The 69,886-nt window shown below is 50.3% G+C and overlaps 3 protein-coding genes across 5 annotated transcripts; 1 reads left to right on the top strand and 2 right to left on the bottom strand.

The window, feature by feature from the left end:
• Positions 1-30,709: 30,709 nt before the first annotated feature.
• MRPL46 (mitochondrial ribosomal protein L46) lies at positions 30,710-33,943 on the bottom strand. Its single transcript, XM_065076572.1, has 4 exons — positions 33,736-33,943; positions 32,640-32,829; positions 31,855-32,028; positions 30,710-31,156 (listed from the first exon to the last, which is right to left on the bottom strand). Exons 1-4 carry the CDS (start codon positions 33,898-33,900, stop codon positions 30,906-30,908), a joined length of 780 nt encoding a protein of 259 aa, XP_064932644.1. The 5' UTR covers positions 33,901-33,943; the 3' UTR covers positions 30,710-30,905.
• Positions 33,863-37,667, top strand: MRPS11 (mitochondrial ribosomal protein S11). The gene is made up of 6 exons (XM_065076574.1): positions 33,863-34,018; positions 34,200-34,307; positions 34,528-34,617; positions 35,371-35,500; positions 36,806-36,871; positions 37,311-37,667. Exons 1-6 carry the CDS (start codon positions 33,978-33,980, stop codon positions 37,416-37,418), a joined length of 543 nt encoding a protein of 180 aa, XP_064932646.1. The 5' UTR covers positions 33,863-33,977; the 3' UTR covers positions 37,419-37,667.
• Positions 37,668-46,590: 8,923 nt separating this feature from the next.
• Positions 46,591-60,994, bottom strand: DET1 (DET1 partner of COP1 E3 ubiquitin ligase). Of its 3 annotated transcripts, none has more exons than XM_065076570.1 (5): positions 60,863-60,994; positions 59,034-60,142; positions 55,846-56,036; positions 54,024-54,215; positions 46,591-50,348 (listed from the first exon to the last, which is right to left on the bottom strand). In XM_065076570.1, exons 2-5 carry the CDS (start codon positions 60,114-60,116, stop codon positions 50,159-50,161), a joined length of 1,656 nt encoding a protein of 551 aa, XP_064932642.1. In that variant the 5' UTR covers positions 60,117-60,142; positions 60,863-60,994; the 3' UTR covers positions 46,591-50,158. The 3 variants fall into 3 exon arrangements, with proteins under 3 accessions (XP_064932642.1, XP_064932643.1, XP_005504174.2); XM_065076571.1 differs by having other exon boundaries at positions 60,905-60,963; XM_005504117.3 differs by lacking the exon at positions 60,863-60,994 and adding an exon at positions 60,574-60,712.
• Positions 60,995-69,886: the final 8,892 nt, after the last annotated feature.

The raw sequence follows: 69,886 nt of genomic DNA, 5'->3' as shown, positions 1-69,886 counted from the left end.
TTTTTTCCCCCTTCTTGTCAGGCTGAAACTTGTCCTGATAGCTGGATTTGGGGATTTTATGTCCCAGGGAGAACAGGTGCCCATGACATGCTGCACCATGTAACCAACACAGGGAGCTGCCTTGTGGTTCGCTCTGTGTTTTCCTGAGTTCAAGGCTGTGGATGGGAAGGGTTGAGGGTCAACGTGACAACAAGCAGCTGCTCAAGGCCAACTCAGGTTGCCCTGAGGACAACCTGTCTGTTACACATGTGTTTCTCCCACTTCTAAGTCTTAACGCTCCTTCCCCCATCTTCTTCTCTTTTTCTTCCTGCACCGGCCAGCTTCTGTCCCTGCAACCCCATGCTGCTGGTCCAGTGCCCCACTGCATTACCTACCTCACTTAGAAGATGCAATCTTTACCTTTGCTTCCACATTAAGTGCAGAGGTAGCAGATGGGGGATGGGCTGAGCTTGGTGCCTGCCTGACACCACCATCTGATGTGGCATCCCATGGCATTCATCTGTCACAAGTCACAGGACACAGAGTCCTGCCCTTTGACCAGGGTTGTGCACACCCCTCAAATACAATCCTCATCCTTCCAGACATGGCCATATTACATCATATTTTGGTTTCATCTCCTGGTTGTGCTGCCAAGTCTCACGCGTACCCTGCAAACTTCCCAATATTGGATATTGTCCTTAAAGCCCCAGTTCCTGCAGACAAGTGATTCAGCGAGACTCTCAGCTTTCAGTTTACACTGAGAGAAAAAAAAAATAAAGAAAAAAAAGTTCTAGTTCTTGTGGCTGGGGGGAAAAATAAATAAAAACTCTGAGTGTTATTTGAGTGCAGCCTACTGGTTCCAGAGCCAGAAGGCAAGTGGAAAGAAAACAGCATTTAATATCTTTGTTTGAATTTGGAGACCAGGCTGGCGAGCTCTGAGTGTCTGGGGTCAGCGGTACAGCATCTGTTGTGCCTCTGCACTGGAGAGGAGGCAAAGGAGCCTGGCTCGTCTCCTTAGGCAGATCTCTGTGGCTCCACAGCCAGGGCTCTGCTCACCACAAACAGGGACACTGCGGTGGGGAACAGCTCCGCGTCTCCATCAGGATCATCCAAACTCCCACCGCAATTTCAGTAGCTTCTCATTCCCTCCTGTATCTGTGCGGAATGCTGGCACTTGCTAAATTTGACAGCTAACCCATTCCCACCCAGAGACGTTACCTGAAGTGATCTCCATATGCAGCTTGGTAAGTCAGTGGCTTTCAGTCTGCAGTCCTTGAGGCCTGGGAGTCCAGCGACTACTTGCAGGGAGCTGTGAAAAGGTTGCAAAGAAAAGCAATTTCCTTTCTGCCATTCAGCGGTTCGTGGCTGCGTTACTGTCGGAAAATTTGTAGTGGTCCTTGAGTTGATGAAGCTGAAAGCCGCTGTGCTAAAAGCATTAAAGATTCTGAGGGATGAAAGGTGGCAGAACAAGAGAGCGCTGTCAACAGGAGGGCAGCTGCCGGACTGCCTGTCGAGGAAGGAGGAGAGGGACACGTGGGCAGAGGGATTCACAGAGCACAAACCCCAACTTTATGTTTACTCCCGCATGCTTTTGTTTGTTTATGCCAGAATGAGTTTGGAGTGAGTTGCATGAACTCCTCAAGCTGCTTTGTTTCCAGGGTGGGAGCCAGCGACATCAAGTGCTCACAGCTAACGATCCTCCTGAAAGGCCTGGATGAGAAAGATTAGCTTGGTTGGAAGGGAAATAGCACTGAAAGGGATGCAAACAAACCAGAAATGTCACTACAGTGTTCACACAGTAAACTACTTAAAATCAACTTGGCCAGCCACAAACCTCAGGCTGGGATGGCATCTTATTCCCTGACAGCCATGGCATTGCAAGGATGGTCCAGAAAAACACCCTCTAAAATAAATGGGGCAATGTAAGGGAAATCTCTGCTTGAAAAATGTGTGTCCCCATCTGTTAAACAATATTCAGGTGCTCCCGCATTTATGCTTCCTCCAGATTTATGCAGCAATGGCTTTTGAAGGCAGATTGTCTATGAGAAGAACAGATGGAGGGAACAATACTCTCATCCAAGTTTTGCACCAGAACTGAAGAAGTTCATAATCTGTTTTTTGTTTACAGAGCCAAGGCTTCAAATTAAGCCCTCTCTGGTCTGACACACCGGGTAGCTCAGGAACCTATGGCAAAGCCAAGATACTCCTGGTTTTAATCATTATTTTCTGCTGGTTTCTCATAGAGGGCTTTTTTGTGAATGTAACAATGGTGTCAGGAATGTTTTCTGCATAAGCACCCACTGGGACCAGCACAGGCCAAACATAATGGGGCGGCCAAATCCAAATTTCCTTCTTCACCACAGATAAGGGAGAGAATTTCTTCAGGTGTCCCAGGCTTCATGACCAACTGGTGAGCAAAGTCTCTCCATCACTCTGAACCTTTTCATCAGCACGAAATTTGCTGTAAAATGAGAGAAGTCATTTCATGGAAGCAAAATAATAGTCATATTGGCATCTGAGCTCCTAATCTCTCTGTTTTCTGCATCTCTATCGATGTTCAAAGCAAAACAATGTGATTGTTAATTACAAACTGTTTTGAATGCATGAAAGAAACTGTCTCAGGGCCAGAGCCAGCCGGAGGCAAGAAAGCTGAGAATACATGTGCCGAACTGCTTAAAAGGGCAGAAAGTCCCATTGTAATTAAGGCTGATGCAATCGTTATAAAGACACAAGGTGGAAACAATACCTTCCTTAGTTTCCCACTTGTCTCTTCTCTGCCTGTTGAGTTTTGCTTTGGACTAGGTGGAAAATGCTGAAACATCGGGGCAGTGCTTTGCATTTCAAATAAGTTAATGCTTAAGTGATGTTGCGATTCATTAGTTGTCTATTGATGCACTGGTGTTCCAGGGTCCATGGATAAATCAGCAGCCCTTATTGATAGCCGGTGCTCCCCTATGCTCATCTTCCGCTGCCAGGTCAGAGGTGCACAGGAGAAAAGAGACCAGCTCAAGACTGGCAACTCAACTTCGGTGGGAAATAAAATGAAGCTGGAACTTGGTGCAACAGTTAATGCTCAAAACATAGTTGCTTTTCTCTGCTTTAGATGATCTTTTTAATCCCTTCATGATCCAGCCAACTGCGGGGAAAGCAATCACAACAACCTGGTGGTGTATAGGATGAAAGAGAAGCACACAGCTGTAAACAGAGAAGGAGCCTGGATGGAGTACATATACAAGGTAAAATATACATACGCATGGAGCGAGGAGCACACAGAACACCCATGGATAATGGGCAAGGAGGGAACAGGCTCACATGCAGGCACACAGACATGCACTACATAGATATGGAGACAGCAGGTTCCCAGAGGTGCTCCAGATGTGTGGCACGTGGGCTACTGTGAGGCAGCAGCTCACAGGGGAGGGATGCCCAGGACTGGGCTCCAGGCACAGTGCATTCCTGTGTTGCACACTCCTAGCTCAGTTCCTTGGAGAAGGTCCTACTTGAATAGGGCCACCCTTCTTCAGGCCCATCCGGGGTTGGAGAAAAAGTGATAAAGGGGTAGTAGTTCACAGCAGAATGTCTGTGAGGCAGGGGAGAGGGTACAGTGGCTGGAGTATGGGTGGGAGAGAATAAAAAGGATGAAAAAGATAAGCTGTATTAAACACCCAAACTCAAGGAGGCTTTTGGACAGAGTCATGTGGAAGAGCTGTGGGAAGCTCCCGGGGTGGCTTGCAGCACCAGTTCAGAGTCACGTGCTCATCACCAGAGAGGGACAGGAGAGACATGTGCTGGTGCCTGCCCAGCCTAGGACAGCCATGTCACTGCCACTTCTGACTCCCCTGGCCCAGCGCCACTGCCAGAAATCACCAGGACCCCATAGCCAGAGCTTTTTGCCTGCTGGCTTGCACTTCCACCTGCCCTGAAAATAGGGCAGCTTCCCTCTTTGCAGTTCAAAGGCAGCCTGCCTTCGCTTACCAGTTGGGCTTAGGCTAATTCCTAGGGAAGGAGATAGTGCAAGTCAGTGTCTGTGGTTACTCTCTCCTCTGATCTGCTGCCCACACGCTCTGCGGGGCTGGGAAGCCACGGGTGGAAGGAGCTGGCGCTCAGGGCTCCACAGTCCCCAGCCAAGGCTGCTGCTGCTGGGACCCCTCTTCATGACAGCCAGCCAGGCTGTCTTCTCACTGTCACCTCTTGGAACCCACTCAAAGGAAAAATGACCCATTCCTCAACTCTGTTATGCTCCCCTTGGAGCCTCCCAAAATGCTCTCAGTCCCCCCATGACTGCCTTTTCTCTGCCCCTGCCCTGGTTTCTCACCCACATGAATAAGCCAAACCGCCTGGGGTGCTTTGCTCTCCCCTCTCCAGTCGACCACCTCCTCCAGCTTTATCCCTCGCGCTCCTTCGCACCCAGCTCCTCCTCCCAAAAAAGGAATGCTCAGAAATGTGGTGGCACCATTGCAGGCGAAATGCTCCAATGGCTCTGCCCCTCTCTCGACCTAATCCAGCCACATGTCCCCTCATCAGCAGCTCCACAAGTGGCCCAGTCCCTTCCCTCTCAGGGGACTGCAGCTCTCCCAGGTTGTTTTTTCTCCTATGTAGGTGTCCCCAACATACGCTTACAGCCCCAAGCCAGAGGCCTGCCTGACCACAACCTAGCCACACAATTATTTTGTCCCCCCTCAGCCCTGACCGCGAGGAGTGGGACAGTCAGCGGTGACACCACGCCTGTGGCTGTGCCTAGGGCTATGGTCTTGCTCCGCATTGTGGCTCTGCTCCTCCTTCTCTGCTCGCAACCTTCCTCCTACGGAACGGGTGACTAATGCTCATGGCACACGCTCCTCTTGGCGTGCATCATCCCAGCGCGTGGGTGTGCGAGGGTGAGAGAGCGAGTGCACGGAGCACGGTTGTGTGAGTGTGAGACGGGCTGTAGGAGCTTGTGTGTGACACTGGAAAGAGGGGACAGCCCAGGGACCACGAGGGCAGCTGGCCTTGCTGGCTGGGCATAGTGACAGCTGGGGATGTAGAGGGACATCCTGGTGGCACTTTCCAGCAGGACATTGTTCCCAGGGTCTTGCTCACCCAGAGTGAGTGGGGACACGGACTTGAAGGAGCTGGAAGCACTGGGCACGCTGGGAAGACTGGGACTCCTGGGTTTCTCTTACATGAAAAACAGAGCAGGAAGGTAAGCAGAATGGCTGAGATCCTTCGGACAAGTCATGCCCCAGCTCCCTGCCCCAGTTTTCCCCAGGCAATGCTTAATACTGCCAGAGCCATTATTTTTAAGCGATCTCTCAGGCTGCCATTCTCTCACTGGCATGGTGCAGTGCCAGGACTCATTACAACACAGCTCGTGATGCACCAAGCCATCAGCAGTGACCGTGAAGGTCAATGTGTAAGAACAGTAAGGAGACAACAGGATGGCCCAGCATTGCCCGATGCCCCATTCATGGGCTGCTCCATCACCCATGAGGTGTCAGACCCTCAAGAAAAAGAGCAGCTCTCGCACAGACACAGGGGGACCCTGCTCTTCCCCAGCAATCCCACTGGTCTCCATTTAGCCCCATTCCCTGCTGGTGGCTGCTGGGGGACACAAGGTGCTGAGGGATGCAGGATGCTGAGAGAGGGAGCTTCAGGAAGCCAGATCCATGCAAACTGTCAAGCAGTCACAAAAAAGCACATTGCACTGAGGTCTGTTCTCACCTGCTCTGTCCTGGCCAGCTTTGGGTGCCCATAAGCAATTTAACTGTACATGAGTGTACTCATGGAAACCTTGGATATTGCTCCCAAAGGCTGCAGGGCTCTAGCCAGGGCTGCTCTTGCTCTGTAGGAGGACTCAGCTGGCTTTTGTGGCCAGGATGCTGCTGCGATCTCAGGCTTTACCTGAAGAATAAGTCCCAGCATCCTGTCCATCAGGTACAATAAAATCCCCAGGGTCTGCTGTCCACTTGGGCTGGTACATTATATCATTTCTGGCAGCCATGAACTGGAACTGGGGGCTTGTGCCACATCTGCCCACCTTCGTTCACTGCACCACATGCCTGCCAGCCATGCACAGCCAGGACAGTCTGGAGTGAGGTCCTGTGCCCTCATCTCCCCTTGCCATCCCAGGTGCACCTTCTCATCACCCTGCCACAGGGAGGCCAGGCACGGTTCTTAAACAAGACAGTTAACCATGCCTCTGTTTTCCAGGCACACAGGCATGTGGTTTGTTGTTTTACAAGCCTACTTAAGAGGGGAGGAAGGGGCGATCTGCCGGCTGCCGTGCCGGCATCCCAGCGGGCTCTGGCGCCCCACACTGCCAACCACAGCCCGGCAAGCCTGGCGTAATGGCCTAAGGAGCGGCGGAGAAAGCCAGAGCAGCCTGCTAATGAGAGCAGAAGAGACAGCACTCCTCGAACCCCTCCTCCTCCCTTCGTCAGAGCCCTGCCCAGATGGGGAGCCTGGGGAGGCTGGTTTTCTCCCTCCCTCAAGGAGACCCCTTGCCCTGAGACCCCCAGTGGGGCTGGGAGAGGACACAGGATCGATGAGGCTGGGGAAGCCTCTCCTCCTACCCTGTATCCCCTGGGGAATGCTCTGACATGGCTTCTCGCTTCCCTGCCCTTGCCCTGCCAGCTCCATCCCAGCTGGGCTGAGGGACATGATGTCCTGGAGCAGCGAGGAGAGCAGCAGGATCAGGCCTCCACAGCCAGCTTGAGGGCTGGGAGCTGTCTAATTAACTGAGGGTCTTAATTACCTGCGCACTGAATAGAGCTCAAAGGGAAAAGAGTGATGGACAGGCAGCTGGACTAGCAGGTAAAAGTCATCGCTGAAGATTTGGGTAGTGATATTATGGAGCGAGTGCCACTGAAAGTGCATCTAACAGGCCCTGTTCTGCATGCTACCTGTCTGCAGGTAGGTGTGAGCCATCAGATGGGACCTTCTTGCACTTTTCTTCTGCAAAGATCCCCAAACACACCCTACATGGGGCTGGAAATGCCACCTCATCCTGGCAGATATTCTGAATCTTTAAAGACTGGATGGGGATGCTGGAAAGAGCAGCTCAGTGACAGGTAACCTGGGCTGGAGAGGAGAAACCATTTCTGCTTGTTTGGAAGGAAACAGAGTGGCAGCTCTTGGCAGCTGAGGGCAGGATGGACCAAGTCCACCTTACCAGGTAGGAGGCAGATTCAATGGTCACAGGCTTGGCCCTTCCATTTATCAGAAGTGTGTTGTCTTCCAAGGAAATGTGGATTGATCCAGAGCACAGAGAGCAGAGGTGGAGATCCGTCACCCAGGTCCTGCCCGGATCTCGCCAGAAATGTTCTATGGGACAAAAAGAACAGTTTTAGGGATGCTGAAGGTGTTCAAGCCTCTGTTTGCAAAGTTTCAATATGCAACAGTCAGCAAATGTCAAGGCAGCAGTTCAGCATCAACATTGACTTAGAGGATCTCTCAAGACCTAAAGAATCTTCTCAAAATCTCAAGCCCCATCATCAACCCCATGACCACCAGCAGCAAGTTTCACTACCTGGCAATGGTGATGATTTGTCACAGAAACTTTGCTCGTTAGCAGCAGGATGGAGCCCCAACCAGGAGGTTTCATGGTGGATCCTGAGTAGTTTTTGGCACCTCCTATTTGGATCAGAAAAACAGTCCCCACAGGCACCTCCAATCACAAAAATGGACAGAGGAAGCAACAAGTGTTCCTCCGTCTTTGGCATAAAAGCACTCATAAATGAGAAAGAAGAGCACCTCAGTGCAGTTGGCAAGGACTGAACGTCTGCCAGCCCAGCCCCAGAGTCCTGCAGTACAGGTCCCCATGTCCCCATGCTCACCACTACCCATCCTCCAGCATGTCCCATCCCCAGCTCCCCCACAACATCCATCCACAGCACCGGGAACATATTTCCCAGCTATCCCTCATCCGGAAGAACCTAAAGACTTTTGGCAGCTGCCAAAAGCATTTTCCCGGCTTCTACATGAACATCTCCTTTCCAGGAGAGCCCATAAACACCCGGCAGCGGTTTCAGCATCAGGGTAGACACGGGCTGGAAGATGCTCCTGCCAATTCAGCTGTGCTGCGCACAAATGCCTCAGAGGGGTCTGCTGCAAGCAGAATGCTGCCCAAATCCTGCTTATCAGATGGGATCTACCAATATCCCTGCTCACAGCGGTATGACTGCAGGGTTTTTTGTCAACTGATGATATGAGGCTGAAATGAAGATAAATGAGAGCAAGGAGGAAAAAAAAGAGAGAAATCCCTCATCAAAACACATTTGAACTCAGGATAAAAAGCAGCTTGGTGACAACGGTTGCTTTTTTTTTTTTCCACTCACCAAACTTTGGGAACTCAGATGTGGGTGGGAATATCACTTTAAGGATTTATAAAATGACACATGGCCTCACCTGTCAGCATGCCAAAATCTGAATGTCGGTTTTAATTACACCGAATATTTTACTTTCTTATGCAGAGGCATAATCAATTATCTTATTTAAAGGCATTACGATAATGTGTGTGTAAAATGGAGCCATTCCCTGTATTGCATTAGATTCTCTAATTATAGGAGAATGTTTGGAGCTAAAATGTCAGCCTGTCATCTGGCGGGTGTGTAATTCATGATCTGCATTCGCCGGCGCGGATGGAGCTGACAAAAATTGCTTCATTCTCTTCCGCTGCTTTGGCCTCAAATTTGCCTGGTCTGGAGGTGACAAATCCTACCCCATCTCCCTTCCCAGAGCACAGCAGATCCATCCCATCCTGTCCTGGGTGGATGATGCCACGGGCAGCGGAGTTTGACAGAGTGTTTTCTGTTGGTGGGTGGTTCTCAGTTAAACCTTGGCGTGCCTAGAGATCGAGTGTGGGAATAGATATCAAGCTCTCGGACAGCATGGAGCCGTTAGGATGTGGTCATGGGCTCAGCAACCATCTTCCTCCAGGTCCTGCCCAGTGGGAGGAGACCCAGGCGTGAGCAGATCTGGAGACAGAAGACAAAACCCACCAGGGACTATTCAAAACACCCTCATCTGAATTATGAACAATGAAAGCCCTCCAACTCTCAGTTATTAAAGCAGAGGGATTAGATAAAAATAGTGTGCTTGTTTCTCAGGAGCCTAGTCCTTTTTCTAAGAGTTACCCAAGTGAAAGCAGCCTGGATGGCTTCACTGACGGTATTTTGCAGGATGGTTCATGATCACATCCATGTTGTTACTTCTAGGTGGGCAATTAGACAGAGCAGCTAGAGAGAGAAACACCTTTGATTTGGAGTGGGAGGAAAGAGGAATTTGGGGTTTTTTTGAAGTCGTGAAACTTTGTCAGTAAAGGAGAAACACTAGACGGGAGTTGCACACACACACTGCCCAAACAAACAAGCAAACAAACACCAAAGCAAACAAACAAAAAAATCCCACCAGTAATCCTGAACCCCACAGAGTGAGGGGCAGTGAGAAGCATCACCCTGGAGGTGACACCTCCGCAACACCATCGCAAAGGGGATGGTCCCAATGAGGAAAACGCAGCAGGTGGCTTTGCCATTGACTAAAGAGACAAATCACACAGGGAGGTGCCATTTCTTTGTCCAGCTCTGGGTGATGCTGCTCCTTGGACAGTAACTACTCAGTCACTCTGAAAACAGACACTGTAGGACCAGACATGTCACACCATGCAATGCCACCGGCTGTGAACAGTGCAGTCTCCTGGCCTGTCTCTGTGTCCCAGCTTTCAGACCAGGTCACCTTCATGATTTTCTGCAGTGAGCTGGATCCTTGCAGCAGAGCAGAACTCAGGTCCTCCCTGACGCTTTCCGTATCACCTCCCCAACCCTCCAGTTCCCCGCACTGCCTTCCCTGCACACGGGTATCCTAACTCAGGCATCCTCCCAAAGCTGCCAAGGATCCACACAATGCCATTAAGAGGCTTATTAAAAAGTGATGCTCCAATTTTACACCTATTAGCCAGCACAGCGCCCTTTAGCAGTGCGGGGGAACCTGCAAATGGAAGCCTGGGCTCCCAGCAGAACCCTAAGTGGCTGAGTTTAGCTTTATGGCTCCAATTAGAGGAACACTAAAGCAGCACCGGCGCTGCAGATTTATTAATACTCATCCCATTCCCATACCACTGCTGGCCAATGCTAGCAGCAGGCACAAGTGGGTGCCACAGCAATGCTCCACTCACCCCAAGGGGAGGTTTTGGGGAGCTTCTAGGAAAGGGAAAAGGAATTGGGGAGCCTCTAGGAAAGGGAAGGCGTCAAACAAAAGGGTATCGGGGGAGCAGAAGCTGAACCCACCCCTGGCAGTTGCTGCGATTTTAGTTTCCTATTTTAGGGGGATGTCACCAGATGGTGGGCTGTTAAGGCAAAGCAGGGAAAAGTCTCTCTGGATCCCAGTTCTTGCCTCAGTTTGGATGAGCGGGGCAAGAACGGGAGGGAGAGCAGCCACCTTCCTGCACAATCTGGAGTTGTTTAAAAAGCCTGTTTGTTCCAGGAGGTTTATAGGCCGCCTTTGCCTAATAAAGTAATTTTTTTAGCATCTCACATCACCCTAATTACTTGTCACAGTAATGAGAGACAGCTCTCGCGTGCTGTGCTGGCTGGCCTGGCCAGGGGCAGGCACAGCCGGCAGGACACAGCGGGATGCACAAGTCTACGGGGAGGACAGAGATGTGGCATCTTGCAGTCCCACCGTCAGTCCCAGCATTTGAGGTCATTTCTCTGCACACCTGCTGTTTCCCTTTTCCCCAGCACAGCCCCCCAGTGCAATGGCTCAAACACCTCACAAAGGGCCCCTCTTGCTCAGGTCGCGTTGCCGGCGGGACCATCCTGGCAGCCCTTGGCTTTGCCAGCTGCAGGGATGAGAGCAGCATTTCAGCATCACACTGCTGCTCCGGGACCACAAACATCCCCTCCCTGGGACAGGGGGATGTCCCCAGCCCTGAGCCACTCATGCCTCCTAAGGAGAGCCAGGGGTGAGGCAGGACAGCAGGACCAAGCAGGTCCTATTGTGGCCTCTGCATCAGCACATCGTCCCCCATGCAAACATCCCATGGGGCTGCGGTCACCCCACCAGTTCCTACATGCCCCAAAGAGCAGCTGCTGCCTGCACCAGCAGTGCGGGCAGGGAAGATCCCACCTCTCCATCTCTCCCACCTTTCCCAGGCTGCCCAGGAAGGATTTAATCCCTGCAATTTTCTCCCCATCCCCACTGCTGGCTCATTATCCTGCTGTCATTTCCTTGCCGTGAACAACATCTAACAGCTCTTTTTCCCCCTTCTTCATTCAGACAAACAAACAAACCAACCATTCCAGGCCTTCGCAACCAGAGGAAAATTAGTAGCAGGTGAAAGCAGATTTTAATGAGACCAAACTGTTCCTAATGTAGCCCAGGAACAGCATTTATTTTCCTTCCCTTTTGCTGTTCTGCGGTTTGAGTGAGTAAAAAGCAAATTAGCATGGGGAACACTTAAGCTTTTCCTGAGCAAAGTACAGGTCTAACAGAGAACTTGTCCCAGGCATCTGTGTCCCCACTTGCTCCCTGTGGGGACCCCCCCCCGTCATCCATCCTCTGCCTGTCCTCCACAGGCAAATCCAGGCCCTATTGTTGTGTGACACTCTGCAAAGTGGGAATTTTTCAGTCAAAAAACCAAAAAACCTCATTGCAATTCAACATGAAATGTTTAATTTCATTCTTGCATCACTTGGCTTGTTTTTTTCAAGCCTTTTTTTTTTTTTTTTAAAAAAAAAAAAAAAGGAAAAGAAAAGAAAAAAGGAGAATCAACAGCAAACCCCAAGATTTGGGAACAAAATGTCCCAAGTTTGGGTTCCAGAGAGGCTAATGAATTGCCTGCATGTGGTCACACATTCCCCAAGAAACACCACATCTTTGAACCAAATCAGGGTGTTTGACTCAAATTCATTAGTACCTTTTGTTCCTCCCACCACTATTTTCTCTGTATTTATTTGCACGAAGAAAATCCCTCCCCCTTTCCATTCCCCAGCTCTCACATATTAGAGGAACATTATGGGATATTTATAGCTCAGCTAAGCTTGCTAAATGCCTTCTTTCTAGGAAAACAGTTCATCAAACTATTTTGACTTTTTGTTTAATCTCTCTTGCCCATCTGTTCCTGCTGCCATTGCTGGAAGCCCCGAGACCAGTCACGCAACGATGGGCACGGGTGCTTGGTTCAGTTTGGGGACATCACCTGGGTTTAGCAGGGACAAGCAAGTGTGAACCCTAGGCATGCTGCTGGCTTTGGGGACATCCCTTCAAAGTCTTTACACAGCAAAACGTCCTCAGTGCCATTGCACAGAAAAACACTTTTGCTGTCACTGCATACCTGCAGCTGGGCTGGGCACAATGGGGAGCTAAACCAGCCCCTAGCTAAGCCAGGGCCAGCTAAGCTAAATGTCCCATCACTGGGGCTTTGGGTGGCCATGGGGAAGTCCAGATGGCAATAAAAGGGCTTGCAGAGAAGTTTGCCTTGCTCTGAGGGAAATCCCAGTCACTTGGAGCAGTTCTGGCTGAAGGAGAGATGATGCACTGTCTCTGCAGGAGAGGAGAGCAACTTTTAACTGGCTGCACCCATTTACCATGGGCTGGGCAATGCAGAAATGGATCCCTCAGGGCACATACATCAATGTGTATTCTCACCCAGCTGGGAAGGAACATCCAGGCACAGGGCACTTCACTGCACAGCTCCATGTTCATTGAAAGTCTCACAAACTTGACAAACTGCAGAAAAATCCTTATGCCCACAGGCTACCTTAACATTTGCAAATCAGGGAGGGGGATGCCTCTGAGAATCCCACAGTGGCACAAGAGGAACAGCCCAATGCAGGAAACCTCCACTTTTTTCCAACCAGAGATTTGGGTAACTTCAGGAAGGTGCCAGAAGTGCCAGCCAGGGTAGGTCCAACACCACATCTGTACCAGCACATCTGGCTGGTGTCCCTTAGAGCAAAAGTTTTTCTCGCTACCTATGGACACAACCCTGAGGCATCTCCCTAATCCCCCCACATCCCACTTACAACTGTGCAGCCAAAAGTTCCTCAGCTCCTCTTTCTCCTAATATATAGGAGGGAAACATCTGAGATCACTGTGGTTTTATTGTCAGATTTGGCAGCCTTTTCATATTTGCTTGGATTGAGATATAAATTGAATTTGGTTTTCTCCCGCTGACTCAGTTATTTGTTATAGGAATAAGCATGTGGCAATGGATTAGACAGGGGAAGAGATCTCTCTTTCAAGCACGAGGTGGGATTTGCCATGCCCTGTCCCATGTTTTCCTGGTGTGGCTTTGCATCACCAATGACTTTGCAAACTTCTTCCCCTCGCCGTCCAACCACAGCTGGAAGTGGGATTTTTTTCATGGCAAATTTGTGCTTCTTTCCCCAGACTCTGCAACGTTTTATTGTGAAGGAAATTTAACCAACAGTTGAATAATTTTCTAAACCTGCTCCCTACCCGTTTCCTTCCCCAACTCAGTCCTTGTCAGTCACTTTGTTTGGAACAGTGCAAAGCATTTCTGGGGCTCCTCACTGTGCCTGCAGTGCTATCCCTTCACCCTTATACCTTCCATTTCTACAAACCAGGAGTAGTACATGATGCTCTCCGCATCCCAGCCACATCCTTCCCACCTCCTTGCTCACAGCAGGAATGCACTGCAGGGACTGTGGCTGGGGAGGAGGGCAGCACATGTAGCATCAACCCCTGGATCTGTTCACCAGCTCTGGCATTTCCACGCTCCCCATCCTAGCATTGCACCTCCATCCACCCCAAGCTTCCTCCAGTGCCCCCAGCCCACCCGGGGGCAAACAGAGCCCCTCAAATCCCCAGGCATGCTGCAGGCAGCAGAGACCAGCTCTGGCTCCCCAGCATCCCTCCTCCATCACACCTGCAGGGAGTTTTCATGGAAAACCCACCAAACCCTCCCATCCCTGGCACTTGACAGGGCTGCGGGTTCGCAGCATCCCTGAAACCACAGCACACTCTGCAGGCACTCATACCGCAGCATCCACCCCAAACCCAACACTGAGTCCAGCCCCACAAGTGGTACCTCCCCAAGGCCCAGCCAACCAATGCACCCCCGTGGATGGTGGCAGTAGAGTCTGTGCCCACTGCCCTGCCTGGAACCAGAGGCCACATCTGCAGGCACTAATGGGGAAGTAAATGCATCAAACAGATCCCATCACATCGGCCTCCCACCTGCCCCTGCAGCTCTACCTCCCCACTGCACCCCTATTTGCAAGCCACAGAGCTCTCTCTGCCTACAGCTCGCCCACAGGGCTTTGCCCCTTCCAATGCTCATCCCGGCTGCAGGGCTCCAGTACAGCCCAGCAATGGCTCCACTAATTGTATCAGCATAAAAATGGTTTATAGCACTGCTGCTGCTCTGTGTCAGCTTTCCTAAATCACTCCTTGCATGGTCACCAACCCTCACAAGGGCATCACCCCCTCTCTCAACCCTCCACTGAGGTTAGAGGTGTTGGGAGATCCCTCCCAGCAGCAAACAGCATTAAAGGAAAGTTTGCAAAGGGATGTCTGGCAGGGATGGGGCAGGCAGGAGGCACCACAAGCAGCCTCCAGCAAGGAAACCTCCTCATCAGCTGAGGAGCACATCATCCCCTTCACACCCCTGGCGCTGGGGGTCACTAAAAACATGTCCTGCAAGAGGTCACACATGGGAGAAAAAACAAACAAACAACACACCAACCATAAAACCCACACCACAAAAGCCCCAAGAAAAAATAAAGGAGGAGCTACACACCTCTGTCAAGATGAGTCAAAAAAAAAAATAGAACAGGCACAACCCATTATTCTCAATAATCGTTGTGAGCCCCTTCCAACTCAGGACATTCTACAAACCCACTTCCAACCCAGCTGCTTTCACCCAGGACTTTTTATACCCTTCCCAGCTCCTCCAGGACACATCCAATACCTGCTCCCAACCCCTTAGAGCAAACACCCCTCCATTTAACAAGCCCACATCAAGCTGGATATGGAGCAGCTGGCCCTCACATCAGACCTAAAAAACCCTCACATCAGTGGTTTCACCTGAAGAAACCATCTGGCCCCAGCTCTTGGGCATCTCCCTGTCTCAATACCACACTCCCTGGTGCAGGGAAGGAGGCCAGAGCTTGCCAGAAAGCAGCAGCACTTCTGAGCAGAGCCCTTGCAAAATCCCCATCCTTTCCCGCACGATGCGCAGCAGAAGCAGCCGCAGCGTTCCCACCTCAGAGAAAAGGAGCCACGAGGCAGACGGAGCCTCTCGGCAATGAAGTGCCGTGGTGGAGGCTGCCAGGAGCTGGCCGCGATGCTCCTAAAAAGCATCCGGCAAACTTCAATAATGTGAATCTGCTGCCAAAGCCCCACGAGGTGGCAAAGCCCTTGGCTGCGGTTCTTACTGGGGAACCCATCTGATGGGGGCTGTCCCAAGGCTGGACTGTTCCCATGGATGACTGCTGTGGGGTGTCCCTTGAACTTGGTGTAGGCTGCCCCCCTCAAAATGTGCAGGTCATCCCTGGAGACAATAAGGGTGATGAGAACTCTTGGGAGATGGGCACTGGGGAAATCTGGCTCCAGCAAGTCCACACGCAGCCAAGGGGGATGTGTGGGATGCCAGCTTGCTGCCTGCAGCACTGGAGCCTCCAGAGATGCACGCGTGGGGGCCAAAATGTGCTGCTAAGTCTGAACTTGCTGTAAGGGATGGTGGGTCCCCTGGGCTGCTGCATCCTCCCTGCTGGGGATACACATTGTGTGGGGAGGGCGAGCTCAGCATCCCTCCCAGGGGTACCCCCATCGCAGCCTGCATCCCCTAGAGTCTGGCATCTTCAGGGCACCGTGCCCAAAGTTGGTCCCAGATGTGAAAAACTGAACAGATAATGCAGCACTTTTTGGTCCCTTAGGGACTTTGTTGCTAAAGCTGCCAGGCAGCAACAGGGCCGCTCGGCTGGCCCTGTCCACCACTCATGTCTCAGCTGGGCTGAGCCGCCGTTCAGGCACATGTGCCTCTCACAGGTATTTAAACATAGAAATAATAACAACCTTCTTCCCTCTTTCCTGCCTGGTTGGAGAAATAGCTTAATTAGTTAATAAGGGGTTTAATTTGTTGTGTAGCTGTGTGAAGATTTGCAGAGGGTGAGCTGAGTCAATAAGTCAAAGCAACAAGACTTAGAGTAGGCTGGGGAGAGTGTCCCCACCGTGACCAGCCATATCCCGTGGGGACACCTGGCTTTGCCTCCAGCCTCAGCAAGGACTCCCAGGCCAGGCCTGAGGACCTTCTCTTGGTGGTGAAAAGATTGTGTCCCAGCAGAAAAGGTGGAGCAAATCAACGTTTTGTGTTTTGCCAAACAATTTCTACCTACTTGAGTAGGGCATGTAGGTCTCAACCAAGACACCCTGGTCCCAGACATGGGGTCTCCTCTTTCCTTTCACCTTCCCCACACTGGGATCTGGGGTTCTCAACAGCCCCACAGCACTGGGGAAAGGCAGGGAGATGACCAGAGGATGCTTCTTTATTCCTACACACTCAAACCAGGCGGTGACAAAGGTGTTGAGTCCTTAATACATATTTCAAAGGCTTTATCTCCAAGTGCACTGGGCTCGCACACCCAGGGAGACCTCCTGTACCCCTGTCCCAGCTGTAGCAGCAGCATCTGGTCTCTCAACACCCAGTCCCTTTAGCCAGCTTGGCCAGTGAGCAACTGGCCAGGACATGCACTGTCACAGCAAACTCCTACGTGATCCAGAACAACCTGGCAATTAGCTAAACCTTGTTAAGGGTGAGCTCTTAGACAGAGGTGAGCAAGGTAGAACAGAAAGACTGAGACCTGATCTAGCCTTTGGCACAGGCTGTTTCAGCCAGGCTGCTGATGAAGCTGGAGGAGCTGTTGGGGTCCACCAAGAACCACACTTGGACATGCTGGAGGAGCCAAAGGTTTCTCCTCTGCAAGCCAAGGCAAAACCACGGCAAACTTGTCTGTCTTCCCACATGGCAGCTCTCCGTGTCCATTTGGGTGTGTTATAGGTAATTCCCTGCTTGGTGTCTCATCAGAGGTGGGGGAAGGAGGCACCATTTCAAGAAAAGACAAAAGGGCTCTTTCTTCATCAGCATTAACCTCAGGCAGCTCTCGAGAAAAATTCTGGGCAATTAGCGGAGCAAAAGAAGATTTATAATTGAAATCTAGTTTGTAGCACTAGAGGCGGCTCCCTCGGAAGACATTTCTCAGAGACAAAAAAAGAAAAGGAGAGAAGAATAGAGAGAGACAGAGGGGGAGAGGGAACTAGTTAAAGAGTTTTAAAATCTCGCTGAAAACTCCATTTAGTTTAACATTGCATGATAGCTTTCATAATTCAGAACAAAGTGCAAAGCTCTTTAATGAGGCCATTAATGACCCTTTAATTTACTCCACCAGGGCTGAATTCATAAAATATTTATGTTCCATTTACAGAGGATTTTCCTGAGACTCTTCGGGGCAAGTCACCATTGCAGAGCAGGTGGGATAAAACAGAGGGCTCTTTTCTTCTGTTCCCTCTCTTCTTCACTCTGGTGCTGATGTTTCACGTGTCTTTTAATTCTCCTGGAGAAGCTGCAGGGACCCTGGAGGGAGAAGAGCCATTTTTGACCCTTCTGCACAGTAAACAGATGCAGAGCACACTCTTACATTTATGCCCTAGGAACAATGAAACTCTTTTTAAGATCTAGTTGGGACATTGAGAGCCAGCCTTAAAAAACTTGGTTTTTTAAAGATGCTAACAGCCCAGCTTGCTTGCCTAGTGGGAGAGCTCTTTAATATCAGATTTGCTCTTCAGAGCATGCGTCCCACCAGATCTCCAGGCTGGTCTCCCTTGCTTTGGGTGGTGATGGCCGAAAGGATGGAGAAGGCTCAGAGGATGCAAGTACATATGCTGGTGCTGAGGTGGTAGCTGAGATTGTCTCTTGGCATCTCAATATCTCCTGTTCCTGCAGTGGTAGGAAGCTCAGACTTGTCAAGGCACATGGGGAGCAGCATCCTGCAGTGAGATCGGGGCTGGTTCATCACCCCCATTCAGCATCCTGTGAAGGTCACACCTGAGCTGCAGGTGATGGTCCAGTCCGGTTGTCCTTTGACCCAAACTAAGCTATTTGTTTCCCAGGGGTTTTTCCTCTGATACAGATCACAAACAGGGAGAGACACTCAGGAATGTGTAATACCTTGTATTGGCTGAACCACAATTAAAAACAAACCAACAAAAAACAACCAACCAGAAAACTCTTCCTAGTTTATTCATAGAATCATGGAATAGTTTGGGTTGGAAGGGACTCTCAAACCTCACCTAGTCCAACCCCCCTGCAATGAGCAAGGACACCTTTAACAAGAACAGGTTGCTCAGAGCCCTGTCCAGCCTGGCCTGGGATGTCTCCAGGGATGGGGCATCCACCACCTCTCTGGGCAACCTGGGTCAGTGCTTTACCACCCTAATAAAAAGTTTCTTCCTCACATCTAATCTGAAAGACCAAAGACTTCACTCTTCTTTCTTCAGAAAATGCCAGTTTCTAAGCATCTTCAGAGAAAAAAGAGCCATTAATCATTGCAAATGGGTTCACAGCATCTTAAGTTTGCTTTTACCAGCTTTCTCATCTGATTTCTCAGCTTCAGGACCACTTAAGCACTTCTGGTCTGCTCGTGTCCCTCTAAGGAGGGTTTCTTCCACCAACAGATACAACATTCCTGGCAAATACAGGAGGACAGAGGTGACAGCCCACAAGAATCAGTCCCCCAAAAGCCTCTGCAGAGACAGGGAAGAAGCTCTCAGGCTATCGGCAGAGGAGGAGAACATGTCACTGGTCAGTGTTTCCAATATCTATAAATGACAGAAACCATCCATGCCAAAGGTCTGCAGAGCTGGGTCTCCCTGCAGCATGTGTCTGGTGACTGGGGACAGTCTCAGAGAGAGTTCCATTTTCCACACCACTTGCCCTCTCCCCCTCAAATTCAGGTTGGGTTGTCATTCTCATTTCCTTCTTCACCCTTGATTTTGCTGACGCAGGTTAGAAACCTGATGGACCATCAAGGTACTGACACCGCTTGCGTCTGTACGGTTCGTGAGTCATCCTCGTCGTTTCACAGCTAACAGAACTGCTGACGCTGATGCCCTCAGAAAGGACACATCAGAGGAGCATCAAAACATTCAAAACCATGTCAGTGCCCAGCAGCAGAGGGCTACGTGCACACTGGTTTGTTATTGTAGGGTCTCTTGTGTGCAGCAGGTTCTACACGCGGAGTTTGTGTTTGTAGGGTCATTTTTTACTCGAGGAGAAGGAACCAGAAAGGAAGATTGCTTGACCTACCAGGTTCATTCATGCAGAACTGCTTTGCAGCATAGGGTCAAGTTTGTCAGAACACTTACATCACAAAAAGAAACCACAGCCAAAAGAAATTTTAAACATGGACAAGGAAAAAATAACACAAACCCCACAGATACACACTCCAATGGAGACAAAAAAAGATACATCATTTTTCAAATATTCCAAGTGATTTTGGAATCCGACACTCAAAAGTGATCTAAGTGCTAAAAGCACCAGGACCCTGATAGGATAAATAGTGTAACCGGTCCCAGTTCAAGCCCAAAGTGCCCGGTGTCAGCAACACAAGTGGTGTTGCAGGACATCAGTGAATGACTGGGGAGGGAACCTGAAGCAAGAGGACAAGGCAAAATGGAAGCGGCTGCCCGAGGAACCAGCACAGCCTGCAGCAGGAAGGCTGCCTGCTCTGCCTGCCCTACAGGGATGCTCTGCATCCCAGTGCGGGGGTGGGATGCACCTTTCTGGATACATCTGGCCTTTGAGGACCACAGAGGCAGAAGAAGCCAAATTTCCTTCCTGAAATCACCCCCAAAGGAAGAGGCAGAAGATCTGAGAGCAGTGACACTAAGGGCACCCCATGGACAGAGCTGACTGTCCCTGGCACTGGGGTCATTCCTGGGACACTGTCTTGTACAGTGATGGTTGATTGACAGACAGAAGGGAAAGGAGCCAGGTCTGAGCAGCACAGGGACCTCCCGCTATCACACAGAGCTGCCTGCAGGCTGGGATGCTCCGGGGGTTCTCACTACCTTTGACTCCAGCTGCAAACAGCTCTGGGCAGCTCCAGGAACAAGTTGACTTCGCTCGATTGTCATTTAATTTCCAGAAACATCGGCGCAGGGATCCTTTCTGAACTGGACCCTGGATTGTTTACTAAGCACAGGCTGCTATTGAGTTAGAAACACATGGGCTCTTATTATTACACTTCCCTGGGAAAATTAAAAAAAAAAAAAAAAAAAAAGGTTTAAATTAAAGAGGAAAATATTTGGTAAAAATCAAAACTTGCACTCACACACATAGGGGCTCTGATGTTTCACAACCACTCAATTCCCCGCTCCTCCATCCCATTTTCCTGCTCAGCACATCTCTACAGACCATCTCTAGGGATGGCTTCACTTTGCTCAGGGTACCCACGCTGAGTCAAGATCAAGACTCGCAGCCTGTGAAGCACAGGGAGGCTCTGGAAGCTGCTGAATTCTGCACTGATTTCTTAATGTTTCCAGGTAGCTCATACACCTCAGGGGCTCCAAGATCTGAGACCTCGCAGATACTGCCCTTGAGGGCATGCAGCCAGCAGACACATCACCTTTACGAGGATCTTTTTGTACTTCAGCCAAGACTAGAAATGCACAGTCTTGGCCACAGTGAAAGACCCCTGCACATACATCCACAAGTGACCCAAGGTCCTCTGAGTAGTCTAAGATCTCTCTGCTACTATAATTGAGCACACAGACAATTGAGTATCCTCATGCACCCACTTCCCTTCTCCTGCGTTAAAACCCCCAAGAGAGGGCAGCTGAAACAGTTAAAGCCTCACTTCAGTCACTTCGATGGGAGATCACAATTCTCCAGGAGGTGAGCCAGTGCTCAAAAGGTGTCTGTCCTACTGGTGGTGTTGATGCTGCTTGAAAAATCAAAATTTCACAGCCAAACCATAAGCTACAAACAGGAGAGGCTCAGCAGGCCAGAGGGAAAGCCCTGTTTTCCTTAGTACAGCTGCTGGATCTTATAATCAAGACTATCTGATACACTGATGTCATGCTAGTAATGGTATAACTCCGTGTCAGCCTAATGGCACAAAGGGTTTACAAAAGGAGCAGTATATGCAAAAATAAGCATTCATGCTTGCTAATCCCTCATAAGCCTGTAATCCTGATTCTTTCCTTTCCCAATAATAAGTGCCAATCTATTAAGACCCTATCACTAGCTGCATACTAAATTCCACTCTTCCTGTCTGAAACCTGCTGTGTTACCCTTCACATCATGGGGCTGGGGGAGACACCATCCCCAGCAGCCCCCTGTGATAACCACTATGATGGTTTGTGCTTGAAAATCCTACCCTGGGGGTTTGTCCCTCACCTGTACCAGAGGAAGAACATGGAAGCAGCCACTGCTTCACTACCAGTTCCTTTCTGGAGCATCTGAGGATGCCTTCTAGAGGGCATTTCTGCATCAAAATGAAACATGTTTACTCACAGGCATGCACACAAGCAAGGGGATACAGAGTTTTTCACCCCATTTCTTGCTGGCTGTGTCCCAGCACTGCCAAATCCCAATGTCCATCAGCATCCCCAGCCACAGACAGCTACTTCCAGGGAGTCTTGGTATCAAACACCATTTTATAACCATTTCCCAGCCACTGCATACATACAACCTGGAAATCACCCTTTCAGGAGTGACAAAGTAATAGTCACTAATTACACAATTAATCTATTCTTTGGCTCTAATAAAAAAAAAAAAAAAAAAAAAAAAGAATTTGTGTTACAGAGGAAAAGAGAAAAAAATCTAAGGATTTGTTTAATTAAAACTACAATGTATTGAAAACCCAAGTAATTATGATGATATGGACAATGCTGCGATTGTATGATTAGTAATTCACTACCTACAGAATTGACATTTTCCTGTCTTTAAAGCTATACATTTTTCTTTTTCTTTTTAAGTCTTGCATGTGACTGTCTTCAGGGCACACAAATCATGGGAGAGAATTGCAGGGTGGTGCATCAGCTGCCAACCTGGCTCTATGTGCAATTCTTTACCTGCAGGCTGAGGTGCCGCATCCTCACCTCTTGCATCCTGATCCTCACTGAGAAGCAACCACAGACCTCTCTCCCCAGCCCCAACAGCCTCTCTCTGCCCCAACAGCCACTCTCTGCACCGAGAGATGAGCAAAAGCAGCAGTGGTGCAAATCGTGACTCCAGCCACGAAAAGCTGCTGGGACAGAGCTGACAGGCAGAACAGCTACAGCTTCTGTAGAGGGAGTCGAGGAACAGACTGTTAGACCAGTGCTATATATATATTATGCTTATATGTTCTGATGTTAATCAATGTTATATATACATTTTAAGTATTCATGTATTCATAGCTATAAAGGCCTTTTCTCTGCTTGAGCTAAATTGTATAACTGTGACCTATTGTCCCAGAAGGCTTTTTATTCATGTTAAATGAGTGCTGATATTACAGTGCTCCTTGGTAGTAGGTGCAGAAGCATTCTGGAGGAGACAGGAGAAGATGGATAGTCCTACTGTGGCTCAGCAAAGAAACCAAGAACATGAGAACCAAGCAGCTCTGCAGCACTGCTGGTTTCACATCTGAAAAATCAGCTCTGGGGTTGGCTCACTCCCAGGAGAAGGATGGGTGTCACCCCACCTTGTCCCCTCCCCAGCAAGATGCTAACTGTACCCACAGAGTGGGGACACAAGCACCCAACAGCACAGCCCTCTCACACTCGCATGTCCCCAATTCTGGTGGCTCCAGCTTCCCATGGTGGTCACTGACGGCAATGCTTCACAAGTGCTCCATGTCTGATGTCCTCTTCCACCCTGCCGTGCTCCTTGTGGATGTGTGCCTGCTTGTGTTGTCCCCTGCAAACCAAGCAATTTGTCACTGGCTCCCCGGTAACCACAGGAGCCTCCAGCCCTGTCACAGAGCTCAGATGCACCCTGGCAGCTCCCAATTAGTATTCACGGGGAAGTACAACCTCCTTGGAAAAAGCTCTGCATCAGCATCCTGCAAGGAGCTCCTGTGCCCTCGTGCCTCCCTGCCCAGACAGGAGATCACTGCAAATCACGTCAGCGAGACTGGCAGGTCCCCTGTTCACATCTTCACCTTTATCTGAGGCCTGAGGACCCCTCTGGCTGCTCAATTTGAGTGTCATGGTCATACAGACACAAGCAGGGAGATGGTCCCAGCACATCTGCTTATTCCCAGTGCACACCAAGGAGAGCCCTTAGTTCCTCAGAGATGTGTTACCTCCTCACTGTCTTGGGAAGAAGTCAGGAGAAAGCTGGCCTGAGTGCTGGTGCCAGGACACACAGTGGTGGCCATGGATGCTGGTGTCCCCTTGTCCCCTCAGTGGCTCTGACATGCCAATCATTCCAGCACAGTCAGGGTGGAAGCAGCAGTGAGCTGGATGCTGGCTGTTACGCTGGTGCCAGATGGTGGATGAGATTAAAAGAATTTGATTTTCAAATAATCCATAAACCTGGCTGAGCTAATGTCATTTCATATGCATTATCTTGTAATCCCAGGGAAGAGAACGTTTCAGAGCAAAAAGCCTTATTCTCCCTCCCTGCAAAGACTCTAACAAGCTATAGATAATCCCCTTTTTGTTGGAAGGTGCTTACAGGGGACCTACAACACCCAGAGCATGGCATGGGGGCTGTGGTTCTGCAACTATGCCTGGAGGACAACCAGGCCCCCAGCACTGCAGGGACTGTCTTGCCCTTAGTTTCATAGCAGGGAACAGCACATAGCAGGTCCCAAGGACACCCTGGCTGATAAAGGAGGGATTTTGCCACTCCTGCCCTCTAACAATGCATGGGAGCCCATGCTGCATCACTGGGGTAGCAGAGGGAGAGACAGCCCCTCTTCTTGTTAAACCCACTTTTGGGGATAAACCCCCAAAGCCCAACCCAAGTAAATCAAGGGCTGGCTGTGCCACCCCAGGGAGAGGATCAGGCCCTCTCTGGTGACTGAACTTCACAGCCAGGGCCTGGTGACCACACTCCCTCTCACAAGGTGAGGGACAGCACGCAGCCAAAACCTGGACACTGCTGGAAACACCTTCAATGCCCTCTCCCAATGCAACTGCTGCATAACCAGGCCATAAAAAAGTCATACTCCGGGATTTATCTTCATCCTCATGGACTTTGCATCTTCTTCTTACCTGTGTCAAACACCTGCAACCTCTTTTTTGCCTCTATCTCTACCCTGTAGGGATGCACTCCTCCTGCATCTCCATTCTCCCTCACCCCTGCACAGCATCCCAGGCTGCTCTCAGCTCCCACCTGCCACCCACCCTCCTTCCCCTGGTGCTGCTTGCCTGCACCCTGCCCCTTTTCTCTGTCCTGCAGCCTCCTTTGAGGCTTTGGTTACTTGTCGAGCCTCCATGGAGCAAAGACGACCCTGTGCCAGTCGCTGGGACCCTTCCAGGCACCAAGCTGGGGCATAATTTTTAAAAACTGGTGATACTTAGCCCATGCTCCACGTTCCCACACTGGAGCATGTGAGAGTTGAAGCAGGAGGTGATTTTAAGGGGAAAGGAAAGGAAAGCTCCACAGATAGGATTTCCCGGTCACTGCCTGCCATCTAGTGCCTGGCACTGAGCTGTGTCACAGGCAGCAAGTGACATCTGCCTCCTTCCTTGGGGGAATTTAGCTCTTAAGTTAGGGCCAGCAACATTTACTCATCGGGCTCCCAGCACTGGGGTGTTTCCCGTCATCCTCTTCACTCTTGGCCATGGCCAGGGAGAGGGTTTTGGAATCAAACAGCTGAAATCCAGGTAGGACCTGCCAGGGAAAACAGCCCAGGAGCGAGGGGAGGTGATGTTGTGTGCCCATCTGGGTTGCAAATGTGATGCTCATCTACAACAAGCTGACTGAATACAACACATCTCGCTTCACTGCATGCTGTTACCTTCAAGGTCGTGTCATCATCGTCAGCAGCTCCAATCAAAGTGGTGCACACAGGCATTGTGTGAAGAACGCCACAGTCAGGCTAAAAATAGGGAGGCAAATGCAAGCGTGAAGGAAAGGGGCAAACTGAGGTTTGTCAGCTGTTCAGGAGACTGAAAACAGGAAACAAAGGAAAACAATCAAGAGACATCGACTTTGTGACTCAGATATTCCAGCACTTGGAGACACTGCTAGAGTTTCCCACGCAGTTCAATCCGTGGGCAACCATTTCAGCAGGAACACAATCTCTACAAGCCACTGGAAACCTTTGGGTCAGCACCAACAGCAGGTGATTTGGAAGGTTTTACAAGGCGACTGGGGGGCTGATGCTGTCCCTTCCCTTCAGTAGGGGTATATTTGTGCTTACTTTCGGGCTGATCATCTGGCAGCTTCTTGTCTTCCTGAAATGGCTCTGATACCCACCTACATACAAAGGCATGAGAGGGCACTCAAGACAGCTACAGCTCACCACAATTCTCTTTCCAGGCAGAGAAAATTAAGGGATATGAAATCTGGAAGGGTTTGTGATAGGGCAACATCTGTCCTGCTCGCTGCCTCCAGCCCTGTAGGGGCTGATCATTTGGAAAAGGCGGGCAGGGCAGGGCAGCAGCTCACAAACACGCAGGACCAGATTTACTGATTAGCACAGGGCTCTGATTTCCTCCAGTGCTTCCACAAAAAGCAATAGGTGATATTAACAAAATGGTTACTCAGAATTCAAAAGTAAATGGGATTTGTGACCCATCATATTAACCAGGGAATGAGGAAAGCTCTACAGAAAGAGAACACTGTCAGCAGGTCACCAAACTAATTACTAAGAGCTCACAGATCACGAAGCTAGATATATACACCCATCAAGATAAATTTCTATTTGCCTGCAGAAGCAGGACACTGGCTGAGCCACCCTCCCAACTCAGTGTACATTTTCTATGTGCCCATTAAACTTGGATTATATCTAGTTACTTTCCCCAATAACTCACTTCCCCCACAGGTTTAATGCCTGTGGAATAACATTTGGGAGGGTAAAGCCTGAAAGAAGAAATGTAATGGGCGCAATTACTTTGATAGATGGGAGAGAGCAGAAAGCAGGCAGGCAGCAGGTGGTGGGAGCAGGCCAGCAGCTCACACACTCACCCCTGACACTGCTCACTGTCCTCCCAGCACCAGCGCTGGCCCCTGCCCTGATGTCCCCATGTCCCCAGGTTCCCTCTGCCCAGATGCTTGAGAGGCAGAGCAGCCCTTAGACACAAGATAATCTGCCTCCAACATCAGTTCTCACCTTAATCTCCAGCAGAGATCAGTTTAAGCTGCAAATTGTTAGCTATAAAAACCTTTACCTAAACTTTTTCCTCGGTTAATCGTGAGATGGGATGTTCATGGTAGCACCCTGCCCTGCTTCTGGAGTAAGGGAGTCCTAAAGACTTGTAGACACTGCATAAAGGCTTTGTTGCCTTGCTTGGGTTTTGAAGAAGGTTCAGTTTAACATTGCTCAATAATCCTTTATATTTCGATTGAGAAATGCCCCTGGGTCTCCAAGCATTGTCTGTGAAGTCCTGCCAAAGAATTTTATACCCCCCAAAATCTGTTAGGGAAAAGCAGCCTTGATGGGAAAGCTGCAACTAGAACTACCTGAAGGGGCTTTCTGCTGTCAGCATTTTGTACTTACCTCACAAATTCCTGGCTTTGCTTTTTTGAGGGCTTGGTGTTAAGGACAGGGTATTATCAACAAAGCTTCTGGAGCAACTTTACTCTGAGTTCAAGTTTCCCAGTAGCCTCCCCTTCTCTTATATTTGTTCTTACCTTTGCAGAGATTCACCCAAGTGCTGCCTTCTGCCTGTCCCACTCTGCACCCTTCCAGTGTGCTGGTTGTGCCAAAACACGGGCATGATTTCACAAGAAAAGGGAGAAAAATGTGTCCTCAAAGCAGAAGGATGAGACCTTATCTACTCATACCACTGGTGATCTCAACCAGTTTTCCACACCATGTTCTTCTGGGTCTCTGGGCTGCCACAAGCAGATCTTCCCACACTGCTTGTCCCACGGGCTGCTGGGCACAGCAGGAACGGGCAGCACTCGCAGATACCCCAGGCACTGCCAGAGAAACTCCCTCCAAAGATACAGATCCCTTCCAACACAAGCACGGGGGCTTGAACAGAACAAAAGCAATGTGACTGATGCTGCTGGAGATGCCTTATCCTCCAGGACAGGGTGTGAGGCCACAAGCTGCCCCAGCTGGGACTAACCAGCTCCCACCCTTCCTGAGCCAGCCCACCCCATGCCTGGGCTGGGAGAGGTGCCACAGGATGCTCCCTCCACCCAAGCAGCTCTCCCTGCTCTAACAAGCTCAAATCTGTATTTGGGAGCAACAGCACTGCTCCTCTACAGGCTACCACTGCTCTCTGTGAACCCATGGCTTCAAATGCCTCTCCTGACTCTGCAGGTATTTACTTTCCAAATGTTGAAGCCTTCGGTTGCTCAGAGCCAGCCAGGAGGAGCAGCAAACAGCAGCTTCCTATTTTGTGAAAAAGCGTGCAGTTCTGAACAGTCTGCAGGGTATCACAAAACATATGAGCAGGGCTCTGCTGAGAAAGCACCAATCACCAACACTCCCACAGACAGGGAAGGATATTGGGGAGGAAGGTATTTTGTGGGGGAAGTAGAGGAAAGCTGTATCGGTGAAGGTGAAAAGTGGTTTTATTAGGACTTGTTACCTCTCCTTCACTGGAGGGGAGTGCTAGCATCAGTTTGTCACAATGAAAACAATCTCTCTCTTCTAACATGGTGGTTTAAGCGATGGCTTAGATGCTGGTGTTTTAGACTGCAACTGATCCATTTGTCTTTGTTCCTGGAAGCTTTCATTATAGCAACAGTCGCTGGACTGCATCGCGCCATGAAAAGGTCATCCCAATTTGCCTCCTTCCTCCTTGGAGTGGGTGAAGGATATGGCTTTTGGGTATCACCCTCATGAATGGAATCCTGTGCTGAAAACAGCTTTGAGGAGCAGTCTCCGCAGCCTGACTGCTCTCCAGCCCCAAGGTAACACTCAGACGCTGGCCCTGGCAGCCACAGCACTGATCTTGCATCAGACTTTAGATGAACCCCACGTTGCTGCTCTCAAAGCCAGAAGTCATAGGTCCTTTCCAAAACACCCCTCTCCAGTGCATGTTTCCCAGCAGAGCTCTTCGACTGACCTGGCCGTGCCTTGCACTGAAGAGCCACAGCAAACTCGGTGCCTTCTCAAGTATTTGCTGCAGCTCCAGGTTCTAGTAGAGAGATCTTGTGTGAGGAGACCTTTGCCAAGGTGAGAAAAACCCTCCAGGCCTTGGGTGCAAACAACCTCCAGACTCCCTCAACACCCAGGCAAACAATCACGCGGTTCTCCATCACACTTGCAGGGGGAGTTTTTTATTTCATGCTCAACACCAATGAAATGCTCCCCCTGCTTTGTGCTGGACCACAGGGGGCACAGCACAGCTGCAGCAGCTCTCCCAGCCATAACTCCACAGGTTTCATCTGTTCCAAGAGAAAAGCGCTCCCAGAAAAGGTTTTCGGGCTTTGTGCTATCCTTTCAATAGTTGCCAGCCAAATATATCCCACCAACCTGCCTGATCAGACTTACGCAACTCTGCGAGGAGTACAGGTACAGGTTTGCACTGAATGGAAAGAGCCTGAAGCCACCAAGCTCTCAAAAGGCAGTAACAGCCTTTGTGATCTACCGCAGGACCTCTGGGAGCAGAGAGATGAGAAGATACAAACCATCCCCTCTGCTGCACGATATCCTTCTGCCTTCCCTCTCACTGAGGCTGGAGAGGCAGGGAACAGGCCACACAGCAGAACTGAGCAAAAGCACTCAAGTTGCAGGATCTGGGATTGTTTAAAGCTACTGGTTGAGGTTTTTTAAAAGAAATAAACTGCAGAGGAGAAAGAAAAAAAAGATAGCTTTTCCCATGCAGGCTGTGAGCAGGAATTTGCAGTTTAGGTGATGAGAAAACAACAATTTCAGCTGCTAGAAAAAACCAAGCTTCTCACATACCTGCTGCTTAATAAGAACAAAGGCCTGAGCCTAAGGAAAATAATTAAAAAAGAATAAAAAGGAGGCTGTTGATTCTGACCTTTCGATCACTGCAGGGAGCTACACCTCTCAGCACAGACAATGCCCAAAGACTCGTACCTTGAACAAGCCAGAAAATAAGAACTGCCTGGGTTTGAAGATCAGCAAGATTTCAGTACAGCCTTTTTTTCCTCTTTTGTGCTGCTGGTTTTGAGAATAAATAAGCACCAATTAAACAGCATTTTATATGCTTTGGAAATTTTTTTCCAGCAACACACAACATGTCTTCGGTATGGAAAATGCAGCAAAGACCTTGGCACAGGGTATGCCCTAAACTTGTGCTGAGCTGAGCCTAAGCAGTTGGTGGGGCAAAGCCTGAGAGGAAGGAGTCGCCTCTCCCCTCTGAAGGACCTTTGAGTGCTGGAGAAGGCACCAGTCTCCCCTCCAGCAGCGCTGACCTCAGACAGCAGCCAAAACACATGCATTTTTCAGGCATGTATTCTGTTCCACATTGATTTCCTCTTTGCCAGCACTCTCCGTTGCAGACACAGGCTCCCTGGCAGGCCTGTAAGGGTGCTGCAAGAAACCAAGTTTTGTTTTGTTGGTAATTTATGACAAGCCCACAGCTCCCAAACAGCCCAGTGTTAGAAAATAGAAGGCTGCTGTGCTACCCCTTCACCCCAATGGCTTGTGGAGTGATTAAGGATTGCTTTAATTTGAGGCCTGCAGCTCAACAACTCCCAAAGGATTGATAAAATAGATATAGCAATCTCCAGTTCCACCTCTGGAGGCTGAAATCTCTCTCAATGATTAACGACAGCTATTTCCTCCCTCTCTCCCTGCCACTGAAGAGGGTGATTCTCTGCAAGGTCCAGCCAGCACTGGCCCCACACTCTGACTATCAAACAGCAACATTTACAACCAGAACAAAAAACCTCCAAGAAGCAGGACTGGTCCCAGAGTGGTGAAAGAAGCCCAGAATAGATCTTCTAATAAAGAAATTCGGGTAATAGGATCAGGCTACCTACAGCAGAACCAGCTGCACTGGGACCCTAATGCACTGGGAATGGGAGCCCAGGACTCCCCAAAGCCACCTCCAAGGCTGCTCCCAGGAGGCAGCAACACCACACAGCAGCTTCCCCGTCAGGAAAAACGAGCCTCGCAGCCCAGAGAGCTGCTGCTCAAGTACTCCCCTCCTTCAGTGGCTGCTGCTATAGCTTGAGGCTCAAGGGGAGGGCAGCGGGGGTGGGAAAGCAGAACTCATATAAAGAGCGAGCTGCTGCCTGTTCCTCATGCGTCTGTGTCCTATACGTATCACAGACTCTAGGCCAGAGACAGCTCTAATACAGATTAAACGTAAATAAACTGTGAACATCCCAGCTTCCAGCTCCCCAGAAACCCACCTTTCCCAGCCTTGTATCCAGAAGGTTCTCTTCCCACCTACACATACAGACAACCCCCCAGTGCTGCTCTCATCAAAGAGCAGGTGCCAGAGACAAGGCTTAGCCATTGCTTAGAAGAAACCAGTTGAGCTCTAGACTATGGCAGGAGCCTGGTGAGGAGAGCAAGGTTCCAAGCGCCCACAGCCCCAGGGAACCGAACACTTGGGAGAGGAAAAGATCACAACATGCATTTCCAGAACAGGTGGAGGAGGATTCAACAAAAGCAAAGAACTCCCTGAGGAGAGCTTCACTTCCTAGTATAAGTTTTAATATTTATTTAGTACAAGCCTGGTGAAGAGAACTGGAAAATAAAGCAAAGGCAAATTATCCTCCAGAACCCAAGTGAACATCTCATGCACACAGACCACGCAAAGCAGCAGCTCTGCTCCTCCCTGGAGTTGCGTGCCACATCTTCCCCAGCTGCTGGAGCACAGTCTATCGCCTATAAGTCCAGAAGGAATCCATTGACTTTTTTCAGGTATTCTGGCTTCAAGTAATCTCCCAGCTCATCCTTTGTGACCCACAGGTAGTCTTTTTTCAGCTCTGTCTGGGACAAATCGCCGCTTTGGAGGAAGGCTTTGAAGAAGAATACTTTGGCTCCCAAGTTATCCTCAGTCCTGATGGCCCTGGGGAATTTATACTTGTAAATCCCAGACGGTGCATTCCCCAGGATTTTGGCTTGAACGTGATCTCCTGCAAGACCCCAGCAATGCAAGAGAAAGAAAACAGAAAACAAGATGTAAGAACAGAGAGCAACAGCAACTGCTCTCCTGTAGTAACAGAAAGGACAGCATAAGTCACTTCTTCTATCTGGTTCAGACCAACTGTTCCTTCTTAGCAGAAGTAATGCAAATTATAACCATTTTCTTATTAAATAAAACCAATTCGTCCTCGAGTCCAGGAAGTGGAGTGAGAGAGTTTTACCAACTCACACAGAAAAGCAACAATGTGTGGGTTTACCATGGCCCATCTGCCACAAAAGCTGCTACAGGGTGACAAGCGGGAAGGAGAAGCCGCACACCTGGAGCGAGCTGAGACCATTGAGAGGGGTGTCTGGTGATGTCCCAACATCAGACCCTAAGGGCCAGACCTGGCACCATAGCTGCTGGCAGCCAGAGACCTCAACTCACCCCCTGCCAGCCTAGTTGGCCCCCCACATGCTGCAGTTGCTCTGTGAAAGTGCACAGTCACAGAGCCAACTACCCAGTGTCATCACTCTTGACAGAGAGCCCACCTTGCTCTGCTCCATTTCTCTTCCATGAAATGCCTTTTCCCAGAAGATGGGAGGTGATTTTACCACAGCAGATGGCAAATATCTCTCAGGTAGAGCATGTGAAAAAGACCACTGGGACAAAAAGGAGGGAGGCCCAGGCAAACAGCAAACTACACACCCAAAAACGTAGCCATGGCTCTCTCAGCTGTGCTTCGCAGTGTCTCTCCAGGCTGCCATTCTGCTTGAGGCAGAAGCCACAAGTCCTGATTACCAATTTTCTGTTTGACCAGGAGCATCAGGTTACTGTCCAGCCTTCTGTTCAACGATGTTCGATTGTTGTTTTTATCAGCATCTGCCAAAAAACAGCACATGATGGAAACAAAGCCTCCTGGCAGCACTGGTCTGATCCCCATGATTCATCACCCCTCTCCATCTCGCATCCTTCCAGCAGTAACACACAAACATGGATACACAGAACAAAACAAAAATCTACATGGAAATGCTCTCAATTGCTCTGGAAGCCAATGCAAGATTCAACTGGAAACCACTGTTTCATTTCCAGGAGGAATTTATAGCAAGCTGCCTGGATCTCCAGCTTGACAAAAATCAACAAGAGCACCAGGTGGAGCTTGGGAACCAAGCAACCAAACATTCCTCTTGTCTGGAAACAACATCTATTTTTCTCATTTTCCTCTGGTAAGGTTGAACATGCACATCATTGCAGCACGGAAACACTCGTTCCCTGGGCAGAAAGTTAATTCCTTGTGTGCTAAAAGTGCTGCCACAGAGTAACAACCCTCTTTAAAACAAACAACAAAACAAAAGACTTAGCAAATGCCTTCACTGAACTGCACTCAGCTGTGTAAAAAAGACCGAGCAAATGCCTCCCCCTACTGAACTGCCTTCAGCTGTGTCTGCAGACAACCAGGGATGTTCCCACCCACCACAAACTTCACCCCCTACCTGTTATCCGTGGAGCAGCTTTGAATCGCAGTAACTTCTGTTCCCACTTATCCTCCAGGTCTTGAGCCGTGATGACTGTTTTGCCAGTTGTTTCATCATCATACAGGCTTTCCTTCCTCTTCCTGAGCTGCTCCTCCTCCTCCAGCTTGCGGATTTCATGGTCTGAATATTGGCTTTTCTCTAGCTCGATCTAAAAGGGCAATGCAGAGAACTGGTCAGGCATCAGCAATACGGGCTGGACTCAGGAAGCAGAATTAAACTACTTCTACCTCAGTGAATGGAAGATTATAAGAATTTACCCCAAACTTGAGCAGGACTTCCCTGCCTGCACCACGAGCCTCTATGAGGGACACCTGCAGAGCTGAGGAAGACTAAGGGAACACCACTAAGACCCTCAGTACCTGGTGCAGGCCAACACCAAAAAGTTGGCAAAAAGACTGCTTAACAGTGCTTTGAAAGTGTTAAAAAGCTGGCACTTCTATTGCAGCATGCTGGACGCTCCGAGGATTTTTCCTCTAATGGAATATGTGCATGCCTCACACTTCTTAGTATTTATTACACATAACAATTGCATATTCACTTGTTTCTACCAGTTATTTCATGCATTAAATGTAGACTGTTTCCACAATCACACCGTTTGTCAGAAAGTCCTTTTTTGGTATTCAAGGGTCTTCATGTGGGGTCTCTAGTGGCCCCCACTGGTTTTGAAGCCTGGTGCCCCCTTGGATTACAAGTGTCCTCTCTTTCACCTGATTTCTTGAGCTTGCACGTCGTCATTTTGTGCTACTACACGGCAAATATCACGTAGATCTTTCTTCATCTAGGGGAACATCCTGCTTGCAAAACAAGCTTCGCATCATCTCTGGTGTCTATATAGCTGTTGTTTCTCCATGAGGTTCCTGTTACATTAGGCCTACTCGTGTTTCTAAGACTTCTGCTCCTCTTATCAAGGCAGCAAACCACACACACAGCACCCGGCACTGCTCCATGGCGCGGAGCGAACCACCCCAAGCCACCAGCTCCCCCCGGGGCCGCCCTCCTCCCAGGCCTGAGGCGGCTATTTTCCCGCCAGCAACCCCACAGAGCCCCCTTCTACCTGCCCCATGAGGGCCGCCATCTCTTCCTCCTCCTTCTCCAGGGGCTGTGTGATGCGGGGCAGCCGCAGCAGGCACATAGCCCCGAACAGCCGCCAGGGCCGAGGCGCAGCAGCCGTACAAACCCACCGGCCCCATCCCACCGCCCGCTGCACGGCCGCCACCATGACGCCCCGGCGCGGCCCACAATGCACCGCGCCGCCGTGAGTCCTCCTCGCTCCCGTCGTGCATTGCGGCAGCCGCCATGAGCGCGGTCGCCTGGCAACGGCTCGGAGCGGCCTGGGGGTGAGCGGCGGGGACGGGCCCCGGCGGGTGGGGGGACGGGGGGTTCGGGCCGGACCCCGCTCGCTCCGGGCTGACCGCTTCCAGCCCCGCCGTGGCGGCCGGCACGGGAGCTCCCGCCGGGCCCGATCCGCCCCTCACCCCGGGTAGGCCCCGGTGTCCTGAAGCCGTTTCTTGCCCGCAGGGCCCGAATCGCCGGCCTGTGCCGGGGCCTCCGCACCAGCCCCCGGAGCCTGCAGGACGCGGCGGGGGCGGCCAAGGAGGCGGAGAATCGGAGCGCGACCGACCTGAGGTGAGGCGGGCGGGGGGGCTCTGCCATGTGCCGCTTGCTGGGAGGTTTTATCACCTTCGGTAGTTTTTCAGCCAAGGGAGCGAAAACAAGTGACTTGACTCAATCACAAACGCAGCTTGTGTCTTTCAGAGGCTCGACCCCTTCTTGCTTTCCCAATATGGAATAAAACACTGCTAAATTTAAAGAGCAACTGCCTGATCGCTGTTTTTTTGCTCCGCAGCCCTTTAGTCCTGCAGAGGAACTCCATGAGATGGGATGGAAAGGTCTATGAAGAGATCCCAATAGCTCACATCAAAGCTACGTACAACAAGTAAGCAAATGAGCTGCTCCGTTCCTGCTCTCATGCGAAATGAAAGCTCATACCTGGGCTCTGGCCAGTCTGTGTTTTGATCAAAAGGATCAAAGGAAAAGAGCCAGGGGAGTGGTGTTCATGACTGGGAAGATAATAATACTGAGTTCAAACTGCAGTGCTGTTCAGGAAGCATAACTGTCCTTATAGTGTTGTTAATATCAATAAGACTGTTATTACACATTTTGACTAGGGTCTGATATTAACAATTAGAGGCTGGAGGCTTTAATGGCAGGTTAACCCAGCTCGAGCACTACTGCTGTACAGCTTTTAAAATAGTTATCATATTCTCCATGAGAGAGTGTTGTGTTTCATTAGTGATCCCTAGTGTGATATTTTACTGTTTCCTAAAGCTCTTTCGAGTTCTAGAAGTGTTTTATGCAGGGTTTTTTTTTAATAACTGTAAGGGCTGTTAGGCTCACAGTGAGAGGTGGCTCTGAAAGGGCAGAGGAATACCTGGATAAAGTACACCTTACCCAGAAAGGTTTTGCCACCTCACCCAGATTCTCTAGGGTGACCCAGAGGGTCACTGCTGCGAGGTCTCTGCAGCTGGTTCGTGTAAGGGGGATCCCTCAAAAGAAAGTGCAGAGTTAAAGTGTTTTGGAGAAGAAAAATGGGAGTTCCATGGTAAGCCATGCCAGTAAACTGAGCAAAAAGAAACAAGAATAAAACTCTGTTCTACCTTGCTTCTTTCTTTTGCCCCTCTTTCTGTAGCACCCACATCCAAGTGGTCAGCTTTGACAACCGGCCCTTAGCCCGTACGTCCTGTGGCACAGAAGGCTTCCAGAATGCCAAGAAGGGAACTGCCATTGCGGCACAGACCGCAGCCATGGCGGCAGCAGCGGTGAGCCCACGCTGGTTATTCACACCTTCCCCCTGCCTGGGTACACAGCTCACAAGCAGCACTGTAGAGCTCTGCACCTCAGCGCTCAAGCAATAATCTGCTGTTTGCTGACAGTTTCCCTACCTTCCTCTGACACAGCACACATCTTCACACAGGCTAAGTGTGTTCCAAACAGCAGCTGGAAATGCCCAGAGGGTGAACTCAGCTGTGCAGGTTGTGACTGGGAAATGTAACTTGTAGCCTGTCTTTTCTAGCTCCAGTTTGCACAGCTTCTTTTTTTCTAAGCAAACATCTCTCAGCCACTTTTGGAAATGTAGCCCTTGAATCAGCAGCAGTTCAATTTTTGCACTGTGGGGGACTGAGAAACCGCTGTAATTACTGGCTGAATGTTTTATATTTGCTCTCCTCCATAGGAGAGCTGAGCTGCTGCCAGCAGTTCTAGTCAGAGAAGGTGATGTCCTTGCACTTGTAGTTTCCAGCTGCATACAGTTTACTAAAATTGTTCCTAAAAACCCATGTGGGTGTCCAGGTGGCAGGAGAAGATGAGGCTGGCTGTGTCATGGGCCTCATTACAGCAAAATGAGGCAAAGTTAAAGTGAAAATCCTCATCCTAAATTAGGCAGAACTCCCTCCAGCCTTTCATGTCAGAGGTGTTTTCAGTGCCACTGCTGGCCAACAGCTTATTGTGGTTGACTCAGAGGAATATAAGAATATCTCCAGTATTAATCTGTGCTCATTGGAGCCTCACAATAGCTGCATAGCTGTGCTTGGCCAGATTTATTCTATCACTGTTCAAGTTAGTAGATTAATTGCACCAGAACACTGAGAGACCCAGAGGAGCTCCATCCACTTGATGGCAGCACCGCTTTGCTTTACAGCAGGTGGTTTTCATTTTCAGTTTGCAAGCCCCTAGTATTTTTTGCACAGAGGGCCCAGACACCTGCACAGCAAATACAAATCTCACCTGCTTTTCTCATTTACCCTCTAGAAGGAATCCACTGATGACAGGAGAGAAGTTGCTGCGTCACAGAAGGGAAAACAGCCTTGAGTTAGTCCTTGTTAGTCCTTGCCAGTTCAGTGACATATCTGTGGATATGTCATTTGTTCCCATGGCTTTAGGTCACAGATGGTTTGATCATAAAGCTTGCTCTGTATACAGAGTTGACAGTACAGAAGCTCTCTTGAATCTGCCATGGCTGTATCCAGGCCTCCTTTACTCCTGCAGTCTTTGTGCAATAATACACATATTTGTCTTCTGTATCCATATCTACCTACCTGTGTACTAACCAGTTGTTCTTTTCTCAGAAAGCACGTGGGAAGGGTGTATTACATGTACGAGTCATGGTGAAAGGACTGGGCCCAGGACGCAGAGTAGGTGTCAAAATTTTCTTTCAGTATTTTTCTCTCTCAGGCATCATCCAGGTTTTTTAAATTCAGGTTGGTCTCATGACTATACCTATTAACTTGTTTTTTCTGAAAGTGATGTAGAGAATTGATCACTCGAGTACCTAGTAATGAAATTTTAGAATAATTAGAATTTTAGAGTAATTTCATTTTGGAGGCAGAATAAAAGCTGTTTCTCGGACTTCCAACTAAAGTAGGAAAATTAATGATAACTCTGAAAGGACTGTACCAGACAGGTTTAAACTGGGTTTTCTGATACAAATTACTTAAGATAATTACAAAGTAGAACCATTAGAACAAATAGATGATTAGACGAGGGACCAAACTATTTTCCCCTGAGCTTTTCCCCTTCTCTGCTGTTCAATGTGTTGATAACAGCGTGTCATCTGCTGTCTTCTTCTTCCAGGCTGCCATCAAGGGTTTGACTATGGGAGGTCTAGAGGTCATCTCCATCACTGACAACACCCCGGTTCCACACAACGGCTGCCGCCCACGGAAAGCCAGGCGAATGTGAGAGGAGAGTGAAAGACACGCTGCATTCAACAGCAGTTCATGCAACCAGGACTGGGTTGAATGTTGCTCCTGTGACAGGTTCTGGAATCCATCTTCCCTGGAAATGCTTCCTGAGGGAAGATTGAAGAGGAAACACCATCCTGGGCCTTAGAAGCCCAGGGGGATAGAAGTAGGAATACATCTGCTCCCTTAGTGGGATGCCTCTTGTGTACAATATCTGTTGATTAAAATGTTGGTCTTTTGACAGCCATTTCCTGTTGTGTTCCCTGAAGTATTTTGGGTTATTATTGCCTCTCGACTGCTCCCTTCCTTTAACCACTGTATGTGGTCCTTGTCTAGCCCTTGGTGCTATTATTGCCCTTGTTATGTGGAAGGGCAGCCTGAGGTCTGTAGAGAAACAGTAGTAAACAATTACGTAAGGTCACATAATTTTCCTTCCCTCTTTCTCTGCACACATTTGGGAACAAGTTGTGGGGTAACTTCTCCTTCCTCCCAGCTTGCAGAGCTCTGTGTGCCGTGCAAGAGGCAACGCTCCCTCTCCAGCACAGAGCACCACAGCCTGGATCTGTTACTGGCAAAGACCTGTTGCGGTGCTTTGTCTCACCCAAGCTATAGCCAGCCTGCCAGCGCTCCTAGCAAATAGAAAATGCCAGTCCTGAGGGGCTGGGATCTTGACGGGCTTGATGCTTGTCATCTCTTTAGTCCCGCCTTGTGCACCACAAATGGGATTTTCTGAGGCCCTGGGTAAAGCAAGCAGGGGGTTAGTAGGCCTGAGGAACAATGAAATGCTGCCAAGGAGATTTAAAATGCTCAAGTTTTGAACTGTATCTTCTGTACATCCACAGGCAGCATGAGCTTGTCATGGCTCTCTGATACATTATTGCTGTTCTGGCTCCATACAGAGGGAATTTCTGCCAAGCAAATATGTCTGAGGCTCTCTGGAGCATTAACCAGGGAAAACAACAGCAGTAAGTGACCACAGGAGCGATGCCCTGGCGGGCAGAGGCACAGTGCCCGGGAAAGGGCAGCTCCTGGAAATCCACGCTGCCAGAGAAGCGCTGGCCATATACAGCGTATGCTGGGCAAGTATTTCACCAGTAAACAGAATGAATTTTAGCAGTTCTATCACAAACCCAGAATCTTCCTTTCTATTATTTCTCTTTCTGTCGTTCCTCCTTAGTTTCTTAAATTGCATAATTAACTATTCTCTTCCTCTTCAGAGAAAGGGTACCATGGCAACAAGGCAGTGAACCTCCTTCATGGGGCTGAATGGTACACGGCAGGTTTTGAAAGAAATCAGTCTGCTTAGAAGAGCCTGTTGAGTTGCATTTGACAGAAGAGAACAAAACAAGATGCAGATGAATCCCCTACCTTACTTCGTCTGAATTTGTCTAGAGGGTAGGTTATCTTAAAGGGAAGTTCCTTGAGCTGTCACAGATTTGACAGCAAGGAAAAGAGGTTCTTCCATAGGTGTTTGACACACTAAAGGAGCTTCCCCCTCACTCCAGAAATAGGGCTGAGCTTCTAGTAACGTCATATTCCTCTTTTTAAGAATATACCAGGTCAGATATTGACTGCAAAGATTATCTCTCTAAGAATGCAGGCAGATAGTTGTGTGTCAACACCGATGTGCCGCACAGCAAGTCTGGACAGGTTTCTGTGCCGAGCACAGTGACCAGCCCTGAGAGAGGAGGAGCAGCAGCCTGCACTGGCAGGCTTGTCAGCGATGTAGTGTCTAACACACCGAGAAAACCAAACACTGCCATTCTCTGCCACAAGCTGCTTGTCACATCAATGCAGCAGAAGTGCCCACGTCAGGTAAAGATGATAGAACAAACAGAAAAATAAGATTGGGAAGAGATCTGCGGTCCTTCTGAAATTCAGGGAAAAGTAGGTGGATGACTTGGGAGTCAGAGAGCAATGAGAAGTAATCTTTGTCTCATCCAGGCTTAGAATCAAGGCTGTGCCCTTTGTAAAGGCCACTCTCTAGTGCTCTCGGTTGCTGAGCATCTGTGAATGTTTTATGAAGTCTACCAATGCACTGCCACTGCTGACACAGTTGGCAGTTTTATTTCCCTGTCTGCCCTGCCTAGTTCTGGTACCTACCCCTACTTCTTCCTCCAGCCAATGTTTAAACAGCACTTTCTGGCCTGGACAGGAGAGGCTGATGCTGTTTTCCATGGTTCAGTGGCTTGTTCTGTACAATATAATGCAATATCTGTCTCCCAAACCCCCAGCTCTGCATACCCTCCCTGAGCTTTCCGGCACGGTGCTTCAGTTGTGCAGAAGTCACACTTTCCACCCACCTTCTCCCTGATGGAGCACCCCAAAGCCACATCTTACCTAAATGCTCAGGCTGAGCTGTTTATTCTGCAGCTGATCCCAGGGCTCTGGGGCAGCCAGCAGCACAGCAGGAGAGCACAGCTGCACAAACCAAGATCTCCCACCTTGTGCAAGGGTTCGGTCGCTCCTTCCTGCACACGCTGTATGGTAAAAGAAGTCTTAAAACTCTGTTGTTGTTCATTTTGCAGGGAATTAATAGACACCAATAGCACTTAATGATTTCCTTACCCCTCAGATGAAACTATTAATGAAGGGCCTGATTTCTAGTCAGCCGCTGGTGTTTACCAGTTCTAATTGCTTTTCTTGGTGCCTGAGTGGAAGGAATACTGTTTTCTGCTGGCTCACATTCCTCCTGAGCAGCAATTACGTCACATTAGCACCCTCATCAGGGTCACATCCACTCCCTCTGGGCTTCCCCATTGCTTTGGGACATTTTTCTCTCCACTCTCTCCTAACTTTTGATTCCATGTTCTCAAAGAAGCCTTTTTCCATGAAACAAGCTCAGAAACTGCTTCTGATCACAGCACTTCATCCTGGTTCAACCCTGGCCTTTCTGGGGCTTTGCCCTCCACTTCAAAATACAACCTGGACCATTCTCCACCATATAGGGGGTGAAACACAAACCAGTGTTCTGACTGACAGATAAAATGCTGCCTGAGGTCTGTTTACCCCTTAATGAGTGCCGTACCACCTTTGGGAGTTAGTCTAACTCAGTTACCCTTCCCCTGTACAGGGATGGCACCTGGTGGCTTGGAAAAACTGCCCCCAGCCTTCTCCCTAATAGTATATTATTCTGCAAAGAGGAATTATTTCCCTGTTCTCAACAACAAGGACTTTCTACCTAGAGCTGCAGCTTTAGCTGCTGAATTGCTGATTTACTATGTCTTACGTGAGCATCTCAGTGACAGGAGTCAGGCAGACAATTTTGATCCCTTTGAGAGATTCAATTAAACCGTTAATTAAGTGATGTCAGTGTCCTTTAACAGCTGACTGTATACACAAGCAAGGAGAAGGGGACAGACCCTGCAGTGCTAATAAGCTGTAGCAGCAGGGGTGGCTCACCACAGCCCAGCTGCAGCTGTTAGAGAACATCTGCGCAGGCTTTGCTGGTTTTCCCTCTGCTGCAGGAATACCTGGCTGAGGATGTGCACAAAGCGAGTCGGTGAGTAGGTGTTTATAACCCTAAAGCACCCCTTGGGAGCCTTTCAGAAGTAACAGTTCAAGCCAGGTTATGTTTTTGCTCTCTGACTTTTGGCAGATAATCATGGTGCTGCTTTCGTACCTGGTGTCCCTATCTGGCCCCTCTTCCCCTCCCAGCTGGCCCTCCAACCTCAGCCCATGACCTCTCAAACGAACAAAGGAGAGATCAAGGACCCTCAGATTGTTTTTGTACTTTTCCAATGTTCTCCTCTGCCCTCAAGAGGCATTAATAGGTACTCCAGGGCAGTGGGAACTGCTCAGAGGTTTTGCTAATGAACTGCGTAATAGCATCCAAGCTCCCGCGCTGATGGTGAAGCGGGGCTGCAGGGTCCTCTTGGGGACATGCAGAGGGGAGCCAAGCCTCCATGCTATTCCCTTTTTTTTTTTTGGAAACCATTTGCGCTCTCCAAGCTCCCCCTGCTCTAGTGTCACTTAGCAGGGTCCTTTCCTTTCTCTGGGTTCATAATTCTCTTCCTCTGCACACATCTACTGAGAGCCTGAAGCTGCAAACAGATCCAGCACCTGGACCTGAACCTCTCAACAGCGCCTCAGCAGCTGCTCCTTGGCGTAGCTGCTCCCAGGAGCAGTGTCACAGCTTGTTTTTCTAGAAGAAGGAGGTGGAGAGGTGGGTGCAAGGGGCTGAATGCTCACTGAGGATGTGTGCAACAAAAAGGTGGGTCGAGAAAGAGAGAACACAGAGGATAAAATGCAGGAAAATACATTAAAAAACACCTTTTCTAATGCTAAAATCCATCTGTCCAAGAGCCAGCACAGATTAGAAGGATGCAGGGGAGGGCTCTCCTGCAGCAACTGCACTTCAGGACCAGACTGGCTGCACTCCCTTTGCTGTTCTCCCAGTCAGAGCTCCACACCACCAGCACAGGGTGGCCTTGCTCAGGAGCACTCCCTGCCAGCATGACCAACCACTCTTTGGGCCTTTCACTTCACCCTTTTGAAGAAGGCACAAAGACCATCCCAAATCTGTATTTAGAAACTGCTCCAAAGCCTCTCCAAGCGACAACAGCAGTCCTCAAAACCTTCCTTCCCCTTCCAAACTGGCTCCGAAACCCCTCCTCTGTGCTTCACCACTTAACGATTCATTTTGCAAAGCCAAACTCTAAGCTGGAGTGGCTGGTGTTGATGTCCACCGTGCCTCCCAGTCACATTGCTAGACTCCGGCTTTTGGCCCTTCCTCGCTCCGCTTGCTCCTTTGTGCAGAAACAGGCAAGGCTTCCTACCACATGAAGGACTCCAGGTAACAAACACAACCTGGGGCCTCAGGCAGGAGAAAGACACATATTTCATCGCCCAGCTACTCATCTCCAGCTCCTTCAGCAGGTCCCAAGATGAAGTGGTGAAGTGTGACCCTCATTTCTTCATACAGCAGTCTGCAGGCAAACAACTTTCTCTCCTAATTGCCCACCATGGCTAGATGCTGCTTTTCATTTTGCTCCTGCTGGATTCACAGCAATAAGTCATCCATTCCTGAGCTGCCAGGGTGGAACTGAGGAAGGAATGCAAATGACTTTAGACCTGCCAGTCCTCCGGGCTTTTCTGTAATGCCAACAGCCGGGAAGCAGCCTGCCCTAGTGCTGGGAGATGCTCCAAAACAATCTACCCTTGGACACGGTTGTAAAACCAGTCCTGTTTACCAAAATCCCTGCAGGAGAAGCAGATCAGCTGGCTGGGGAGACCCCCTGATCCTGCAGCCAAGAGCGGTAGCATTGTCACCAAAGGGCCACTGTAAAACTGGGACTAACCCTGCTGGGTCTTAGCCACATGGCAGAGCTGCTCCCTCCAGCCCTTCTCAGAGCCAGTGGGTCAGCACCAACATCTGCTTCAAATCCAGCCCCTCTCTGGGTAAGATGGTGAGGGCAGAGCCGTTGTCAGGGGGTACAAGGGGAAGGAGGCAGGATGAGGAGAGATTAACTGCAGACTTTGCTGCCTGAAGCCAGACAGGCTGCACTGCACAATGGCACTGTCAACACGATGTTTGTCTGCCCTGTGTTACAGGAGATCTTGTTTGGCTGCCAGCTGCCCCTTTTCCCTTACAAAGGGAGATTCTACCAGCATTAGAGACTCACCAGGCAGGGCTGAATCAGATGTAGCTACACTGCTGCAGGTATCAGCACAACTAATCGGGACCTTACCCTGACCTCAAGACCAGCCCCAGAAAAATAGGGAAGCAGCAGCAATGAAAACCATCCTTCACAGCTGGAGATGCGCAAGTGCGCACTGGTTCTGTGATGGGGGCAATGCCAGTGTTTTGGGAGGGGTGTCCCACTGTGGGGACAGTGCCAGAGCATCCCACAGGATGTCGGTTCATCCCAACAGCATGGGCCAGGGCTACCCACTGGCTGCTGCAGGGGTGCCCGTGCCCCTCACCTCTCCAAACTCACCATTTGAACCATTTTCCCCTCAAATTGGTTGCTGGGTCCAACAAGGCCGTTTCCATGTGGACGGCTGTTTCTCCCTGTTGCCATGGCAACAGCGCTGGGTGCCATCAGGCTGAGGACCGTATCATCTGGTGCTCGCCAAGGGCAGCAGGTACATCTAATCCAGCATCGCTCCATTTTACGCCTTTGTGGAGCACCAAGGAGCTATCAAATGACCAGCTCAGTGGCAGCAAGCAGGTGCTCGGAGGGATGCGGCACTGCCTGCTGCTCTTATTTACACACTAAAATCACGTCAAACAGCGGCTGGATGGCTCTGGCAGGGCTTCCCTGCCACCTGCCTGCCTCTCCCCACTCCCAGGCCCCTCACACAGCCGGTCCCACACATTCCCTGGCCCCAGCACGCCCAGGGCTGGGCTGTCCCCTCTGGCAGGACTCAGGCCTGGGGCTGGATGGGCCGCCAGCACATCCTCACCAGCCTCATCCAAGATAACCAGAAGCTGCTGCCCAGTTTATCAGGCACTGAAATGGAGACAGCGTACTGGCCACCCAGCTCTCCCTTGTACTGCTCTGCCTCCCTACCTGGGGCTGTCACAAAGCACCTGGATGGAGGAAGGACACGGGAAGATGAGAACACAAACCTGTTCAAGGGCAGCTTTCAGAGAAGGATGGTGCACTGCCAAGAGCAGGGGCTCAGGGAGTCCTTTGGGCAAAGCCATGGCTGCTTCGGATCACACCTGGCATGTTGCAAAGATACTGGGGAGAAAGAAAAAGGAAGACAGCCACGGAGAGTAGAAATAGTGTGTTCCTGGCTTTAAAACGCTGAATTTAAACTAGTTCTGTCACCCACAGAAAATAAACTCCTCCAAAGACTCCAGTTCATACCTGGACAAAACAGAATTCAGAAAATGCTGGGGCCTTCGTAGTGTTACCCACAACTTTCCATTGCCTTGTTGCAGTTTCTATAGGATTTTCTCCCACAGAGGCCAAGCGCTGTGCGGTTCTTTCTCAGGGAAAGCTCCCCTGGGAGGCATCTGTGGTTCTTCCTCCCCTGGCCAGCCAAGCGCCCACTGAGCACCTCCCTACCACACTCCTCTAAAACTGCCCTCGAATTTTCAGGCGCCTTTAGTATCCTTGCAAATCCAAGAACAGACAGTAATCACCCCATTAGCAAACTGCAACAGCTAGAAGGTGCCCTAGGAAAGGATTTGACATCTGGGAGGGAAGAAACAAAGCAACGTGGTAAAAAAAATACCTCTGCACAAATGCAGCAAAGCCTGTGGGTTCCTCCAGCATCCTCCACCCTTTGTTAACCGAGCAAGATACCCCAATGCTGCAGCACAGCTCCAAGCAGTTGGGAGTAGGGGCACTCTGCCCCTTTTCAGCTCTCCTCATATATACAACCACAGCAGTCGCCCACAAATTACTGATTTCCAGATTGCTAGTCTAAAACTGGTGCAGTATTTTTATGTCAAAACATCAGAAAAAGAATGTGCAATTCAGGGTTTTTCCCACACGGGTGTTTTTCTGAGAACTCATTTCCTTACGCAGTAAGTACAGCTCTTCCCCAAGAGAAACAAAGGCAAATCAGACGGCAGGCAAGGGCTCTCGCAGGGGACGCTGCTCCTGACGAGCAGTTAGTCTGGTGGGCAGGTACTGCCAGGCTGTTACTGCTACAATGACAGACTTCGCACAGCTCAGCCACGTCCCCCGCAGCCCTGGAGCAAGGACAAAAAACCCCAAAAAATAAAAGTCCTTTCAGCATTCCCTCCTCCTGAGGAGTATTTGGCCAGAAAAGCTTTTACAACCCTATAACAAGACATGGAGGCACAAGGATTCAGGCACATCAACAATCTGGACTCTGAAACTTGGAAAGCGAGACGAAAGCAAACTCACAAAATCCAGTTGCGTTGCTTGCCCCCAGGAACAACTATTTGCTCTGCAGCATGCACCGCTCCGATAAAGGCTCAAAGAAGGACAAAAGCTGCCAGGAGCACGTGTCCCATGTGCCATCCAGCCTCTACGATTTCTCTGCCCACAGCCCTGAGAGGTCCTGCAGGAAAAGCTGGCGGAAAAGCGGCACCACAGAGGACACAAATAAGGACAAAGAGCCTTCTTAAAGCATCGGAAATCTGATTCTCCAGCTGGGTCAAAAGGACCAAGGGAAGCATAATAGACATCAGTACCTGAGCGAAAGGGAGGTTCTGTAAATACAGCGAGAACATCAGGGAACTAAATCAGAGCCAGCCGCTCAGAGCTGGAAGGTTAATGGAAAGGAGTCTTTAGCAGGGACATGCCATTAATGGATACACGGGTTTGATTCTAACAAGATTTCTATGGCTCACTGCCTAATGCAGTTTATATAAGAAATACTGCAAGTGTTCTGCTTTTACTACTCTTTAAATAATAAAAAGCAAAGGCAGCACAAGAAGTAACAAAAGATGGGATTCTGCTGCCAGTCAACCATGGTTTCCAAGTCAAGCATCTCCTCATCACTTAGTGACTCTGTGAAAAGCCACAGGCTCAAGAGCTTTCTGATACACTCAAGGTCTCCAGAGGAATGTATCAGAGAACTGCACGCATGAAAACAGAGGAAAGGTTCGAAGAAAAGTGGCTTTTCTGGCCAAGGTGCAAATACTTGGAGGAACTGACACAAACAGGGGTGCTGCTGCTGGGTTGTTACCAAGCAGCGATGGATTACGAGATCTCAGACTTTGGGAAGGTCCCATCCGCATGTTCTCAGCCACAACGCTCTGCAAAGCTGCATCGCTGCTGGGAGCAACACTCAGTAGAAAATCCAAGTGCTTTAGCCCAACCTAAAAGCAGCGGGCAGGTGATGGCTGTTCTGCCAAGCAAAGTGCATGTGGCTTTCATCTCTTGATCGTGGACAATCAGCAGAAAATGGCCACATGGTTAGACAAACATAATAAATGGAATAGAGGAACAGCCTCTGAATACAAGTTGGGCTAGTAATAATATATAAAGGGGAAAACGTAACTGAAGGCCAAGAATTCTTCGCCCAGCATTAGTTCATGTAGACAAGAATCTGAGAAATTTGCAGTAACTACAGAAATGCCTCAGGCAGGAACATCCTAGAGGACGCTGGTGTTCCAAATGCAAGGAAGAGGCAGCCAGCTCACACGTGGTATTGCCTGCGTAGTCCAAGGCACACCCTGCCATCTCTTCTCAGAACCCGCACCACTACGGTATTTGGAAGAAAAAGACAATAAATCAGGCTTTTAAAGCAAATTCCATTTATTCCACTTTTATCTTGTGTTGCTAACAAATCTTCATCCAAGCCTAAGAAAAATATCAGGTAGAAAATATCTCCCCTTTCCTCCCACCCTCCCCACCACACGCACACTTTTTGTTTCTTAAATAAAAGAATCAAAATTTCAAGCATGAGAGACTTTTCTTTCAATACATTTCTGTAATAAAACTAATTCTGCTGTAGATATAAAATGCATCAGCCAAGACCAGAGGATCTGCTATAGTACTCCAAGGCAATTAGTACCCAGAATGATCAATCAGTTTGTCTGCAAACATAATAAGAAAATACTTAGCACTTATCCTGCACTTTTTATCCATGAATCTCAAAGTGTTTTACAAAAGCTGAAAATATGTTTTTGGCCTCATTTACAGAGAAGAAAACACCAGCTGGAACAGGAAGAGATTTGCCCCCAGTCACAGAACAATTTAATAGCAGAGCTAAGAACAGATCTCTGGTCTCTCAGGCCCAAGCCCAACAATTTGTGCCACACTCTGCTTCACACAGGACTGCAAAAAGCAAAATCTCTGACTGCAGAAATGCTACATGGTTTATATTTTTGCCACCAAAGAATCTAAATCAAGATCTGACAGCTAATTTAGTAAGGACTGACCTCCCAGGCTGTGATGCCAAGGAGTAAACCCAGTCTTGGATGGAGCTGCTGAGAGCTTTGGAAAAGAAAAACCATCTCATACTGGAAGTGTGAACAAATGTGAGAGCAGTGCAGAAGGAGGTAAATCCATGATCTACAATGTGCAAATGATTCTCCACTTGGAGGTTTAACTGAATGTTTGAGGAACGGATCACAGGATAAAAACCTAAAACCTTGACAAATAGTGTTATTAGACGGAGAAGAACCTGGAGCTAAAGCACGCATTGCCTGACACTCCTCTATTAGCAGTCGTCTGACCTGAAGTCACTTCTGACAGAGCTGAGAAACTAACAGTGCAAACACCAGGAAAGGAGCAGTGAAATACGCCTTACCCTGGAAATATGTTTAGCAAGGCCAGGAGAGGAGAGATGAGACAGAGAGTAAACGCGGATGCAAGGACCCCAGGGCACCCTCCATTATGCTACAAGCAGGTACCACCAACCCCCACAGTTATTTTCCTATGCATTACCATGCAAAATGAATGCATGGCTTCAATACTGCTCTTCACAGGCATGTGGCCACAACACATCACCCAGAGCTCATTTTGGTCCAACATGACACCCACAGGGTCCTATAAAGCAGAGAGTCTCCCATGTGTAAGCACCAATTTTCTAATGCCCCTCTGTACCTCCCATGGGAAAGGGATGACAGCAGGTTCCAGCTTCCAATGGAGCAGGCCATGACGCTGGGATGGCCACACCACCTGGTGGCACAGCCCTAAACCAGCCTGCGTGCAGAAAAACCCAAAATGTGGCCTACAGCCAAAAACTCCACGTTTTAAGAGAGAAGGGCCAGCATCCTCATCAGTCCACAGTGGCACGTAATATCATACCCGATAAAATAATATCGGCAGCACAAACACCGCGGTGGTCCAGGCAGCATCGCCACACCAGCCAGCTGTGCTGATGCCCAGAACAGCAAATCTGGTTCTCACAGAGAACAGCACATCGAACAAGCAACCTAAGTCAATAAGCCCACCTCGTAACTGCAAACCTGCAGCAATGCACATTAGTTCAGGTCTCCTCACCCCTTTCCAGGGAAACCCAAATGTTATTAATACTCGAACACACAGGAGGGTGCCAGCAGCTGGGTCTCCCTTCCTCTCAGCAGCAGAACCTGCAGATGGTTGCGAGGATTCACCCCCACGCTGCAGGAAAGTCCTTCTGATGTGAGCAAGGAGCTGCTGTTGCTCCCCTCACCCTTCCCAGCCAGCCATCCTCCTTCTGTACCCACCTCCTCATGTGCTAGTGACACAGGCAGCTGCCCTGGCTGTCTGGTTTTGACACACTACTTTTCACAGATACTAAGGCACAAAGATTAAGTGACTTGCATATGAGTCAGGAACACACCTCATGTCTCTCAATTGCAGTGATTTCTCACCCCCCCCTTTTTTTTTTCCTGACCTCTTGCATATTAAAATCACACAAGTAGATTGTGTGGATGAGAAAAGGATTTCATTTCCACAGTAATACTCAAGATACAAACAGGTATTTTCAAGCCCTCCCCATGGTTTCCTATCCACTCCCTCTACAATAGGCTGTTTGTCTCAACAAGGTAGAAAAGCACCAGTGCAAAAAGGAGCAGTCCACAGATGTGTTGCAAAGCTCCATCTTTGCCATCCTAATCATAGAACAGTTTGGGTTGGAAGGGACCTCCTCATCTAGTCCAACCCCCCTGCAATGAACAAGGACATCTTCACCCAGATCAGGTTGCTCAGAGCCTTGTCCAGCCTGGCCTGGAATGTTTCCAGGGACTGGGCATCCAGCACCTCTCTGAGCAACCTGTACCAGTATTTCACCACCCTCACTGCAAAAATGTCTTCCTCATGTCTAGTCTGAACCTAGCTCTTTAAGTTTAAAACCATCACGCCTTGTCCTATCACAACAGATTCTGCTAAAAAGTCTGTCCCCATCTCTCTTATAGGCCCCTTTTAAGTGCTGAAAGACTGCAATAAGGTCTCCCCAGAGCCTTTTCTCCCCAGGCCTTGCTGAACCTCATGAGGTTCACATGGGCCCACTTCTCAAACTTGTCCAGGATGGGATCCTGTCCCTCAGGCCTGTCAGCTGCACCACTCAGCTTGGTGTCATCTGCAAACTTGCTGAGAGTGCACTCGATCCCATGGTCTGTATCAGTGCTGAAGATACTAAACAGTGCTGACCCCAACAGGGACCCCTGAGGGACACTGCTCACCACTCACTTCCATCTGGACATGGAGCCATTGACCACTCCCCTCTGGATGTGACCATCCAGCCAATTCCTCATCCACCCAACAAATACATATCTCTCCAATTTAGAGAGAAGGATGTTGTGGGGGACAGTATCTAAGGCTTTACAGAGGTCCAGACAGCTGACATCTGTAGCCCACCCTTTGCCCACTAATGTAGTTACTCTGTTATGGAAGGCCACTAGGTTGGTCAGGCAGGCCTTACCCTTGGTGAAGCCATGCTGGCTGTCCCAAATCACCTCCCTGTCCTCCACGTGCCTTAGCATAGCTGGTAGGAGGATCTGTTCCATGATCTTCCCAGACAGAGAGGTGAGCCTGACCCACAACAGGAGAGAAAAGAGACACATCTCTGGGAAACCAGGAAAGGAGTTTCAGTTATACTTTGTTCATCAACAGGAGTAGGGAACGACAGCAGCACTTAATGCAGCAGGACCTCCACAGTACAAACAGGGTCAGAAGAAACATTCACAGTCCTAACTTGACCAGATCAGCTTTCCACAGCTGAGGGGCCTCTGAGATGCTGGCTGGTAGGAGCTCCCAGGTCAGGTTTCTTGACATGAGTGATGGTTTGGTTTCCTAGAAGGTGCAAGTGTCTGGCTTTGGTGCGTCTGGAGCAGAGGCCCAGACTCAAGGACAGTGGCCGCCCCAGCTACGTGTCACACTACGTGCAGCTGTGCCTCATGTGGAAGTTAACCACGTACTCTGCGTTAGTGCGCTGCACCGAGATGGCAAAGGGCTCGAAGGGGTGGAAGGTGAATGCAACCAGGCGTCGTACTGTGTGATTGATGGGTCGCCCCAGGAGTCCCGCCTGGATCTCAAACTTCAGGAGGCCAGAATCACGAGCGTAAAATCTGAAACGAAAAGAAAGTCAATTATGGCTGTTCCTGACTATTGACTTTGCCATCTGGGCACTTCACACACAGAGACAAGTGCTTTGCTCAATCCCTGGCACTCTGTCAGGGGCAGGAGGTCCTCAGCTGGGTGTCTGGTTCTTGGCTACGCAGGAAAATCCCTCCCAAGGCAGCTCATTTTCCACTGTCTAGAAAAGATTCACTTCATTTTAGTATCATCAGTGAGAGAACTCTGCCTGTCATTTTGGTGGATGTAGCTGACTTCACAATAAGGATAAAGTTCTGTGCAGACCCCACTTGTGCTGACTCTCCATCCTCTCTTACTGCGAGCTGCTCCCATTGATCCCTAAGGCAGATGTACCTACAGAACTGAGCTCACTTCCCTTAGCAACAGTCTCACTCTGGGTGCAAGGCCACCCCTGTCCTCTCCTGCCAGGTAGGTTTTATGCTGCTGTGTTTGTGCTTCACTACATCCCTATTCAGTCAAGGAAGGTGAACAGCTGGATCCAGTTCTGCACAAGGGCATCAAGTTGTACTTCACAGTTCAAGCAAGGCTTTCCATTAGAAAAAGCACTAACAAGATAGGCTGGGCGGGAAGGACCTGCTGGATAACATTCAACACCGCAAGAGCAGAGGTCAAGGAAAGCTTCATGTCCTGCTGTCACCCACAAGCCTGCCTGTGGGTCAAGCTCATTAGTGTCTCCAAACAGGTGAGCTCTGGAACACACACAGCTTCAGCACAACCCAAACACCGCCGAGGGGATGAGGCAAACTGCTGAAGAGATAGGCGAGTCTAGAAAACTCTTTGCTTCTGTAACCTTCTCTGTGTACTCTGTGTAACCGACACAAGCCCAGGTAACACCACTACCCTGTGCTGCTGCAGGAACAGGGGACTGTGCAATGACACCACGTTTCCCCATGGCTTCGGTGGAGGTTTTGGGATATGGTACCTTCAGGAAGCAGCTGGCCTCTAACTCAAGTCCTCGCTCTGCAGTTGTCTCAGCTCCTTAGACCATTCTGTCTGTTCTTTCTACTTTTGGGCACAGAATTGCCATTTTGTCTCCCAGTTGTTTCCTTGTACACCATCATTTAGTACATGTGGGTATTTTGCATTTTCCTCTGGTTTTAACTCAGAGAATGCTTTTAATATCAGAGCCCATTTCCCCCCTGCCAGCAATACGATGCACTCAGCTCTCAGCCTGGAAGAATGGGTGATGACAGACACAGGGAATGCTGTTTCAGGAGCAGACATACTCCACATTTTAACAACACAGCCTATTGAGAATCTCATGTTCTTCCTGGAGGGCCACTCTCCTCTCCCGTCCTCTGAATCAAAGTGCCAGCCAGCCCTGCCTGAAAATTGCACACAAGAATCCAGCAAGAGAGTCACTATCTTGGTATTTGGCTTTTCAAAAAGCCCTTTCCCTCCTACACAAGGCTGGGTATGCAGAGGGTCATTCTTTAAATAAAGCACAGTCCCCCATCTGCTCCTCGCCCTTTCCAATTCACAATAATTTACTACTCAGATGAAGCTCCCTGTAATCTCAAAGATGTGCTCAGTTTGGTATTTTTAAATCTATTTTTAAAAGTGCTCTGCAATCAGAGGCCATTTCCATGGGCTCTCACTCTGCAGATAAATTAGGCACTGCAATACAAAATTGTATGTCAACAGAAACAGCAAGACCAGTCTTTTCAAACTGTATGAAAATGGAAGATTTATCTGCAGACCCATTTTTTGGTTAAATGGCTCCTTATTAACCATCTGGATAGATTTTAGAGACCCCCTACTATAGGTAAGGCTGTGTTAGCGCCTCTTCCTCACAAGTGCCATCATTTCACCCAGTGAGTGCCTCTTCAAGCCTCCTGAAAAGATACTGGAAGATGGCAGTGATGAGGAACCTAAAATCCTTCCCTCCTGAGAGCAAACAACTGCTGGACTCTCAAGCAGCCAGAGAGTTGAACCCTCTGGGATGCAGAAAGGCACTAAGGGTTAAAAGGACACAGCGCACAAAGCCACGCTGGACCCATGTGCAGAAGGTACAGAGTCGTCCGTATCTCATACATGGTGCCATGAAACTGCACAGATTATAACACCTTTTGTTGCTGAGGGGTTTTGCACTCCAGCCAATTATAGGATGTATATTACACATCCTGTGGCCCCTCATTTCCAAGCCCTCTAACCACAACAGGCAGCAGCATTATTTTATTAATCCCTTTGTTTTGCATGTGAGAAAAACAGCAGCACTACTGCAGCCACTGAATGGTTAAGGTTAGTGCCTCATCTTCTGCTTACTCTCCAAAAAAACAGGAGCCCCACTGCTCTGAGACCCTATTCATGTCCTAATTGACTCTACACAGCTTTAAGCTTTAAAAGCTCTGGCTCTGAAATGCTGGTTTGCTCAGGGGAGGGAGGGAAGGTGGCACTTTGCTTTGTTTACTACAAAGAGGTAACTGCAGCAAATGACTGCGGTTTTGCTCCCTTTTGTCTGCGGGAGCCACTGGCAGGTTGGTGCTGGCAGACAACTGCCGCCCTGCAAGTTTTCCCAACGTCAAGCATGACAAGGGGGAAAGGGCAGGCTTTTCTCTGCAGATAACATGGGAGCTGGAGATCAAACCAAATCATACAGGCAGAAAAACCAATTAAATATACGTAATTTGGGAATTGAGAGCAGAGGTTCCCTGACACCCGAGTCAGGGCCAGGGGAGACAGGAAACCATTTTTTGAGAATGCATTGATGAAAATAAAGTTGGGAAACTGGCCAGAATGGTCTCTCTAGGCTGCCTGAGTCCCCAGGATGTGTGCAGTTACTAAACAAAGCACTTAGGCATTGAAGGATCTCTGTTTTCAGAGCACTAGTTTGACTTTGCAGTACTGTAAATGGAAAGATTATTCTGTTTGGGGATCTCAGCCTCTTTGAGCCTTTCAGACCAGAGATGCTGGATTTTTAAACACTAGTACCTGCAGCCATGGATGCAGCCAACAAAAAGAAATAACCAGTCCTGGTGTTTCTGCAATAAGTATGGCAAATCTCATTATTCCCAAACTTGGGCTTATTCTTTCTGCCAGCATTGAAGACTCAGGCAGGAGAGGCACAGAACAGCCCTTACACCTGGTTAAAACTCCTACTACAGAAGCAAATTTCCTACAGACCAAAGAAAGAACAGGGGTATGAAGAGTACAGCTCCCAGGGTAAGAACTGTAAACAAGGAGTCTGAAAATAGCTAAATCAATACCAGAATAACACCTAACCCAGCTGCTATTTTATTCACAGGACAAACCAGATCATCCTTGCCAGCTAAGCCCACGTGCTCAGAAGGGATCTTTCCAGCAGAGCAAAACAGGCGCCCAGAACCACATCACTCTGAGGCCAGAACATAAAGGCAAGACTGCAAGAAGAGGAGGAGGAACAAGAGCATTCATACGGAAAAAGCTCTGACTTTCCTCAGGGCAGTTCAGCAAGAAGACCTAAAGAGCTGTGAAGGGCCCTCCCACACACACAAAAGCAAGGAGAGAGGCCAAGCTTTGTGGGACTGCTGAAATAAACCCACTGGTGAAAGGATGCCATAAGAAAAAGGCCTTAATCTACTCCCTTTTCTGCACATGATGCCACATAGCAGGTTTAGAGTTACTCTCACACTGTTTTCCTCACTACAGCTTCTTGTCCTGTTCCATACCTTATCGGGTGATCTCCGCAGGTCTTGGGCCGCTCCATGACAGACACCCACTTGTCATCATAGCTGAAAAGGGAGAGGTCGAGGTAGGGGCTGCCACTGTACGACTGGGCGCTGATGGGGAGCTGGCCCAGCAGCCTCCGCACGGCCTCCGTATGCCCTCCGTACTTGGCATTCACAATAGTGTCTTTGAACCTGCAGCGAACCAAAACCAGGTTTTACTCACAAAGGCCACAGGTGAACAGCACATCCTAAACAAATTAAGGAGGAGAACTGATAGGGAAAGAAAAGTAGCAGCAGCATAAGAACTAAAACAGCTCATTTCCAAAAATGTATCACAGTGATTCAAGCATCAACCAGTTCTGGTGACCTTTTTATCGTCCCTCATCATTACTGTTTCTGCTCCGAGAGTGCAAACTGCCAGAAGGACAAGCCTGTGCCTACCCACAAGGTCTGGCCCCAGCTGCTCTGCAGCACAGGAAATGAACAGGATCAGAAACAGGGAGAGATGGATTAGCAGCTTATCAGTCAATCCAAGCTTTACTATGAAGCCTGGAAACAGCATAAGCAAAAGCCAGAGGTTTTCACAGTAACAGTTGAGCCCTTACTGTTGACTTGAGAATCCCCCTCTCTCCAGGCACTATGTTTGAAATGCATAAAGGGAGAAACTTTAGATGAGGAAGAACCTTGACAAGAAGCCTAATGCTCTTCAGAAGCTACAGTAAGCTAAAAGTTCTTCCTGGTAGAGAGATTAACACGGGTTGGATTTCTCTTTCCAGGTAAAATTTGAGCTTTCCATGTGCAAGAACACTCAGATCAGCTGCACGGACGTCATACATCAAGAAAGGTAAAACATCTCCATTTGACCTGAAACACTCAGCCAAAAGCAGCTCGCTGTGGATTATTCTCTATTATACTTTGCTATGTAAGTTAAACACTCCTGTTACAGGCCCTTGTAGGCAAGAGAATGAAAATATCCTCTCTCCTTGAACACAAGGCAGGAGTTGTTCTTTGGGTGTCTGCAGTGAGCTCTCTCAGTCTCTCTCCCACTAAGCATTATGGATTTCCTGACAGGCAGCTCTTTCTAGACACCATCAACTTCCCCTTGCTTATGTGACGTCAACCTAAAAATCAACAGAAGCTTCATGCCCAGAAGTGATTGCCAAGTACTCTGGATGATGTGACACAAGTCACTGGAAGAACAAAACACCCTGAGTCACATAAAAAGATATTCCAAGAGAAATAACACATTCTGCCTCATTAAAACTGCATTTGACTGTTAAAGCACATTCTAGAAACCCAGGTTATTTTCCTGTTTTGCTCAGCTTTCACAATTGGTCTAGGCAGATAAGTTTTCTTTCTCCTAGCACAGTCTGACAAGAACCACTGATGTTGGAGAAAAGGGTATAGAACCCAGTTTGATGCACGTTAAATTCAGAGAAAGCCACTTGGCAAAGTACATCCAAGTAGAGGACACCAGCATCTTGAAAAATCTTATCTTCAGGGGCCTAAGCTACTGGGCAGTAACACATTAATAGCCTCCAGAAGAGTTACTGCTCAAGGAGAGCCCTCAAAATTCCTTTTCCTTCTTCTAAGCACTGAATTGCCACTGCTTTGTTCCTTCCTGTAACAAGAGAGATGCTGTAGAATATAAAATCAGATGCGTGAGGCTGCAAGATTAACATGTACAAGCCAGACCCCTGCATCACCCAGCAACTAAAAGAACTGGTTTTCTCAGGGTTGCCGTCATTACTTGATACTGGCCTTTAGCTGATGGGGGTGAGCGTGTGGGTATACGGTACAAAACATGCTCCCAATGGCTCACCGGCGCTGGATCTGCCTGGCAAAGTTGTTGCTGGAAGCCGAGCAGGGGAACTGGACTGCCTCACTGTGCAGGGTGGCATTCCTGAAGAGGTCACAGAAGTTCTCAAACAGCTCCAGCAGCTCATCGGACGTATTCTCAAACACGGCGATAACCTCTGTGGTCACCATGTTGTACACGACGAAGAATGAAGGCTGGGGAGAGAGGCAGAGGCATGAGTTACCCAGCAGAGCAGAGGTGGGGAAGCTGCCCCTTCCTTCTCCCCACATAACACCACAGACTCCATCCAAATTTCTCTGCAGCACAGGAGAATCCCACATCCTCACACTAATCCATTGTGCTATTCAAATGCCTCAACAGGTACCCAATTATCCAGCTCTTAACTGTGATTATTTACGAGGAAAACTTAATGGGCTTCCAATTTTTCAGCCCAAATTGGATGTCAACATTTCTGTTTTCTCTTCCTCTCTACACTCCACCAAATCCAAAATGCTTTCTAAAGTGCCAAATTTAATTTTCATTCCTGCTGACAAAATGATTTTAAATCCAGTACTAGCTGGCCAAAAGTCATTTTTTTTCCTTTGCACATAGACATGATTTTCTTCCCTTTCTTAATATTTCAGTCACACAGAGATGAGCCTTTTTTGTGTACTCTGTGCTACACCACCACCCACAAAAAGTTTTGCCCTCCAGGGACCCTGCCAGCACAGAAACGAGAATCTGAAAGCCATTAATGACTTCTTTTTAAATCCAACATTCTTGTGCAAGAAGGCCCATGATCCATGCTGTGGATTGGCAATGGCAGCATTTCATGGCATGACCGAGCAAGAAATTGGGGAAAAAGGTGACACTCTGTCAGTGCAGCTACAAAAGCAGACAACGTTCCCACCCCATAGGGGAAAAAGTGGATTTCATCCTCAGTCAAAAGCAGTTTTTGTTAGAGCTGCGAGCGTTAACACCCCAGCACCCCAAAGTTAGAACCTGCCTCTGCTTCAAAGGCAACTAACTCCCCTGGTATATGCACTTATCTGGTTAAATCTTTTGTCAAAAAGAGGCAATTTCTAAATGCTTCACCTCACGCTTCCAAACAATGCTCAGGGATGACGGCAGGCACTCTGCCCATCCCACCCACCTGCAAATATCACAAGGTTTGTTTGTTTTACAGCCCCCAAAATAAATTGTGATAATACAATCCAGCCCACACATGTCAAAACGATGTGTGCTAGATGAGGTTACTCACTAGATTACCGCCTAAGGGAAGGGAAGCCCTTCTGAAAAGCAGGGTTGGAGCAGAGAGAAAATAAAAGGAGACAGCAGAACAAAAAACTATTTACATCATTGGAGATTGCAGGCAGTATCCTACAACATAAAAAAAGAGTTTCTCTACCAGGTTAACACACAGACACATCTACAGGATGCCCTTGACCAGAGAAATTGCCCTCACTGCTTTTTAGCAGCACCTGTAACACAGACAAAACACCATCACCGCACAGGTGGCAGAGTCGAGTGTCACAGAAATCATGAAGCAAAGCTGTCAAGTCCATCACCACAAGCCTAAAACAACAAATCCCAAGCTACATATACACAACACACAATTAAAAACCTTGAAAAATTAAGTGCAGACTCTGACGATCTACAAGCACAAGCATGAACAGTGACTTCCTCAACCTTCTTGGCACAGAAGCCAGGAAGAAGAGAGGAGCCCGAAACTGTATGAAACCTCATGTTCCTCCCTGACAGCCAAAAGAAAAATCAGAGCTTTAGTTATTTTGTGAGCCAAGATTTCTTCAGGAAGCCTTAACACCGCGACTGTTCCATATCTGGAATTATCTCCTGAAAAAACTGAGAAATAAGATGTTTTTCCTCCAGCAGAAAACACATAGCCTGAGGAACACCACAAACAAACCACAACCTGCATCTTAAAGTAACCCTCGGGTGAAGAGAGTCAAGAGGATGCTGCAGCAAACCAGGCACAAAAGCCTTGGTAACCGCAGCAGAGAGTGGAGCCGAGCGTACCACAAACATTCACATCAGGGTCAGGAGCACCGTTCCAGATACCAGCGAGGAGCAGAACCCATTGTGCAGGTGACTTCCACAAAGCTTTACATAGAGACAGCTGCTCATTTTTACATAAATGGGTAAAATTGATGAGATTAAGCTTCACCTATTCCCTCCAAAAGCAACTCCCTCAACCACCACATATGAGGAAAATAAAACAAACCAGTTATCTTCTATAAGAATTAGACTAAGACAACACACAAAGAACTACTGCCTGTTTCATCTAGGATTTAAGTCCTAGGCCTGGCAAAGATAGGAAGGAAGAAAAGGAAAGAAAAGGAGGAATGAAGAAAAACAAACATCTAGCGAACAATGAGACCTTCAAGCAGCACTGGAGATTTATCACAAAATCTTGCTAAATACTTTCAACACAACAAAACCCAAGTGGATTAAAGAAACAGGACAGGTTAAAAAAAGATCGTTCTCAGTTTCACAGAGCACAAAACCTGACCACCACTCTGACAGTGGCAAAAAGAGATGATCAACCTGTGGAATGCTGAACCATCTGGAGGGACCCAGCACTGACAGAGCTACATTTGCTCTAATTCAGCTTCTTTAGTACTGAACTGAAAGGAGAAGCAATTGGCACGTTAGGTAAAACTAAGACCTGCTACCCTGGTTTGGAGAGATCTTAAATATTATCTCTCACAAAAGCTCAAAAATGTATGTGGGAAGAATGTAAAACGTAATTCTACTGGGGAAAAATTAAGACTATTATATTTGAAAAACATGCTCGAAGGTACATGAGAAAAGGGAGACACTACCTCTGCAATATGCGTACTACATGAAATAGCAGCTAAAACAGAATTTAAAAATACAAGAGGGTATTTGGGCAGGGAAAAGGGTTGTACAGCACCTAGGAACACAGGGAACAATCTCTGGAGAAAGGGGACTCAATAACCACATCATCTATGTTTTCTCTGACTTTTAGTTGTCAAGGAAGCAATAAAATTATGAGAGCAAAAGATACATCAGTTATTCAATACCAAAGGTGTCAAATGTTCATACGAGAATGAAGTACCAGAGATCCTAAACAACTTTCACAGGCTCAGCTAAGAGACGCAGCTCACAGCACTGTACCTGCTTGAGCGCTTCCCCCAAAGCAATGAGCGGCCTGAGGCGGCAGGTAGTACCTGGGAGGGATCTGTCACCCGCAGCGTGACCACATCTTCACTAGTGTATTTGATAAACAGATGGTTCTCATCCAAAAGCTGCATCTTCCACATGCGGAGCTGCCTCAACTGATCAAAGTACTGGAAGAACCTTCTTTTTGCTATAGCACTCCCATCCTGCTCAGCCCTTCTCCACAAGTACACCAGCAGCCTGTGCTTCAAAGAGTTTATGAAGGGCTCTTTGTAGGGGTTGGCCATCCCCGTCTGAGTGTCCCGCTGCACCTCGGGATACACTGCAGATAGAGTCAGGAGATCGTCCTCGTAGCAGAAGCGGCCGATAGTCCGTACATCAATGAACGTACCCTCTGGTGTTACTTGAAAGACATGAATAGTCTGTTGCTGCACAGAGAGAATGGCCAAGATGTTCTTATAGAGGTACAGCCCCTGGTTGTGAGACAGGATGACTTTATCACATTTGAAAGTCCGCGTGTCGCACAGCCTGCCCGTGTGGAGGTCTATGATGTGCAAGGAATAATCCTCCAAGGGGGAGCGGGGATTGGGGGTGACCGACTCGCTGTTGCGGTAAACCTCAAAGAAGGGGGGATGAGGCTCCTCGGGCAGGTATGCGGCAGAGCCAACGATCACGTAGCGACAGTCATCGGTGAACAAGCTGCACTCACGGTTCAAGTGCTCCCCATTGGAGGCCACGTTGGTGATATGGAGCAGGACAAAGAAGCGCTCAAAGAGCCGCCCCCGGATGTTGACAGATCTTTGGTCATTGCCATTGGCCAGGATCTCTCCCTCGTAGCCTTGCAGGAGATCTTCCGCTGCCTGGCAGCCCTGATACTCATAGATCTCCAGAGAGGTCTGGTCAGAGGAGAAGGCGATGAAGTAGCGGCCATCAGGGGAGAACTTGCGCAAGAAGCAAGGTGGCTTCTCCACATTGACCACGGTGAAGTTGGGGAAGACGTTCTGGTGGAAGACACGGACTTGGTGCCAATGGGTGCCAGCTTTGCCCGAGCTGATCCGGCGGCGCTCCAGGCGGTGGATGACATTCTGGTTCTGGATGCGGCGGGGCCTGATGGTGGGAGCGTCATGGTCCATGGCCAGAGCTCTACTTCATCTTCATCCTGCCAGGGAGAGAGCATACGTGTGCCCTGGGACCACACGGAGATGTGGCAGAATTCATAGTACCGAGAGACCTGCCTATATGGATTGGGTGGGGGAAAGCCCCATAGCACCCAGGGGGTGTCTGAAAGCTATAGATGCACCTATGGCAGGGGGAAAAGAAGACACAGGAGGAAAAGAAGAGCCTTGGAGAGAGAGCTCAGTGTGAGGTGCCAGGAAAAGGAGGGAAAACCCCAGTGCGCTGAGGGGATCTGCAAGGTGTCTGCTGAAGAGAGCGATGGGGAGCAACTGGAGGGGATGAGGGAGCCAGGGAGGGCGACACGCACAGGTGCGCATCAAGGGGACCCGAGACCCCGGGGTGGGCTCCGGGAATAACCCGTAGACCCGCTCGCTGACAAACAGGCACATGGGGGCAGTTTGGAAAGAACCGGACCTGGGAACCGGGGCACTACAAGGGCCACCAGGAGGAAAGGGACGGCCTACAGGCCTGCCGAGGGGGGCCGCAGGAAGCCCCGGGTATCCGAGGGTTGTGGAAGGACTCTGGGCTCCAGGGGAAGCTCCGGGCCCGCCTGTCATGGGCGCGGGGGCCGCAGCTGCTTTCCCGCCCGCCTGGGATGTGGGGGGACACAGGAACCGGGGGCCACGGCAGCCGAACAAAGGCCTGAGGGAGCCGCGCGGCTGGTCCGGGTGCGGGGCGGGACAGAGGCCGCGGCCGGGCTCACCGCTCGGTCCCAGCGCCAGGTCCCGCCGCCGCCGCCGCTCACTTTATGGCCGCTGCCATCTTTCCGCCACCGCAGGACGCGCCGCTACGGCGGGAAGGAGTCACCCCCCCACTTCCGCTTCCGGACAGAGATGCCGGGGGGGGGGGGGGGGGGGGAGGAGAGGGGTGAAGCCGGGCTAGACTGTCAACAGACCAGAGGTGCCCGCTCCCCCTAGCGAGTGGAGGGAGCGCTGCGGGGTGTGCCCGGGTACCCCCTGCACCTCCCGAAACCTGCACTTACCCTAGCACCCATCCTGCACCCGCTCTGCACCATCCTTCACCCCCTGAAACCCTGCACCCATCCTGCACCATCCTTCACCCCCTGAAACCCTGCACCCACTCTGCACTCATCCTGCACCCCCAGCACCCATCCTTCACCTTCCTCCTTGAACCTTTACACCCCCTTCACCATCCCGCAGCCCACCCCAGAAAGCCTGCACCCCATACAACCACCCTCAAACCCCTTGCACCATTCTGCACCCCCATCGCTGCACCTCAAGCACCCCCTGAGCATCCCCCATGCCTTCAGCATCCCCGAGCACCCCCTGCACCCCAAGACCCTGCACAGGGACACGCCAGGGGACATCCTACCTGCTGCCAGACAGTGTGTTGGGGTGCACCCCAACACCTCAACCCTGGCCCTGGCAGCAGAGATTGGGGTCATCCCCCGGCCACCCCTTTGGGCTTTCCAAGGGGCTTGAAAGCTTTTTGCTCGCCTGGGCTTTTAGGTGTTTCCCTCCTCCCATCCGGTGCATCAGTGGCCGAGGCGGGAGGGCAGCTCCAAGGGGCTCTTGTCCTTCAAAGGGAAGAATGGGGAATGTCAGGGGGCCCTTGAGATCCACTTGCCGCCTCTCGCCAAGGCGCTGGCAGCCACTCCACCGGTGGGAGTTGGAGCTGGGAGCAGGAGCCATGGGGCAGGATGCTCAAACCGGGGTGCTGGAGAGCCCACTGGGGCACACCCCCTTCCCACAGGGTGGTGACACCGCAGGGATCCTGCAGCGGTACCCAAGACGGAGGGAGGATGCTCCCGCTGCACCAAAGCTCTTGCCATTGAATTTCCCGTGAACCTTCCATCTCTTTTGGGGGATACTTTGGGGATACTTTGGGGTCCCAGCAGCAGGGGCTCCCCACTGTCCCAGTGATGGAACCTGGGTGGCTCCAGCTGCCTTCCCACAGGACTATGCCTCCTGGCACTCTTGTGCAGCGGGCAGGGGACACTGGGGGACCAGGGGACCCTCAGGGGGACTCTGCTGAACCCCACATGCCCACCCTGTTCCCATCTCCCAGCAGTTTCATGCCCAGTGGCCACATCCCTTGTTCTTTCCCACTTTCTCCATTTGAAGAAAGCGCGATGACAAGACTAAAATAAATGGCCCCAGTGTCTCTCTTTGTCTCTCTGCCTCCCGCTAATTAATTGAGATCCACCTTAATAGGATCAAACTAAATACCGAAGAGCATCCAACCACACGGCAGCTGGCAGAAAAACAACCGCCCAGCACACACACACCGAAAGACAGCTCACTGGACAAAAGAGCCATTAATATGGTAGCAATTAGTGCTTCCGGAGCTAATAACTTCATCACCACAATCTTCCCACGGCTGCAGCCCCCCACTGCTGAGGAGGGGGTTGAGGGACCCTCACTGGAGCAGTTTCATCCATCGGCAGGATCTGCATCACATGCAATAAATCTCATTGCAGGCATAAGGCTGGGGGCAAAGTTAGTTCCAGCTTAATTTGGCGGGAGATGGGGGGATTCTGGGGCTGGAACCTGCCCCCGCAAAGGGATGCTGGAGGCTCAGAGCTCCTGAGATGTTTCATCTGCTGTGATTTCCCACCTCCTGCAACATTTCACGCTGCCCCTCAGGGGTCCAGCACTCGTGGGGATGGAGGACATGTGGCTGTCACCATCCTCATCTGCTGGGGGACAGTGGGGATGGGGGGTGTCCATCTGCGTGTCCCCAGCACAGGATGAAACGCTAAACCACAGCCCAGATCCCAGAGCTCTGGAACGGAGCTTACTGGAGGCTGACATGGGGGTTGGGGACTGGTACATGGGTTACTGGGGGCTGGTATGGATGTTACTGGGATAGGTATGGATGTTACTGGGGGCTGGTTCAGAGGGTTGCTGGGCTGCAGCCTTGCAGAGCAGCTGCAGGTCCAAGGTTTTGCATCTCGTTGGGCTGGTTTTGTTGGCAGAAGTGGTATATACTGAGGAGCCTTGCTGTCCCCAGGTCAGAGCTGGGCAGCTGGGGAGGTCAGACGTGTCTCTTGCCCAATTCATCCCTTGTCCAGCCCTCAGCTCCCTGCTCCAGCTGCTCTCCTCCGCAAATCCCCCTGTCCCACCCCAAACGGCCTCTAGCATGTCCTTTCCTACAGGAATGAATGATTCCTCCTGCCGGGGAACAGTCCCTTCTCCAGGCTTTAGCGGTGTGCAGAGGAGCGGGATGGTCTGTTCCTCAGCACTGGAGCAGCATCACCAGCCCCACCACTGCCCTGCCAGCACCACATCCATCTCCAGACTTTTCCTCCAGAGCTAGCAGGTGGGGTAAAAGAATAAAAATTTAAAATAAAAAAAATGTAGCCCATTTAGGCTGGTTTGGATGATTTCTCCCATTCCTGAAGCAAAGACCCTTCTGCTGTTCTTGATTTGGCTGTTTACTAATAGCCTCCCAGCTCTGGATGCTGCAGCTTCTTTCCCAGGATTAGAGGTGGTGTGTAGGGAGGACAGGGCTGCGGAGATCACAGTGGGGGCTGCTCCACATCCTGCCTCCCCACCAACCAGATACAACCCCCAGCATGAAATCGCTGCAGAGAGAAGCTGGACCATCTCTTTGCAGGGATGCTCACAGAGGAAGAAACCCCTCCATCTTCTGAGCACGGCCATCCACCGTCCACAGCCACCAAGCCTGGTCACTGTTGACATCTCCATTGTGCCAAGAACAGGAAAAATATAAGGCTTTTTTTTTTTTCCTTTTTTAAGTACAAAAAAGGGAGGGTGGAGTCTGCACAGGAGCCCAGCGTGGGGAAGAATGTTTCAGCCCTGAGCAGTGCCTCATCCTCCCCAAGCCCTGACATGTATGGCAATGAATCCAGCCTCTGTACAGGAACCAGCTGCCTCTGTGGGGTTTTTACTAGGGTGAAGCATCCTCGCAGTGGTAGTGACAAAATTCATCAGGGAAAACTCCTGTAGGTGTGTGAAAAGAGCAGAGGGAGACCTTGGATGTCTCTCATGTTTCCAAGAAAACAAGGATGTAATTCAATATTTAGTTCTTCCCCAGGCCTGGGGAGTGACTTCAGTTGTGTTTGTAGAGTTTTGGGCTCCCCTGGCCTGGGGATCCATCTACACATTTGCACATGGTTTAATAAATGGGATGAAAAGGTCCTGTTCACCATCATCAGGACTCATGGCTCTCCAGCCACACCAAACCCCCATAGGGGCTGTGGCCCCTGTCCCCCATACTGGGCAGGTCTCAGCAGGATTCGAGTCCATCTAAGCCAAATTTGCAGTTTGCAACACCCATGGACCTTCACAGCACTAAGGAAGTCTTTCTTTGCCATCAAAGTGTCCGTTGCTCTGGTTTTAACTGGTGCCAGAATCTATTTTTGAAGTGGAACTGAGTGAGTTTTGGAGGCTGTTAATGGGATGTGGTCTGGGGGTCTAGGGTCTGTGAGTACGGGACTGGGACCGCCTTTTCTTGCTCCCAGGGTTGTTTTGTCTCTACTTGAAGGCAAGATCTGCTTTAAACACCTTCTGCAACTCTGCTGGTCTTTGCCAAAAGCCCCATTGCAAGGGCAGAGCCCAGGCTGGACCCCAGGGGCAGGAACTGGGGGCTCACTGGGGTGTCTGGTCCTCTTGGGGTGCCCACGGGGACAGCTGGGTGCCACCACTGGGTAACAGGAATCCCTTAAGTGCAAGGGACAGGCAGGGACCAGCACCCTCCTGAGCAAGGGGACAATGGCACCCACCCCTGCAGGGAGGTGTCCAGGCGGGGGGCACTTGGCTGTGCCACATCCCCTGGTGACAGCTGGACCTGCAGCCTTGCTTAGACCACAGCCTGCGCACAGTGACAGCCCTGTCCCCTCCATGCCATCCATGGGGTGACAGCCCTGCTACCGTACACCCACCACAGGGTGACAGCCCTGTCCCCTCCACGCCAACCATGAGGGTGACAGCACCGTGTTCCCCCCTATGCTTCCCGTGGCGTCACAGACCTGTCCCCCCACCCCGTGTCATCCATGGGGGTGACAGCTCTGTGTCTCCCCCATGCCACCCGTGATATGACAGCCCTCTTCCCCCATGCCACCCGTGGCGTGACAGTCCTGGTCCCCCCCGTGTCACCCAGGGGGGTGCCAGCCCGGCAGCCTCCTCCCGGCTGATGCGCAGTGACATTTGCAATCTGTTGCCATGGGCGCTCGGGGACTTTTGCTGTGGAGGGGAATCGCGTTTCTCCCCCCTCTTCTCCTCCTCCTCCTCCCTTTCCCTCCCTCCCGATGACGTCATGGATGACCACGGTGGTGACAGGGCCACCTGTGGGCTGGTGAAGGGTTTAAAGAGACAGTCTGTAGCTGCAACAGGAGCCCTGGCTATTGTCTCGCGCACCTGACAACAGGGGGGACCTGCAGTCCCCCAGACCACCCACCAACCCACCCATCCATCCCATCCACCCTCCCATCCATCCCGTCCCACCCACCTCACCCGTTCCATCCATCCCATTCTATCCCACCCCATCCCATCCATCCCACCCAATCCAATCCCATCCCATCCATCCCATCTCTGCATCCTCTGTCTCTGTTGCTGCAGCTCTCCCGCGACTGGTCCAGCATCTGTTCCCTGTAGAAGCTCCTCCGAGGTAAGGCTGCGCTTCGTGACCCCTGTCCCACCAGGGACCATGGTGGGCGGCAGCTCTGAACGCCACTGGCAGCATTTGGGGCTGCAGCCTGCCAGGGTCCCCCAGGAATCCAAACCTCAGACAGGGCACCCCCAGATGGGACTGGTCACTTCTGTCCTTCACTGGGATCCTGGCACCTTCCCCACACCTCCAGACAGGACACAGGAATTATTCCAGAAGAGAGGACAATCCCTGGAATAATAGAACCCCCGGGGTGGCGGGTCTCTGCCAGCTTAAAGGGGCTGGGATTCTCTCACCTGGGCTAGCACTGAGGTGTAGAGGTCTACAGGGTCTTCATCCCTTGCCAGATGGCTTCTCCAGACCACCTTGGAAGATGCCCACCCCTTCTAACTCCTTGGCTGGACACCTGCCCTACTTTGGGGAGATGTCTTGGGCATCTCCTTGTCCCTGCTGTGGTCCTCATCATGGGGACCCTCAGAGCCGGTACCACGCCAAGCACCTGAAGCCCATCATGGCCAAGCCCTGAGGGGCTTTGGGTGATGCCAGGAGCTGTGGGTGATGCCAGGAGCCATGGTGCATGCTATAGGAGCAGGCAGGGGCAGGGGAAGAGGAGCTGCACTCCTCATCTTGGGTTGGGGGCATGAAGGACCATCTCTGCCCAGTCCCAAGGGCTTTGTCCCAACCCCAATGGGGCGAGCAGCAGGCACATGTCTCTGTTAAGTGTCACTCAGATGTGCAGACAGGGAGTAGGGTAGAAAAAAGGTTTGGGACCTGAGAGAGGCTTGGAGAAGAGCAGGGTAGAGACGTATATGTAGGAACTGGCATGTGCCTTCCTAGAGAGAGGAAGGCTATGATGTTTCTTCCTGCTGGACATACCCCAGCAGTGACCATGCAAGTCACTGAACTCCTCATCAGCTCCCACTGGGCAGCCCTTGCGGGTCTTCTTCTGCAGCTGCCTGCAGATCCATTTCCACCAGAGCCCATGTGCACTCCAAGCTCCAGAGCTGCTGGTCCTGCAGGGGTGGCTGTGATGGGAGCAAGGCAACTGGGGCAAACCTTATGGCTGGTAGCCTGGGCTGGCTCCACATCCTTCCCAGGGGCAGATGGCATGGGGACATGAGGCAGGTGGGGACAGGGACCATGCTCCAGTGACTCTGTGGTCCATCGTTGGGCAAACCCAAGGACACAGCTGCCCCTGGCACCCTGGGAGAGAGGAGCTTGCCGGAGCTGGGCTCTCCACATCCCGCTCCAGCAGTGCTGGGAGCTGAAGGAATAAGCAGTGGCATGGTTCTGACACCCATCCCTCAAAAGACGGAGAGGACTTGGGCTGGGCCTGTTTTTTGGGTGGAAGAGGGAAAATGCAAATTGTCTGATAGGTGGAAATTTCTGTCTGGGTGTCCTTGGCATTTACCCACCTGGCAGCAGCCGCAGCGCCGGGACACAGCCTGTGCCTCCCAGCTCATGGCCTGTGAGATTTGAGAGGAATGCCCATGGTTCACCATGGTGCTTTGCCACCTTTGGTCCCCTCGCTGCTGCAAATGCACCCCGTGAGCACTGCCTGTCAGCTGGGGAGCTCCAGCTGCACCCCAGAACAGCACAGGGCAGCCCTGCCTGTACCCACCTTGCTTTGGGGGGCTGTGGGGAGGCTGAGGCTGCTTCTCTGTGGACAACTCATGTGGGGATGCTCAGAGAGGGGTGCAGGGTCGATGGCAGTGAGCTGTTGGGGAGGGGCGTCATCCCCCCCCTGCACTGTGCGTGGGGCAAGGGCTGATTGAGCAGCAGCTATGGAAAGCAGGAGTTAATTTAATTGTGGATGAGCATGAGCAAGGACTGTCTGTTGTTCCAGTGGTGCTAAAAGGTGCGAGTCCAGCTGAACAGACCTGGGGCATGGGGGCTGGTTCTGGTCCATGCAGACGGACACATGGAGCAGGCAGGGGATGTACAACACGTGGGAGGAGTTGTGGAGTAGTGGCTGGCTGTGCCCAGTGGTCCAGGGATGTACTGTCTAGCTGATCATCTTTTACTGCTTCAAAATCCTGCCAGAGAATCCATGCCTGTGTGTGAGGGCACCCATATAAACATATATACACACGTGTCATACCCAAATACGTCGCGGCGCTGGGGAACGCCAGCACACAAGCTGGTTACACTTCCACCTTCCCCCATTCCCAAGGGGGAAACACTTGCAATGCTGGGGATGGATAATTGTGCCGGAGCGTGGGCTCCTCTCTTGACCCTCCTTCTGGCAGCATCCGAATTCCCTTTGCTGGCTTTGTAGGCTTCATTTCGAGACGGCACCTGAGCTCCAGGATAAGCGCCTGCTTGCTGCTTTCTTAAGCAGGGATGGGGTCTCCAAGAGGGATTTCACTGAGTGGTGAACAATGTCAGGACCTTCCTCTGGTGGCGAGGAGCCCAATCCTTTGTCCATCAGAGGCAGTTAAGGTGAAGTGACCAATTCCATCTTCAAAGCTTCTCCCTGGTCTGTATTTTCTTGTCGGGGTCTGAGACCACTCAAGGCTCAGGCTGTTACCGTGTGCTAGACTGATGGCTCCCTCTGCTTGAACATCGAGCGGGGATGAAGAGCCTGGCTTTCACATCACCCTCAGCACACTTTAGGCTGGATTGTGCTCAAGCCACGTTGGGCAAAACAAGGAACCAATGCCACTGGGCAACAGCCAGCATCCCTCGCCTCCCAGCTTGGGTTGCTGTGTGCTCGCAGCAGGCGCCGGCTCCTCAGCAGCAACACACAAGCTTCCAAGCGCCGCCTCTTAACCCTGCTAATTCCCTTGTTTTCTCTTGCAAGGCTCCCTGCGCCTCTGCCAGGGGGTGGCCCGGAGCCTGCTAATTACACTAGTGATTTGCAATGTGGCTCTCCATCACCAGGGCTGTCATTCTCTGGGGTTGTTTTGGGGGCTGCTGGCCCTTGCCCAGCAGTGCAGGACAGGGTGGTAAGCTGCAGCACACCTTGCCCCTTCCCCTTCACCATCTCCAGACAAATTATCTTGATTCTGGATGGACTCCCCTGCTCCCAGCTCACACTGATATGGGGTCTCACCAGGGATTAGTGCAGCACTTCTCCCACCCCTTGTTCCCTGTTGGGAGGACTCCAAAGGCATGATGTGAGGAAGAGCTGCCTGAGCTCACCTTAACTGCTCCCAGCCCAAAAGTCCATGTCTTCAAGGCTGACTTGGAGGTGTCAGAGCTCATCCCTGTGCCTGTCCCCTGCTTTCCTCCCCGACTCATCCAGGGGAGGCTCAGGGTGCCAGGAGCACCCCAGAGTACCACTCACCTCTCACCTCCCACCTCCCCATCCTCACCTCCCATCCCCAGGCCATCTGGCTATGCTCATCCATGTTAAACAAACGCTAGAGTCTATTATCAGGTCATGCCTCCCCCTTCCCCCCTGGACAGCTGGAGGCTGAGCGCACCCGTAGCCCTGGCCCGCAGCATTCATGTGTGTGAATGAGAAAATTGAATTATTTATGGCCATGCGAATAAGGCTGGCGGCTGCGGAGGCCGAGCGGAAAGGACTCCATTACGTGGCAAGTACCTGTTGCTATGGAGCTGGGGCTTCTTCCCCACAGCCCCTCGGTCCCCCATGCATGGCTGCATCCTTGCCTGCCCCCCATCCTGCCTTCATCCTCATGGGGCCAGGATGGAGAGCAGAGACGAGCACCGAGCTGGCCATGGTGTGCCAAATCATGGGTGTTTTGCTCCCTGCACTGTGTCTGCCACTCCCCTGGACTGGTTTGGAGGTTACCCTGAATCTTCCTGCATTTTGGAGCAGGATCCCCAGTGCAATTTGGGAATGATGGGATGCTGGTGGCTGGTGGGAAGGGTTGGGGTGGGCAGCAACAACATCTCATGGATGGGGCTGGGCAAAGCAGGTCTGATCCCAGCACAGCACAGTGCAAAGGGTGACACTCAGCTCAGACTCCTGAAATCCCCTTAAACCTCCCATCCTTGGAGGCAGCAGGAGCTGTGACTCGAGGTCCCCTACTCTACCCCATGCCTGGGCAGAAAAGTAGCTTTGCGAGAGCAAGGACCCCTTCCAAAGCCACCTGCATTACAACCACTCCTGGGGATGCCAAATCCTGTAGCAGTGCTGAGAGGGGTGATGGGGCATCATTTCCTC

The sequence above is a fragment of the Columba livia genome, chromosome 11 (genome assembly GCF_036013475.1).
Source record: "Columba livia isolate bColLiv1 breed racing homer chromosome 11, bColLiv1.pat.W.v2, whole genome shotgun sequence".
Classification (NCBI taxonomy): Eukaryota; Metazoa; Chordata; class Aves; order Columbiformes; family Columbidae; genus Columba; species Columba livia.
The sequence above is the reverse complement of the archived record's forward strand: the minus strand, read 5'-3'. Positions and strand labels throughout refer to the sequence as shown.

Excerpts from the sequence above, each read along its gene's own strand:
- MRPL46 (XM_065076572.1), bottom strand. The coding sequence starts at position 33,900 with ATGGTGGCGGCCGTGCAGCGGGCGGTGGGATGGGGCCGGTGGGTTTGT. Across the intron at positions 32,830-33,735 it reads TGGCGGCCCTCATGGGGCAG|ATCGAGCTAGAGAAAAGCCA; the intron begins GTAGAAGGGGGC and ends TTGCCCTTTTAG. Across the intron at positions 32,029-32,639 it reads AGCTGCTCCACGGATAACAG|ATGCTGATAAAAACAACAAT; the intron begins GTAGGGGGTGAA and ends GTTTTTTGGCAG.
- MRPS11 (XM_065076574.1), top strand. The coding sequence starts at position 33,978 with ATGAGCGCGGTCGCCTGGCAACGGCTCGGAGCGGCCTGGGG. Across the intron at positions 34,019-34,199 it reads CGGCTCGGAGCGGCCTGGGG|GGCCCGAATCGCCGGCCTGT; the intron begins GTGAGCGGCGGG and ends TCTTGCCCGCAG. Across the intron at positions 35,501-36,805 it reads CAGCCATGGCGGCAGCAGCG|AAAGCACGTGGGAAGGGTGT; the intron begins GTGAGCCCACGC and ends TTCTTTTCTCAG.
- DET1 (XM_065076570.1), bottom strand. The coding sequence starts at position 60,116 with ATGGACCATGACGCTCCCACCATCAGGCCCCGCCGCATCCAGAACCAG. Across the intron at positions 56,037-59,033 it reads GGGTGACAGATCCCTCCCAG|CCTTCATTCTTCGTCGTGTA; the intron begins GTACTACCTGCC and ends CTCTCTCCCCAG. Across the intron at positions 50,349-54,023 it reads TGCGGAGATCACCCGATAAG|ATTTTACGCTCGTGATTCTG; the intron begins GTATGGAACAGG and ends TTTTCGTTTCAG.